Raw genomic sequence first — 72,089 nt, forward strand, 5'->3', positions numbered from 1 at the left:
TGGGCTGGCAATGCTTTACATCACAGTTACTCCCAGACAGTTCAACATTACTGCCACCTTACAAGTTGAGTTATTATTATTAGTTAATAGAAGTTTAGGTACTAGGCCTTTGTCCATATATGTACATGTCCTGTTACCAGCCACAAGTCATCTAATCTCTTCTTAAAGTCAGATTTGGTGTGTGCTGAAACCACTTCAGCTGGTAAACAGTTCCATTGATTTACAACTCTCTGTGTAAAAAAGTTTGCTCTTAATTGCAATCTACATTACTATTTGTATACAGTTTCAGATGGTGATCCCTTGTGTGGGAGATGGGGTTAAGCGTAAATAAATTCAACCAGTCAATATCATAATAACTTTTCAGGAGTTTATATGTCTCAATGAGGTCTCCGCATTGTCTTTGGCAATATAAAGAATAAATTCCAAGTTTCTTCAGTCTAGACTCACATGGCAGATCAACTACAAGTTTAGTTGCCCGTCTCTGCACTCTCTCCAGGATATCAATGTCCTTAGCTAAGTATGGACACCAAAGTTGCACACAATACGTTAGGTGAGGTCTTACCATAAGTCCTGTACAAAAAAATAAATAGCTCTTTAGAAATCTTTACAAATGTCCTTTTAAGCATTCCCAGAATTTTCATTGCACAAGCAGCAGCTTTATCACAATGCAAGGAAACCTTCAAGGATGATGTAGTCCAAACACCCAAATCTTTTTCAAAGTCAACTTCATTCAATTGCAGTACGGACCTTGGGGTGGTAGAAGTTTCCATTGTGTAGTTCGTACTAAAAGTTTTACCAATATGCATAACTTTACATTTCTTGAGATTGAGAAGCCAGAATCTTGACCATTCTTGCATGTTGTCCAAGTCTTTCTGCAATTTAACTACATCACAAATGCTTCGAATAATTGAGTACATATTTGTGTCATCAGCAAACACACCTAATTGACTGAATAAGCTCAGTAATATAGAGTCGTTTATATACAGTACAAATAACAACGGCCCCAGCACTGATCTCTGAGGGACTCCACTAGTTATGTCTGACACTGAGACTCAGTTCCATTTAATACTGCTCTTTGGGATTGACCATGCAAAAAACTTTCTAACAGTTTACCCCCTATTCCATAGCCTTTCAACTTTGTAATGAGTTGAAGATGAGGTACTGAATCAAAGGCTTTGCTGGCCTCTACCAAATCTTGAAGGTCTATGGTACACAGAAATGAAGTTATTTAGAGAACTGTGTCAAGATAATGATGATAGAACATGAATAACATTACTTGTATCAACAACAGTTTAAAAGAGTTAGTTATTGTAATACCTTGTAGCACTCAGTTTTGTTCTGTAGTGTTCTGTATTGTTTCATGCCACACCCAATAGCCTTGTAAGGCTTCACATGATTACTTCTGTTGTCTGTTGTACTTGACTAGAGACAGCATGTACATTGTCCTATGATATTATTTAGTGATGTGCAATATATCGATTATCGTGATATATTAATTTTTATATTGTAATCGTAATAAAAAATAATAATATCGTTATTATCGTGATATATGATGATGTAGCAATTTCATCAGAAAACGATGTTCAAGACAGTATTAATTTCTTTACATTAGCAGAGGAAAGTGCATGTTAGGGACTGTTTATACGCAAATACTAGCAATTTATTACCATGACTTCATGCAATATGTATATCGTGATAATTTATCATATTGTGATAAAAGAAGAGAGCAATAATTGTGATAGGTACTATACAAAATTTGCCATATTGCACAACACTTATAATGTTACACTACTTTTGGCACTTGTTGCATGTATTGTTACCATGGCGAATAGAAAAGATTCGTATCAGCTGCAGGTGGCTGAGTATATAAAAGTATAATAAAGCATCTGAGTACACAATGCAATGTGAACATGGTTTTGCATTGCAGTGAGTTGCTTTAGATGTGTTTAGCAAATTGATGGAGTGATAGTATTCACCAGTTTTGTTGCTAGCTGCCATGAGCTGATTATGAGTTATATCAACAACTGGATAGTGCCATGGGTCAGTTCATATTAAAGCTCTCACTGACACAACAAGCCAATTTCAACAATTTTTAATATTTCCTACACATCATGATCACATAGACCATTGCAACACATTAATTCACCTGTTAATGTTGCTTGTCAGTTTAACCTGGTCAGCAGGTCTTACCCTGTTGTGAGCGGGTTGCCACCGTCAACAGATGGTGGTTGTTTTGGTAGGTGTGCAGGGTTCCATGGATTCTCCTATTAATTCTCAAATAGGCCCCTTTTCAACAATTTTACATGATGTATACAGCATGTTTCACTACAAAGGCTTGGAGGTAGGAATGCTTGGGGGTTCTAACATTCTCTGAAGCCACAAGAATTTCCGCATGCCACAATGTTCCTAATAGAAACCCTGCACTGTCACACCCTGAGATAGCCCCAAGATGGAAAAGACAATGGAAAATAAAGGGGGATTTACTAAGCTCCCTGCTGGGACTGTCTGTGGTGCATGCTTCATCTCCCCACAACCCCATTATTAATTTTATTCTATTTATTTATTTTTTGGGCAATACATTACATTAAACCCCACCGAACAATCCCTTTGTAATTATCATCTTCTAAAATTACTAATATGAGAAATTTGGTAGAGGGGAGTGGTATGGGTGGGACAAGATTCGTTATGCCATGTAGTACCATGTGTTCTAACACCTCTACACGTGCCTTTTTCTTGTAACGCATGCGCAATGTTATTCTCCAATTATTGCCAACCCTTCTCACATGTGTGCCTGCCCAATCTTCCCCCTAGTCATGGTAGAGCTTCGGGTTAGTCACTATCATAATACACTCATGCATGCTTGACTGCAACATAAACCTAGTTTAACTAGTTAAACTCCATTAGAAATAAGTACATAGGATAATACAATCTCATCATTTTAAAAGTAATCTATGCATATTTATGTTACACGCAACTTGACGTGAGGCACATGGTAGGCATGTCCGGCTGGTGATGATATCGATGGTGGGAAAGAGTGACGAAGTGTAGTAATCAACCTATAGCTTAAAAACATACCAAAAGGTAAAGTGAACACATTCCTATACTTATAGCGTTATGGACTCTGTTCACATTCTATTCCATGTCTTGTATATACAGGTTCACATTGGGTTCCGTACAGTACGAATATGGCAATGGTAATGTGTTGGTATAAGCATACGGATAATTTTGTTTAGTAATAGGATTATTATAATTTCCAATGCAGGGATTTTCCGCATGTATTGTCTATGTATGTAGCTATGCAGTGAATCTCCAAAATGGTGCTTGGAAAGAGCAATTTATGCCAGGGCTGCTCAAATCAACTTTGGTGCTGGAAACATGTTAGACTGAATTTTTGCTTACTAAAAATGATACGCCCCTGTGCCATGTGACTGGATCTACAAGAATCCCACATATTCATGCAAGCCTAGTTTTACAGGAGAATGCATCAAACACTACTTCTGAATTATTTTTAAAAATCCACACTGTTTTAAGCATTTGTTTCACATTGAAGGAAAATGTTAACAGCAAACTCTTGTGTTTCCTATAGAAAAAGGAGTTTTATTTCATGCCAATGCTCCCAAGGAAACAGAACATATGAGTATTGGTCTGTCTCATATTGGCAGAGCTGGATCCCTCGGCCGGACCACTTCTCAGCAACTTGAATTTGTAGAAAGATCACGATACTCTAATAAAGCAGTCATTGCAATATACTCTAATATAAGTCATCATGATAGTCTAATAGCGGGCATTCAGTGTAGAATATAGCCACTGTTCTAGTTACACTGCTTGATTTAAACCATTACATTTATGTTAATTGTCTTCAAATTACTTTTCAAAAGTTCCAGTGTGACGTTGCATTAAGCTATTGATCATGCATGCCATGCATAGCAATTAAAATCAAACTTGCTTCTGTATCTCAAAGAACTTAACTTTCACTTTCAGAATCATAACTACTAGTTAGATACGTATGCAATTGGTACTGTAGCAAAAAATTACCAGGATTAGGGCTGTGCGATAATAGCGATAATACGATTATCATGATAGGATGAAGGATTATCGAGATAGCGATATTATATTCCTTGTAATCGATTATTATACGATAATTAATTATGATGCAATTGCTTACGTAATCATGTATCTCGTGATTCACCTCGTGTTGTTTTGTTTTATCTGCGTTGGTGAAATGAGCACTTATAGTGGTGCGAGTAGTGATTCTAGCAGTGACTCAAGCAGTGAGTGTCGCGATAGTCCTCGTGAACTGTTAAAGCTTGAAAAAGCAAAGAGTCCTGTTTGGGAATACTTTGGCTTCCCAGCGGAAAATGGGCAGTACTTGGAGAAAGATAAAAAGAAGCGGACTGAAGTCTACTGTACGCTCTGCCCAAAGAAGATGAACTATCTTGGAAACACCACCAATATGATCTCTCATTTGGAATACAACTACCGATCGGAATATTTGAAAGTAAAAGCCAAAACGGCAACTGGTAAAAAGTGTAGTGCCGCGTCTGCCAACCAACCACCCATTAGTGAAGCTTTCCGTCAGTTAGAGCCACTGTCAACAAACTCGAAAAGGTGGAAAACTCTTAACCAATCAGTAAGCCATTGTATAGCTAAGGATATGTTGCCAATTAGCATAGTCAACAATGTGGGATTTCGGGCTATGTTGCGTACTTTTGAGCCAAGATACGTGGTTCCTGATAGGAAGACCTTCTCACAGAATTACATTCCAGAAATTTATCAGAGTGAGAAAGTAAGAATTGCTGCTGCTATGGCACGTGGTCTAAAGAATTTTTCACTTACCACAGATGGTTGGACCTCCCGTGCTAACCATAGTTATATTACACATACCGTGCATTATATTGATGAATTATGGAATCTACAAGCTCACCTTTTGGACACTGCTGAAATGCCATTGGAGCACACAGGTGTCAATTTAGCTGATGAGTTAAAGGATAGCCTTGCAAGGTGGGATCTTAAAGATGATGATCTTGTGTCTATAACCACTGATAATGCACGAAACATTGTTTGCGCAACTGAAATACTATCATGGCCTCGTTTTGGTTGTCTAGCCCACACTCTTCAAATTGGAGTTAAGAAAGCTATGGAAATTCCACAAATATCAAGAGCTCTTGCTCGTGCCCGCCATGTAGTGACCCATTTTCATCACTCTTCTAAGTCTTCATATATATTAAAACAGAAACAAACAGACTTGCATGTTGAGGAACTAAGTTTGGTTCAAGATGTCACTACACGGTGGAACTCATCGTATTACATGCTGAAATGTTTGCTTCAACAGCGTCAGCCACTGTGTGCTACCTTAATTGAAATTAAAAAAACAGATTTTATGCCTAGTGATGCTGAGATTTCAACAATGGAAACATTTTTGGAAATTTTACAACCCATTGTGGAAATCACTGAGACACTGGGTGGTGAAAAACTAGTAACCATTTCAGCCGTAAGACCACTATTATACAAGCTTTTGTCAATACATTCGGTTGAAAATTTTTCAGATTCCTAACTAGCTAAAACAATGAAAAAGATTGTGATGGGTGATCTCAAAGATCGTTACGATGATGTCATGAGCTTGATTAACAAGGCATGCTTCCTTGACCCTAGATTTAAAGCCCTTGCGTTCATGACTGACAGTGACAAGAGCTTTACAATTGCTTCTGTGGAAGAAGAAGCACAAGAGTTGAATGATGATGATAGCAACAGCCTTGATACTAGTACAAGCACTATTAATCTGACTGATGACGATGATGCTCCTCCACCATCTAAAAAGGCCAAGAAAGGCTTGATGTCTTTGTTGGATGATGTTGTAAATTCCAAATCTCAAGATGAAGGTGCTCCACTATCAGACAGTGAAAGAATCAAAGCTGAAGTAGAAAGGGAAATGAGCAATTACATTGCCATTGAAATTGATCCTAGTACAGTGGGTAACCCCCTAGTATGGTGGAGAGACAATCAGAAACACTATCCACAGTTAGCACGGTTAGCCAGGAAATTTTTATGTATTCCAGCAACCTCAGTGCCATCAGAGCGTGCGTTTAGTGTGGCTGGACATGTAGTAAATGAAAAAAGAGCCTGTCTACTACCGGAGAATGTTAACATGTTGGTCTTCTTTGGTGCAAACCTAGAAGTTAACAAGAAGAAAAGATAAATTTAAAAGTAACAGTATGACTAACGGTATAACAATATTGTTTATTGTGAGACTAAATCTTTTGTTTTAACAACCATCACTTACTTGAAAGTTCTTTAGTGTTCAGTGTTATATTGTATGATCATTATCGAGATAATATCGTTTATCGAGATAAATAGGCTTTTATTATCGGAATTTATCGAGATATAGGTTTTTTCATTATCGCACAGGCCTAACCAGGATATATCCTTGATGTTAATAAAAAGGAGAAAGAGAGTTTGCATGTAAAATAGCCTTTTCAGAGATTCTATTCCCTGGGGGAGCATGCTCCCAGACACCCTAACTTAATTGGCATGTTGATACATGCTGCATATGCTTAGCACGTGCAGTTGAGTATATACCACATAAAAGCAGATGATTGAAATATTACATCAGATCAATATAAAGTAGTGTGCATGACTATGACCTCCGATCCATTGCAGCCTGACCACTCAAAATCTCTGGGCTCCAGCCCTAGTTGAACGAGCGGCTCACTCTTGTCTTTTAGTGAAGTTTTTTCCTTCCCCCTGGTCGTAGGAAATACTTGGAAGAAATAACTCATTCAGCAATGGATTTGCCTGTTCATGGAGAACATGATGATGTAAGTTGCATGTTCTGAGAGGATTGATTCATAAGTTATGATCATTTATTTAAGTACCTGTAGTTTATTTCCATATTGTCACTGTAAAAATCAATCTTTCTGTTGTTACCACTTTGTAACGTTGTAGCTTCAAAAGCTCTCAGCTTCTAGGGCTGAAACTTTGGTTATCAATCCTTTGGCCATCTAAATAATGGTAATGCAATAAAGATGAATTTCAAAAAAATGTGTGGTTATTGTAGATCTGGTCACATACACAGTCTGGCCACATAAAACTAAGTTATAGTGTGCAATACACTTTTGAGGCTAGTTTCTGGTCAACATTTTTCAATTAGGGGTACAAAACTTCACGATCACCTACTACTGTGTGATGACAACTTTAATAGCTTTGGTTGCTATCTCTACTTGCACATAAGTGTGCACGTGAACCAATTGTCCCCTGGAATCCTCTGAACAACTTTGGTACCTCAAAAATATACTAGACCACACAAACACATTTACAAGAATTTCAGAAAACCAGGGTTATATGCACACACACCTGGCTTAAGTTATGCTACACTGTAGTGGAAGGGGAACAGTAACGAAATGCTAGTGAAATGGTAAATGCCAGAATTCCAGTGAATGGTGCCTGATCACCAGTGGAATGGCACAAGAACAGCAACGCAATGCTACTCAAACAACAGCAAAATGCTATGAATCCAGAAAGGTGCCACTGTGCATCCAAGGTGTGCTGTGATGGTTATATAGCTTGCTATACGTGTGCATGTGTGTGTATACACATGCACAAGAGGGATAATTTTTGTGCTAAACTTTGATATAACCAGCGAGGGAACCAATCACTCAGCGAGCTAACAGCGTAGGAGTGTTTAACAGACTGTTGTAGTAATTTGTACATAATTACCCAACTGTATCCATTGTAGAGGTCTACCGATAATCGGATCAGCTATAATATCGGCCACCAATATGGCAATTTTTACCAATATCGGTATCGGTACAGAACAGCAGGAGGACTGATATCGCTACCGATATTTATACAGTAGCAATAGTTTGTACATAAAACGGATTGTGCATTGGTTTTCTACATTATTCAAGTGGCTCTTTAGTGCCAGTGACTTATTGTTCACTCTGAAACAAGCGCTACGCTACGAGAAGCCATATAAATACACGCGATTCTACTGTCTGTTGCTGGAAAGCTTATCACAGACACAGTCTTTATAAATGAAGCAGTTATAGAGTAGCTACCTTGTAATAAAAAGAAGGGTCACAGGATAACCAAGGAAACTTGCTGTCACAGTACCAGCTTTCTCACAAACCATTAGAATGCAGAAATATCCGTATAAGGCTTCATGGGAGTATACATAAAAATGTTTGTGGGTGCCTAATTGTCTGGATTGCACAATAGAAACCCAAGCCGTGTACCACCAAAGGCAGAGTATAGCAATGAATACATGCACATGTTGTTGTAGGGTAGGTAAATGTACACTTTTAACTATAATGCAAATATCGGATCGACTATCGGTTATCGGCCTCTTTTGGTGGCACCAATATCGGATATCGGTACATGCCAAAAACCCATATCGGTACACCTCTAATCCATTGTTTATATAGTTTTGTCCGCTAATTACTTTGTGGTTTTTGTTATACAAGCTATGCATACGTAAACATACATAAAGTATTGTGATTCTTTTAAGACACCTGTGGTCACTGAGAAATTTAGAATACAGGTTGTGTTTTATTAGGCAGTTCGGCAAGACCTACTAAATGCATGTAGTCTGCCAGGATTTCAGTCATAGATAGATTTAATTTCTACCCTAATAAATGAAATTTAGTATAGACTTGTGATAAACTAATTATAACTTCTTTCTTTAGTAGTCATTATTGAGCTTTTAGATGGATAAAGCAAGCCATAAAGCCAACCTATGGCCAGCTTTGGGCTATATAAAATGTAAAGTAAAACCCGTGCAAAACAGCAAGGGCAGCAGAACAAGGGGGCCGGCGGGGCACACGCCCCTCTATTCGAAAAGTAAGGGGGGCAGTGCCTCCCCAAAAAATTGGCTTTAAACTTCACAGCATTCGAACACACACGACAATTTGAATCACGAATACATAGGAAGGGGAAGGTGCTAATGTTAGTACTAGACAACTCAGTGACTGTTACATATGCAGATACACAGCTTACTGCTTATTGAATCACATGATGCATTCAATTGTAACCCACAATCAATTCCTATACTTTTGCACGCACAGTTGAAGTTCACATGAAGAATTGGTTTAAAATTGTACTCTGTAAAAAGATGTGACCAGTCAACAGGGGATGTTGTTTACGAAAATAATTCATTGTTGTAATGGTATATGGGACTAGAGCAATGTGTTCATGAGTAGTTAAACTGGATAGGAACAGCAATGGTATTGGAGTACTAATTGGAGAGCAGCAGTGCTACTTTGTAAAAAGATCAGTCATTACTAATAGTGTATGTACACTACATTGATGAAGGGCTGTTTAATGTTGCTTGTCAGTTTAACCCGGTCAGCAGGGCTTACCCTGTTGTGAGCAGGTTGCCACCGTCAACAGATGGTGGTTGTTTTGGTAGGTGTGCAGGGTTCCATGGATTCTCCTATTAATTCTCAAATAGGCCCCTTTTCAACAATTTTACATGATGTATACAGCATGTTTCACTACAAAGGCTTGGAGGTAGGAATGCTTGGGGATTCTAACATTCTCTGAAGCCACAAGAATTTCCACATGCCACAATGTTCCTAATAGAAACCCTGCACTGTCACACCCTGAGTTAGCCTCAAGATGGAAAAGACAAGGGAAAAAATGGGGGGATTTACTAAACTCCCTGCTGGGACTGTCTGTGGTGCATGCTTCACCTCTCCACACTCCCATTATCAAAATGTTTTTTTTTTTGGGCAATATATTACATTAAACCCCACCCAACAATCCCTTTGTGATTATCATCTTCTAAAATACTAATATGAGATAGTTGGCAGAGGGGAGTGGTGTGGGTGGGACAAGATTCACTGTGCCATGCAGCACCATGCGTTCTAACACCTCTCCACGCACCTTTTTCTTGTAACGCATGCACAATGTTATTCTCCAATTATTGCCAACCCTTCTCATGTGTACGCCTGCCCAATCTTCCCTCCAGTCGTGGTGGAGCTTCGGGTTAGTCACTATCATAATACACTCATGCATGCTTGACTGCAACATTAACCTAGTTTAACTAGTTAAACTCCATTAAATAAGTGATCACAAAGGTATTGTGATTGATTCCAATGTAAATCACGTGACTTGCTGATCACTTACGTAAAATGTGCACCGTTGCTACAACAGAGTGAGAATGAGGAGTAGTGGATGAAGTGTGAAATTAAAGGTGGAGGCCAAGAATTGACTGCAATGATGTTAATGAATGTTTCCAAAGGCTATGCCCTGTTTTACAACTTGGCTGTTTTGCAGTGGCGGAGGAAGCTATCCACAATTGAGGGGGGGGACAGTTGCACAATCAGCAACCAGGTATCCAAAGACAAAGTCCATCACCTTTACAGAACTTTCCAATGCTTAGTGGCAGTAGAACCTACAAACAGTTTGACTCTGCATACATTTTGGAGCCCATCTTCATATGGGCTCCTAATAAAGTAATATAAAATGTGTTATGCACACCTAGCTAGCTATTGTGTATGAGCTTATGATGCTAGCTATTGACTATGGCTACATACCAATGTGTTAACAAAGGCCACACCCATAGGTTTCCCCAGAAAAATAAAGTAAAGCAGTAAAAGTATCAATTTGCTACCAACATCAAATTCATTTTGTTAATTATATGCATTCTTTTTACCATTTCAAGAACAAAGCAGAGTGGTGCAGCACCACTCTACGAAAGATCCTGCACACTCTTTCTATACTTGGCTGTTTGCTGCATTAGCTGCTGCTGCCACCACCACTACTTTGGCTGCATGCTACAGATTCTGACCCACATGTACGTACATCCATACATAGTTATAGTTAGTCTCATGTGGCCAGATTGTATGTTTTGTTTGGTGTGGTTGCTTTCACTACTACTTTGCTCGTCCAACTGCACAGATTTTCTATCTTATTCGGTGGGAAACTCTACGAGCAGCTACAAGTACTGGAAGTGGTCTGAAAGGTAACAGATTGATGCATCTTTAGTGTAAATTTCATACGTGTGCTTGCTATCCTTGGAGAGTTATGCTGGCTTGAATTCTTTAACACTGTTTATCTCAAAATTTCTAATGTGCGATTTGGATCATTTTTCCAAAATCCAGTCACATATAGTAGTGAATGTGGTAATCATTACAAACTTATTTAATTTGAAGTCAGTAAGCCTTTTAACTCATTCCAAGTTACAATCAAATTGGATAAATACCACAAGTAAAATGTTCTCAAGGAAGACAGGTTACAAATACATTTCACTACTACAGTGCAATGAAACAGTAGGCTGGCACTACACAGCAAGCAGTAAACCTCATGTTTACTTGGGGCATGGGCTTGTAGTCACCACTAAACTATCAACATAAAAACTGCCAGAGTCTTCATGTCTGGCTTCCCCTAAAGTTCTATGCTATGCAATTCATACAAAACCACAGATACCGGTTTCCTTCAATGCTGAATATAGTAAATTAAGTATTTCAAAAAATTTGGAATTTATAACTAGAGTAGGGACCATAGCACATCGATAAAAAGTACTGAAACAAGCTGGAATAGTGCACAATATTAAATCACAGTAAAACAATAAGAAGTGTTATATCCCTACTGTGCTCCAAGATACCATAATGGAAATGCACAGTAGGGATATAACACTTATTGTTGTTTTACTGTGATTTAATATTGTGCACTACTCCAGCTTGTTTCAGTACTTTTTATCGATGTGCTATGGTCCCTACTCTAGTTATAAATTCCAAATTTTTTGAAATACGTACTTGTTTGTTAACTTTTTTTGTAAATAATTTTATTATGATTGGTGACGCATACTGCATTTGAAATGGCGCCGCGCGCCCCAGCTATATCATCTGAAAAGTGAAGTATCCATGTCAGCTATGTTCAACCCGTTAGACAGCAGTACGAATCAAGAGCTGTTCGAAAAGCATCTCTGCAACCGACGCATACCAAAGAAAGGGTTGGTACCGCACGCCCCAGTTATATCAATCAGTCGTCTGAAAAGTGAAGTATCCATTATGCTTTGTTGTTGGTTATGTTCAACCCATTACACAGCATTATGAATCAAAAACTGTGTTTTAAAAACACCTCTGCAATCGAAGTAGCCACTATGAAAAATACAGACGATTTTCGTTATGAAGGGAAGCCATCACGTGCTACCGCCAAATCGACACTTTTCGCTGTCAGCAAAGATGAATGGGACACAAAGGAGGACACTGGTACGTCCTTGAAGAATGCATTGTATGTACTGCAGTATGCCAAAAGGCAACTTACTTACTGTATTTACTTGGTTAAACACCATGGCATTTATTACCTTAGTTATGCAGCAACTATTTAAACTCAACCACTATATTCAATGCTCAAAAACAATGTTTTTCAAACTGATGTGACACTATTCAATTGCGGTTACTACTGAAAGAGCAGCATTTAACCAGGGACAGACGGTAAAATACATATAAGTACGTAAAATATACACACAGGATTTAACAACAAAGCCAAGTAACTTACCAAGGTGTACTCTAATAGCAATGTTGTAGTCAATATCGTGACCATTTGTACCTTGAACACTGCTTTGGTTGCCATTAACTTGATAAGTTATTATGCCAGCACTGACATTTGTGTGTAACAGTTGTACATTAACATTAGAATACAATCCCACAACTGATCCTGATGGTGTAGTAAACCGTTCTGTTACTGGGAGGGTGTAGTTCTGACATGAAAATGTACTACCAACACCAGGATTGAATGTGACTGTGTTTGATTGAATGAGTGAATAAGTAGGGTTTGCACTGTTACTCCCAGTCCTCTCCCAAATACCAGGATAAAATGTCACTGATAAAACACCCGTTAACTGATAACAGAACTCCCAGGTGGTCACAATTCCTTCACACTGAACTGTATATCCAGTTAGTATGTATGTTTGACCTTGTTCAATAACCATCCCATCATGATTCAGTGACCCAACAGTATCAGGAGTTGTACACACTTGACCACTGACTGCTGTAATATATAGCATACAACATGTGATGTTCACTTTACTAACCTGATATTATGGAAATTGCATAGACTGCTACACTTGTCAATGCTATAAGAATCACACATAAAAATATACATGTACTATTGCTTTTTCTCATATACACCCCTGTATGCATTAGTTACTTTATGTAATGGATATACCATGGCTGTGAGGGATTTCGCTGATATATTCACCTGAAGTTGAAGGCCCGTGGCCTTCAGGCTTCAGGTGTATATATCACAAATCCCGAGCAGTGATCGTATAAGTAGCATAGACACACACAGTAGTGTGCCATGCAGCCAATAAAGTCAGCACGCCACACTGTGAGTATAATGACAGGAAGAGAGAAGACACAATTTTCAATCATATGCATATGTGTAGTTCAGTGCTCCCTTTTCCAAATAGAGCAAACCTGCAAATGCTCTTCATCTTCAGCACTCCACACACCAACTTTGAACAAGATAGCCTAATGTATTCATCACATATGAGCCCTCAAATTAATTTCTTCGGCTTTCTGAAGAAAAAAAAGTGTATGTTTGTACCCATGTGAGCAAAATGGCTTATGCTAAAAACAGCTTGTACGTGGGAAATGAAGGCTACACAGAGCCTTTATAAACCTTTCCGGTAGGTAAGCTTTACCACTGAGGTAGTTTATTCGTCCCAGTTCGAAAAGTGGGAAGTGAGTTCCTGAATACATTATGAATGCTTTTCATAATGGGCTTTAAAACAATAGAAAATGGTGATCTAGCTTCACAGGCTACCAGAAATAGTAACGCATAGCAATGTAATTACTGAATTACAAAAATAATTCATGAAATATGCTCAACTAAAATATTTACAAACTAATTGTCTAATAACTAGAGAAATAAAAAATTTTAAAGGGGAAATAGGGATCGCTTAAAAAGTAACAAACAAGAAGGAATCGCTGGAGTGGTAAGGTAAATCACAAATCCCTATTTTGACCTGACTCTCCTTTATTATGTCTTTGAAAGTGTTGTCAAGTCAAAATAGGGATCTTACAACCTTGTTGGATTAAAATAGGGAGTTGTGGTTTACCTTACCATACCAGCAATCTCTTCTCATTTTTTTTTCTTTTTTAGCGATCCCCATTTCCACTGTTTAAATTCCCAAATTTTGTATTTATCTAGTTTATTTACTTTTTATAAACTCATAATGGATTATACCGTGTTATGCCACATTCAGATTGTAACATTTACGGAAGAAGAGCTGGTTTATAGCATAGCAACAATTATTAATGGTGCACGGTTAATCTATAATCAGATATTTCAAATGATATGTTACAGACTAATACATGCATGGGTGGTTCCAATGGACATATAAGACATGCAGCTTAGTATATAGCTACAGATTACCATGCATTATGTTAGACATGGAGAAGTACGTGTATCATTGCTACATCATACAGTACCGTACCGTATTTAGGGATCATGGTTTTTCTGGCCAAAAATTGTCACCCAAAAACCAGCTCACAATACCATCCTGGTGCTTTGGCAGTATTTAAGCCCAAAGTGCCTTCAGTATGACCCTAGATACTTCCAATAGGTAGCTACAAAATTTACAAAAATACTAGACAGATGCTTGAGCATCATGGGGCGAGTCTGATGTATGATGAAGGTAAGGATTTCATGGCTATAAAGTGTGAAGTTGACAAGGTTGATGACGTTGAATAGCATCAAATACGTATTAACTTACATAAAGTTACAATTATTACAATTATAGTAGTAATATCACTATTTTGTCTGTAGGTGGTGAAGGTGATGGTTGTACTAATGGGGTTAGTTTCTGCTGACAAGTGAGATTGCTTAGATCGTTGTCACTTTCAACCTGTACAGTCAATTGCTGACCGTACCACCCCCTGTAGTGGTGTTCCTACTGAGCTAGCAAGGAAGAATCTGCTCCAACAACTTTCTTTTGCTTTATGGATGAACAATGCCAGGATGATCATGAGGTATTGGACACTTCAGGGTGCTGATATTGATGAGAATCCCCTTTTCCCTTAATTATAGTTAGTATGTGTAAACTGTAGTTGTAGCTAGATAAGGCCAGGCAAAGTTGATTGCTAGTTTCCCGTTTCCGCCTGCATGCCTTAATAGAAGTGCCACAAAATTTTCATTATAACTGTTATTTCCACCGCATGGATTTTCAAATATTCACAATAATTTCATTATTGTAATAGTGGGCTTATTATAGAGTTTTCTTCAAGGTTTTAGCCATAATGAATAATGAATAATGACCTTCCGCCTGCATGATATTTTGAAAATCTTGAAACAGGAAACTAGCAATCAACTTTGCCTGGCCTAATGTATGCATAGCTAGATAATGTATGTACCACTTCTTGTTATTTTACCTGTACGGTGTTCCTTGATGGTTAATGCAGTATATCTTCGTCTGTCATATTCTGTGCCTGGCTAATCATTGCTGTCTCTGTTCAGGGGGTTCCCGAATTCTTCGTGCTCTATATTGCTCCCTCCGTCGTCGTCAGTAATCTTTCTTCTTGTTCCATTTTAATGATAATATGACACCAGGCATATCATAAATGACACAAGGTACAAGCGTTATCAGTAAACCACACCAATTATTGTTCGTGCAATGGTTGACCGTACGAGCCTTATTTGGAGTGTCAGTAAACCATGCCGATTATTGTTCGTGTAATGGTTGACCGTACAAGCCTTATTTGGAGTGTCAGTAAACTATACTGTGATTCTTCTATAAGTGTTGTTGAATTTTAATTAGCAACTGTTTTTCTCCGCTTTTGATCATACATGGTTCATCGTATGAAACTTCGTGCTAGTGTGGGGCTTGCTCAGGTTCGCCCCAATTATTTCAATGGAATTTTCTACTGACTGACTGACTGCCTGCCTTCAGAAAAGCGTAACTTGATAACAGCTAAGACTACGGGCTTCACTGTTCGACGTCACTTCGGTCCGAGATGTTTGTTCTTCATTTGTAGTGCTGTGTATAGGGCTGAAAACAGGTGAAAACAATGGCCAATTCACTTTCAAGTAGGTAATTGATTGATAGTTGGGATGCATAAATCCTCCTTAAGTTTGTGATGACTGGATTAATTGAAGAAGTGTTTCTCCTACTGTTCTTCATTTGTACTAGCTAAAAGTGAAGCGGAATGACCACTTCACTTTCAAGTCAGCAATTAATGCACATGCAAACAATTATTTTAGTGATCTTTGACCATTTTAATAACTATCAACTTAGCAACTAGACTGAGCCTAGCTAAACCACTAAAAGAGCACAATATGAAGCTCTTGTGCTGCTCAATATAACACGTAAATATCTTTGAACCGGCCATGGCTGGACATCAAAGCCATGAGCAACCACTTTCCCATGATATTGCCTGGGAAATATGCAAGTTAAACCTTGAACGGCACCTTTGAATGTCCACACTAAAGTAGTGTACATGTATATCTGCACAGTTTATTATCAAAATGCAGCCATTTCTTAGCCTTCACCTTCAATTTCACAATTTTTATTAAAGGCCACACCATTTTCACAGCTTGGTTGTTTTTGTGCAGATTTCATTTATTTTTGTACTCTATAAGGACCCAAAGCCAGCCTATTTCTTCTTATCTACAGACACAATGATAATTAACAAAGGGAGAAGTTATATGCAATTGTATTGCTTTATTCAACTTTTTGGTAAGATTATTGTAATACTCTAATTACTATTAAGTATACTTTCCTAGGTAAAAAAGTAGAAATTGGCTAAGGACTTGAGTGTTCAGTATGGATGTCCCTGGTTTAAACTCTGGTAAGTTTTTTGACACATTTTCCATGCACTTTCTTTACCCTACATTGACTGTTATATTAGAGCATCTTGACCCTACCATTTACATTTTACTCTTTGTAACTCTGTAGGTGTTACTTCTTCGTTTTCTAACTATCAAAAGGCACTGCTAGATGACTAGCCTATGTACACAACAAATTTCAAGTTATTCCCATAAGTGGTTTACCCTGTAGCCGTGACAGAAGTTTGATCTTTTTTAAGTGAATAAACATTCATAGCACCATGGACACTTACCAGATTCCTTGCAAACTGAATACGTATGTGGATTCACCCCTACATGCTATGTAACTTTTTTTTTGACTATGTTGAGCCCTCTGATTAGTGTACCTGTTGTTTTTCCAGTTGTATTTTTTATATTGGCAGCCATTCCCTTCTCCATTTTATTATTCAACTCAATGTTTATATACAGTAGGACCATGTTTATCCAGACCCCAAACATCCGGACACTCGGATAACCGAACAGGTCTGAAGTACTGCATGTGACTAATAATTGAAGGCAGTTATTGGCTTGCCAGCTGGAGGGCAGCCATTCAAAGACATTAGCATGTAATTAGATGGATTGATGATGGTTTGGTTGTAATCATTAGTTAATTTGTTGATAGTTAGGTGGTGACCACAGACCAAACCCTAACAGACAGTGGGGTAACCTACTTGTATTGAAGTGCTAAGTGCTCTTATTTCCATTAGAAAGCAGCATGAATAATTCTCTTTGATGTTGACACAGTTAATGAGGTTATTAATACCACTTAGAGACCTGAGGTGAGGGCTCTAAGTTTCATTTAGAGACCTCTTGTCACGTGAGACTGTTATGGTAAATTCAACAACACTTCAAAGAGTTTTCTATGTCACTGATTTAATTAGTGGTTGTATGGTTAATGAGATTTGGGTTTTTACCTTCATCAGCCATACCAGCACTTGACCAATCTAGCCATCAACTGAAAGAGCCAGCTGCTCGATGCATATCACAGTTACCCCAACAATGTTCACATTCACAACTAGCTAGCCATCAGTGAAACTACTGGTGTTGCGAGTTTACAGCAAGCACATTTGCGTTTGTCTGCTTGTCAGCACTGTCACCATTAGACCATCAACACACTTCAGCTACGTATGCTATTGCACCTGTTTGCAACATTTGTCACTCTGTGGTCAGTTATAAAGCCTGTAGCTTTGATTCGTGACCAGCTATTATAAAGCTTGTCGCTTCGATTCGTGGCCAACTGTTATAAAGCTTGTCGCTTTGATACGTGGCGAGTTGTTATAAAGCTTGTCGCTTCGTGGCCAGTTGATATAAAGCTTGTCGCTTTGTGGCCAGTTGTAATAAAGCTTGTCGCTTCGTGGCCAGATGCTATAAAGCTTGTCGCTTCGTGGTCAGTTATAATAAAGCTTGTCGCTTCGTGGCCAGCTTGTATTAGCTAGTAAACAAGCCTTGGACCTAAATAACAGCTACTAAAACAACACTAACCTGGCCACTAAGCCGGTGGCACAAGCAAACACGCTGTAAAGGACCTTACCTAGCGTGACTATGTGCTTCTTTTGTCAGTGTTGGTAATGAGCTGCTTTCTAAATAGGTTAGATACCCACTGTTGTTTTTAGTAGGTTGAAACCCTCGTGCTTGGTTTGGCACCTCGGCGGGCATTAATTAGTGACCGAGGCGCAGCCGAGGTCACTAATTAATGCCACGCCTCGGTGACCAAACTCCGCCCTCGGGTTATCAACCCTACTAAAAAACCTCCAGTGGGTATCTAACATACACTTAGTAGCATTGAGTACCATCATTTAACAGGTATATAGTGAATAAGTGACTGCATTTATGCATGCACTAATGGATGATTCAAAGTCCTAAGTTATGAACAGGGCTTGGCCCCAGCGGGTTCGGATAAATGAGGTCCCACTGTACGTATCATGTACAACAGCAATGCAAATTAAGATTTCAGATTCTGTTACATACACTATACCATTTTGCATTATAGCTGTCCATTAGGTAGGGTAAGTCACACAACAAATTTAAATAAATTTGCTCCAGCCACTCCTAAGATACAGTACCGCCCAGAGGTATTGTTACACTCGCGAGCAGTTGACACTCGTGTAGCTAATTTTCGACCCGTGGTTTCTTTGGCATGTGTGTGCTAACTAACTCACCATGTGTAGCCATGACATGCAAGCTCCCTCGGGTGGCTGCTCCAGTAACCACATGTCTTCGCACGTGATGCATTCCAGTCATGCGTCGTGTCGAGTCATGGCCTGGATTTGAGCACTCCCTAGGGATTGTAATGTTACCTCTGGGCGGTACTGTATGTGTGGTTTAGGGGTCTACAGGGGCCTAGATTATTCTTTTCACACACTTTGCACAAACTTGTTATAAAATAGAAACGCATACGTAATTTGATTACCTTGAAATATGGTATGTTGCAGTATTATATTATTGTGTACACATCATTTCAAGACACGCGGTAGTGTGGCATGCAGCCAAGAAAGCCAGCATGTCACACCGTGTCTATATTGACAGGAAGAAAGAAAACATTATTTTCATGCACTGCCAATTTTGTAGTTAAAGTATGTAGATTGGCGTTGTGAGTGGATAGGGTCATTTAGTTGGTGACCAGGTCAATTGGTTTTCATCCACTTTATTGAATATTTGGGGATTTAGTAGCTACTTGTTTACTATTTCCTCTTGCAAACAATCATGTGATAACCTGTATACCTATAATGGGAGCAGAGCTTTGGATACATCTATGCTGGCTATAATGTATGTCTAAATCTAGGTCTTGATACATGCTAGTAATTACACTGTATCAGATCCAAATCCTGGATTAGTGGGTCGACCGGGTCAGCCGGGTCAGCAGTACTGACCCACTTACAACTGTAATCAGAGTTGGGGTAGTTACAGTACTTCAGAAAAGTAACTGTTTACTAGTCTTCATCTTATGTAGCTTACTTTTTAAAAAGTATTTTAGCTACTAGTTACTTTCATAGATCATTTGTTAACCAATGTAATACATTTTTATGATTATTATGCTAGATATGGAAAGAAGAGAAGTGTACATAATTATGTGGATTTCCTAAAATAATAATTCTGTGGCCATTCCAGCTCAGTTTCAACTATTGCTCTGTCTGTTACTCAAGCTGAATCATGAAGAACAGTACACAGAAAGTGTCTACTTAATGTGGCTGCAGTATGTCTGGTGCAAAAATTGAAGAGTGTTCTTCCTTTTAACTATACAAACCATGTACATAACTAGTTACTTTTGAGACAAGTTACAACTTACAAAGCATGTAACTAGTTAGATTACTTTAACAATTATTTAGTTCAATGCCAAAGTAGGAATATACCCACCAAGCTATGCTGCAATACCATCATTCATCTCTCGTTCACTACTGTTTATCGCTTGGATCTCCACTTCATTTTAAAATTAATATGATAGTACTGCACAATAGGGGGTAGTACTGTATAGTAGGGATCCCCGTAAAGTGATGCACGCCTTCCAAATTGCCACTCATAAAAACCATCATGGAAAACCGTACAAAAGAACAAATATTGATTTTTTTTTTAAATCCCAACCCAAAATTTAGTCTGCCTGCCTTACTGTCTACCTGACCACAGCGCAAAGCTAGAGACTAAACAATGCATCATGTGACCACCGTATTATGCTACAATAACCAACTCAACAGTGGCATGTACCTTTTGGGGTTCCGATGAGTGTCTGTCCTCTGCCCTTACCTTTCCTTTATCTTCAATCTTGCTGGTTGTCATCTTCTTCATGCAATAAAACCATATTGAAGCATTAATTCTCTATATTAACACTTTCTGTATTTAGACAACACAAAATTATAGTGTGCTGAAGTGCTCAGGCTGCTATGGATACTGGCATAGATAATATTAAGCGCTCTGTATATTTTTCTACTATCTATGGTACTTGTAGCTGCATGCTAGGATTTACCATGTCCCCATCATGATTACCACATCAGCGACCCCTTCTCCATTCCTATTAATTCTTGTTTATACAGTTTTTTTTCATGATCACAACTAGTGCTGCCACAATATTTTGATAGTATCAAGACACACGGTAGTGTGCCGTGCGGCCTGAGAAGCCAGTGCACCACACTGTGAGTATATTGACAGGAAAAAAGAAAACATGATTTCACTCATCGGTAGCTCTGTGATCCCTAATCCAATTGGAATCAAATTTGCTACAGAACTGCCCACATGGAAGGGGAGTCTACATACCAAATTTCCAGCCATTTCCAATACATGATTTGCCAAAGTTTTGTTTAAGTTTTTTTTTTTCTTTTTTCTTCTTCTCCTAGCCACTGGTGCTCAGTTAGCCTGATAAGTGAGTGCACATGGAAAGCAATAACAGCTAATCAAAACAAAACATTAGCTAAGTGGGATGGACATTGCCTAGTGGGTGTTGAGGGCAGTCCAATAACAATCTTCGGTGTAGCTACTGCTGGTGTTGGTTTTTCAAATGTTACTGTGAGGATCACACCTTAAAGGATCTAAAGGCAAATTCCGGTACTAAAGAAAGTTACAGAGGCCAAGGCAGTATTGTGTGAGTCATTACGCATTCCCCCACTTAGTGAAGTAGAAGTTATGTCGAGAGTACATGATAAAAGGACCTACACAAACATCTGTTTAGTAGAAGCACTACCTAAGGAAATGTCTATAGTTGTTGCTGATGCATTGGCTACACAGTGTAGCAACCAAGTGACGCATATCCCACTTATGTTTATCAACCCCAGGGTAGAACTAGTGTCTCTGCATGAAGGATCCACAATAGCACATGTTGATTCTTATAACGTAGTGGCAAATGTGAGCTCGGATCTGAGTTCCACATTGATACCCCAGCAGATATTACCCCTCTCCATCAAGAATATTTGTGGGAGTTAGTAAGTAACAGTGGCCAAACCCTAGATGCCAACCAGCAACAACAACTTTACTCATTATTACTAGGATTTTTTCCTTTCAATAATGATCAGCTAGGGCAGACCAACATACTTAAGCATATAACATACAGACTGGAGGAAACTAACTATGTCTTCCTCTTATTGACATGGAGAATGCCACCATGTCAATAAGCATCTAAATTTTTTCAGGTATAATGCAGTGGAATTCTTTTCCATCTGAGCTTTAGGAAATTGGCACATATAACGATTTCTACATCACTGCTAGAACATTCATACTACAATCAATGAACTGATTCTATATATGTTTTAGTGGATGTTCTTGTTTTTGTATTTGTTTTGTGTTGTCACTTAATTGTCTCTGCAACTGTATGTGTATCTGTTGTAAATGTTTTTTTGTTACTCCAACAAGGAAGAACGGCTTTGCCAATTGTCAAGAGGTTAAAATAATAATAATCAATCACTGGACACATTATCAGGATCTCAGTGGTACTTCACCTTGGATTTGTTGAGTGGGTACTGGCAAGTAGAGGTAGCAGAAAGTGACAGAGAAAAGATGGCATTTACCACCCATGAAGGACTATATGAGTTCAAAGTAATGCAGTTTGGCTTATGCAATGCTCCTGCCACATTTCAGAGCTGATTCTGGCAGAGGTTCAGTGGTGCCAGTGCTTAGTTTATCTGGGTGACATTATAGTGATAGGCTGTACTTTTGAGGAACACCTTCAGAAACTAGATTGCAGCTCAAGCTTAGCAAGTGTGCACTCTGTCAGGAGTCAGTATCCTACCTAGGACACATTGTTTTAAGGGAAGGTATTGCAACAGATCCAGACAAGACAAGTAAGGTGTCCAGCTGGCCTGTTCCTAATTGTGTTTAAGATGTCCAAAGGTTTCTGGGTTTAGTACCATATTATCGCCAATTTGTGCGTGATTTTGCAGCAATTTCCAGGCCGTTGCAATGGCTGATGGTTCACTTGGACAATAGAATGCGAAACTGCTTTTGCAACTCTTAAAAGTTGCTTAACAAGTATTCCAGTTCTAGCATTTCCTGATTCAGCATCATTTGTTGTCTGAAAAAGAATTAACATTCAAAACAGTGCTGGAAATTGTACAAGGAATGGAATCGGCAGCAAAGAATGTTAAAGAACTGACGAATTCAGATAACACAGTGCAGACTACACCTGTACATTTTGTTACAGACGCCACTAAATCTTCAAATGTTTGTTATTATTGTGGAAAGTTTGGGCATTATGCTCTAACATGTAAGCACAAAGAAACTGTGTGTAGTAAATGTGGAAAAGTTGGACACCTGCAGAAAGTCTACTGCAGTAAGAACTTGCCCGCCTAAAGCTACAGATCACACAGGCTCTAAGAGTTCTACAGAACAGTTGGGTCCTAAGAGCAAAGGTCATACTGTTGTCAAGGAAGGAACTAATGAGTATGAAATATTGAATGTCACTTCACCTGGAAAAGTTACGCCATGGAATGTCAGTGTTGACATAGAAGGTGTTACTGTCTTAGACACAGGAGGGTAGTTGGAAAATGGCGGGTATGGGCAGACATGGACACAGACGCGGACATTTTCAAAATACACTTTTACATCCATACAACAGTTAATTTTCATACCTAACATTGTTCTGCACAGTAGTTTTTCCAGACATGACCTTCACATACCATTTATAAGCGCATGTGTGGTGGATTGGCTAGCATGCTACAAGTATTATAGACAATGTACTGTTGTACTAGCTCTAGAAATCTAATACGAGTATGTAATTGTAGTGATCCACCCTAGTTTACTGTTGTAGGCCAGATCCAGGAGCTCTCAGCTTTCAGTGTAAGGTGCAGGCGTTTATACCTACTAAGGTCCTGCCTTGTGAGGCTACGTTGGGGCATGCCAGCTGAATCTCTGTGAGTACGCATTAGATTCTGTAGCATGTGTACAACAACATATGATGTATGGTACTCTGTAGTGCGCTAGCCTATCCTCTGTACATGTGCTCATAAATAGATAAGCGCTACTTGAAGTCAATCTCTGTGTCTGGAAGCAAAGTCTCTGTGTCTGGGAGTAAAGACTACTGTATAGAACATTAGGTATGAGAAATAACTGTTGTATAATGCAAAAGTGTATTTTAAAAATGTCCGTGTCTGTGTCCGACCATATTTGTCTTTCCCAACTACCCAACACAGGAGCCTCTTTGTCTCTCATGTCAGAGGCCACATCCAGAGAACTCTGGCCTCAAAGGAAATTCACTTCCTTTGAAGTCAGACTGTCTTCCTACTCTGGTGAGTCCATACCTGTTGTGTCAGGTCAAAGTTAGGTACAAATCTCTCAAGACTTTACTGTGCCATTGATTATTGTAAAGGGGTCAGGCCTCACGTTATTGGGACATAATCGGCTTCAAATGTTCAAATTAGACTGACAAGAAATATTCTTTATAAATGACAAATCACTTTCTCCTGTGTTACAGAAACACTCCAAAGTTTTTGAAAAAGGCCTAGGTACTCTCACAGGCTTTCAAGCAAAAATTGTGGTAGACCCTTCAGCTCAACCCAAATTTTGCAATGCACATATAGTCCCTTACTTCTTGCGTGACAACACTGAAAATTGTTTAGTTGACAAGGGAACATTAGAAACTGTCAAAGTGTCTAAATGGGCCTCTCCTATTGTTTCAATTCTAAAGTCAATCTCTGCATATGTGGTGATTTTAAACAAACTGTCAATCCTGTTTCCAATATCCAATCCCTAAAATAGAGGATCTGTTTGCCACTCTTGCAGATGGAAATTTTTCAGTAAAACTGATCTCAGCCAAGCATACCAGAAACTCCCGCTAGCTGACAAATCTAAGCAGTATGTAGTAATTAACACGCACAAAAGGTCTCTCTCATTATACCCATTTGGTGTTTTGTCAACACCAGGCATTTTTCAGCATGTCATGTAGAATGTGTTGCAGGGTATACCAAAGGTTATTATATAAGGCTGTGCAAAGTTAATTTTATGTTTCCGGTCCTACCTATTCCCCAACATTGACCACTCAAGTTCCTCAGGTTGTTAAGCAAGGCTGGCCACACAATTGTGATTCTACACTGTCTGTTTACTCATCTCATAAGACAGAACTCTCAGTTTTGGATGGCTGTATCTTGTGGAAGTCTAGAGTACCTGAGAATGGCCGACATTCAGTTTTACAAGAATTACACAGTGCTCATCCAGGCATGACAAAAATGAAAGCTCTTGCTAGAATGTATGTCTGGTGGCCAGATCTAGAAATTGTCTTAGAAGAATCATACGATTATGTAATGCATGTCAGCTCAATCAATCAAACCCTCCTACAGCTCCACTCAATCCATGGAACTGGCCATCATGACCATGGGCAAAATTACACATACGTAGAATATGTCAGACCATTAAATTGTGAAGATCACTATTTACTTATTCTCATTGATGCTAATTCTAAACGGATTGAAGCCTTTCCGGCTAAGTCTCCATCTTCCAGTGTTACTCTTGAATTACTTCATTCAGTTTTTGCCCAATCTGGTTTACCTGAAACAATGGTATCAGATAACAGCAGTTGTTTCGTAAGTGAAGAGTTTCAAACAGTTTTTGAAGTCCAATGGTACTCATAGGTGGTTCCAGAATTTTTGATGATTGGTTTCTGATCAAGAGTATAGCTAGATTTTTGGGTGAAGACCAAAAAAAAAGGTCACCACCTGCTGAGAATAACTACCCTCCACTAACTATACAAAAATAAGTACATAAAGATTGCTACACTGCTGCTCTGAAAGTCTGAATACTGTGACTGCTTTATTAGACTGATTGACTGCTCTATTAGATTACCTCGATCTGAACGTGGTCGGTTTCTGGAAACCTCAGAAACCCCCCTGGATCCACCCCTGGTAAGCAAGTCAACTCAGCACCTTATCACCCTCAGCAATGGATTAGCTGGAAGAGCTGTACAAATTGGACTAAAAAAGACTACAGATGGCTCAATCAAATCAAGAATTACTAAAGTGTTGTTTGCTTACCGTAATACATCTCACTGCACAATGGAAACACTTTTTCTTGGAAGAAATTCAAGACAACTCCATACAAGGTTTGACTTAAACACTGCTGGACAAATTGAAAGTAAAGAAGATCTCTCATGACAATTCATGTAGCCAAAACAAATTGCAAATGGTCAGCCAGTCAATACAAGTGGATACGTGGCACAATCCTTTGATCTACTGGTCCACTGTCTTACATAGCAAAGTTATCTAATGATTTCACTTGGTGATGTCATCAATACAAGTTGTTTAAAGCCAAAAGCTGTACAGTCAAATGAGTTACTTAAAACTGTTCCTCAACACATGCTTTCCGCTCCTTTCAGCTCTATTTCCACAGAAAATACAGACTTCTATGGCTTCACAAACTTCAGACTCTGAAACACAGGCTTTAACTCGCTATTACGCAAAAAGAACACATCAACCTCCAAGAAAGTATTCATTTTACTATTATACTAACATTTATTTTTGTATTATTGTTGTACTTTCATTTTGCTTTTTGTAGCTTACTTTTAAAATTAAGTGTTGTATCTTTAGGGGAAGATGTGTAGTAGATACACATGCGCATGTGATATAATTCAGATTTTTACTTAATGGCTTTCGTAGTTATACATATTGATTTTTATATGCTGTATGATTTTGTTTGTTTCAATTAACAATCTTTAATCATGATACTACACCCCGTAGCTACGCCTATTGTATAGGAATCCAAAAGCACAAATAAGAGTTTAATCATACATTTTTCATATAGTCCATTGTTCATTTGAATGCTTGTTGTGGGGTAGCTAAGATAAATGGACAACTAAAAAAAATGATTTGGTCAATTTACCTGGCAATGGTTGCCATTTTAACACTATGTACATGCCACTAAAACTGATAAACATACCACTATATATCCTTACTTCCTTACTTGAATTGTGTAACCACACTGAAGTTGGCCCAAATGAATAATTAATACTGGGTATGTAAACAAGTTACTATTTCTAAAATACCATGGTGCCCTGGTAATAATCAACTATGTTCATACCATACAAATAAATTGTATTTCATAATTACTTTGTAATTCACTATTTGCGTTGTTATGCACTGCTAAGGAAGCACAACTCAAGTAAACCACTTTGAACTAAAAATCGTCACTTCTCAACTGTTGTAGAGGTACGTTTTCTTACGCAAGATAAACCTTCCAAACTCTTTATTTTTGTTATAAATGGGGATTTAAACTCAAAGGAATATAGCCCTACTGCAATGTTTTTCAATCATTAAATGCCTATAAAGCTATATAGTAAAAATAGAGTGCGCTATAAATGGCTACTGTAATGCCTAACGGGACTACAGTTCACATGTTGTCTGAGGTGTTGTCACACAAAGACCAAGTTACTATGGTATTCGCTGCAACTTGTTTTGTGTAAATTGGAGCCAAAGCTACTGTGAGTTGTTTATTAGGCACAAATTACATTTTACACTAGTTTGTGCGCTAATCAAGGTGATATTGAATCGTGGCCCTGCTATAGAGAAAGGGACAAAACAGCAAAGCTGATCAACTTGCTGTCACCTGCCACTACGGATCCGGAAATAGTACATCCACATGTTTATTTAATTTCCCCGAGGAATTATCACAATAGTGCTTCAATGAGTTTATTCAATTTGTAAAGAAGTCGTAGAATTTGTGAGGCCCTTAAAACAATTGTTACATTGTGCATACTTTTAGTGAATGTGACAAAGGATTTCAAAATAATGTAGCTAATTTCAAACACCATAACTATGTAATCACAAGTTATAGGGCAATGACACATGACCTGGATCTGTATAACACAGAAAAGGCCATTGCAAGTTATACCACAAGATTAATCTCACCCCAGACCACAAGGGTCTGGTAACATACAATAGAAACATCAGGCATTAGTATAAAACAAAGTCTTACAATTTCCATATGACATCACGTATTACGTAATTCTGAGACATAAATTCAAATTGTCAGTGATGATGGAACACTGCTTAAGATCCATGATGCTACCGTAAAAAAAGCATCAGTATAGATCCTGAATGGGACACAGCGATAAAGAACAAAGTGATGTTCTAGTAGTTGCATGAAAGTATAGGAATATCTGATGTAAGAGGCGTACTCGAATCTGATTGGTGACCAATGAATTCCTCGGTCGCATCCATCACTGCCAAGAGTTTGTATGTGTCACCAGACCCTTGTGGTCTTGGGGCGAGACTACCACATGACCAGGTTGGTTGCATCACATTAACAAATCCTGCTACTGCATCCAGACTATAAATCACTGTACTCACCAATTGCTTTTTTTCTATACTGGGTCGGGCCACACCCTTTTCAAAAAATAGCCCGACTCTTGCCCAAAACGCTTTTCCCCATCTTTTATAGGGGTGGCCCACTCCACCACACAAAGTGGGGACTCTGAAAAGCTTCTCAAAAAGCGGTCTGGCATGTAGACTAGTAATCCTCTGACTAGGTCTCGCCGAAGCGGCAAAAAAAGGCGACATGACTAACCCTGAGACTGGACTCCTGACCTCTTTGGTAATTATATTTGTTCATGTAATTGTCAATTATTATGACGTTTATCTCTCTTTAATAAACTGCACATACAAAAACCACTGATACATCTGACGTACCTACAGAACAGCAAGACATCATTTAGGCTTCACACGAGGCTTCTTTACACGACCACCGCTAAAACGATCACCTGAACCTGTTAACGCGCTTATAAGTAGTGCCAACAATCAAATACAGTTACAAACAGGTCTAGTCAGTCGCCTCGTGGTCAGTAGGGGATTCCACGAATTTACTAGAAATCGCATACTAACCCGCATACGCTAAAAAATTTCCCGGTTGAGGAGACTGGGCGTCATGCAAATAGGTTTTATGAATAACTGAAAGTTCTGGGGTTGTTACTAGTGAAATTAAGACTACTTGTCAAAGAAAATTGATAAGAAGGTACTAAAAATAGCCTTAGTTCGCGAGAAACCTTCATCCGAGCCTTCATCGGGTTCGAAAACCGTAATTTGTGCATAAGATAAAGAGTAATACAAGTGAACTTAAATATGAGCCTCAGCAACGGGACAGTATAAACTGGACCTGACACCGCGAATGCACATAATTGCAGATCTCAACAAAGAGAAGCTTAATTTACCATCTCAGCCATCCCATCACTATTCCATTGTGCTTAGCACTCAAAAGATTGGCCAATCTCTTATAAAACTGAGTAGCAGCATCACCCATTCCACCAGTAGTGGTGAAAATTAAAGGAGTAAATGAGGCATTCTCAACTTCATGAACCCGTTGTTGGTATTCACGTTTCTTCTCCTTATCATGATGTCGGTATGCAGAGTGTAGAGGTTGATTTGAGGGTGCACTAGGGTTAAAAATTCTCACATCAAAGTATGACCTCTCAAATCGTCCTCCCAAAAAACGATTAGCTGCAACGTCAAGCCTTGTGTTATCATCACGGTTAGCTGTTTTGTATTGAAGGGTCTCACCAGAAAGAGGCTGAAGGTGGGATTCAATGACAACATTGTTACAGACGCTGGAAAGTAAGTTGGCAGTTAGATCACGCACTTCATTATGTCTCAAAGAAGGAAACCCGCCCTTTGGACAAGACAGAGCATGTTCTATGGTAAAAGAGTGATCACAGGCACAGGAAGTATGGCAGGCAGATGGTAGCCAATGATAGCGAAGTGCAATTGCATCACAAAAAGCAGTTTTATGAAGCACAAAATTATGCGCCTTCAATGGAAGACAAGAGAGCCAATTAGATGCACCCTTCTCCTGAACCAACTTGACTGAGGAACACATGCTAGGAGGAAGTTCATCAAACAATTGATTGGCAAATTGAAGTTGCTCCTGATGGCTCCTAGAGTGAAACTTGGATTGCAGCTGAAACTGTGCATCAAGACAGTCATCTAGTTGATGTACTTGAGAGATAATCAAGCCAACGAGACCAGCATTTACTTCTACAGAGCAGGAACACTGCTGTGACACAACAATTGAAGGATCAAACATGCCAAGGCCTCTAGCCACACAGGCAAGACAAACAGCTTTCTCTCAACATCGCCAGGGACAGTTCGACCCAACAGACTAGAAAGGAAAACAGATCTAATAAAATGTCCAAGAGGAAGGAAAAGGTCTGTAGAACAAGAAGAAACACAAAAAAAAGTTCCATCAGAAAGAGAGACCATGATAAAAGCAGCATAGGAAGCATGGGGTTGTGTTTGGGCAAAGAGGCTCAAGGTCTTAAGATCATCAATCCAGCCGTCCACTTTACGTCTCAAAAATAACTGTTCAAATGCAGGAGTGCCAATTACACCTCCCAAATAATGGTGTCCTTCAGTAGTGACCTGAATGTCACAGTCTCCAATGATTGTTCTAGCATCAGTTAAAACTGTTTCCTTGACTATCAAGATAGTTTTAGTAACATTTGGAAAATAGCCATAACAGGGCCTTACAGAAGATAACAAGTCCCACCATTGCTTAAGCTTGGAAAGCTTGCCACCAGCAGCAGAGTCATCAGCATACCAGCACTGCTTTACTAGACCAGTAAGACGAGAAATCAAGGGCAAGGTACCAATAGTGTACATAGCCATAGCGAGAGGATCACCCTGGGTAGTCCCTTCACTAGAAAAGATGGTACGACCTCCAGTAAACAAAAAAGCATCAGTACGATAAGTGTTTTTTTAAAATGGGAGCAAGAGAAGGGCAGAGGACCTCAACATTTCAGAGTGTTACTTGACGATTTAATGCATTCTTAGCATCAACAAGAATTTCTGTAAGTTGTAGTTTCACAGCTACAATCTGGAAATTCCTTACACAGTACCCCTATGAACCTGTCAACAATATATATGTGTTTCAGCCCATTCACACTGCTCGAGATGTTAACGATATGCGCCACACTTTAATGCAAGTTTAATCAAGGGTTAAACTGTTAATTTGAAGTTAACTAGTTACAGGTTGCTCAGGAAATATAAGAGGTTGCTGTCACCTGAACACATTAATATTCTTTTGTAGTAGGAGTATGGGTATTTCAGTGCCATCATTAATGTGCTACACAGATCACGTGGTCACTAGCTCTTTTAATGAACTTAGGTCACGTGATCTCAATTAGATTACTTTGCAAGCAGCAAAGAGATGCACACATTTGCTGTGGGAATGTTTGTGCAGCACAGACAATATGATGGCATTACCCAAGTCACATTAGCCAAGTCTTAGCTAATGGAGTTGTGGAAGGGAGGAGGGATGGGAAATTCTGCTGCAAGCTTGCTGCTCAGCTCAACAAAGACTGTACATGTGCTGGCTGTTTTGCTCTGTGATATTTATAGGCCAGCCCTGGAATGCATACTAGAATGTGTTTTTGTTGACAGACCCGTATGCTTAATTGACATTGCATTGTTGCCCCTGCTAAGATATCCTTGGGATGGGCAATTGGAAACAGTGGAAATGGAAACTGGAAATGGAAATGGTCAAATCATCATATAAATGTACCCTAGAGTGAAACCCTTGTTTGGTGACCACCTGTGTACAAAGACCACATTGTAATTAGATCTCTAAGATGGTTTTTGATAAAGACTACCACTTTGCATGGTAATATTTGGTAAGCTTCAAACATGTGTTTCATGACTCATATCAATGTCATCTCCTCCACACTTCACTCAAGTCATATACCATCATCGCTTAGTTTGTACCAGCATATATAATACTATGGTACCAGAATGTGTCGTACAAAAAAAATATATTCCATGTAAGTGAAATGTAGCTAGTACACTACAACCTACTGTATCAACGAAAAATGAGGTTTGACGACCTTAAGAGACTAGTCTTTTTCTAAGTGGTCATGACATAGGATGTTTGGAACCTAGCTATTATTGCAATGTGAAGAGATGGTCTTTGCAAAGAGGTGATCTTTATAAAAGGTGACCATGAAGTGGTCAGTATGCCATTGAGATCTAAATATAAAGTGGTCTCTGTACAGAGGTGGTCTTTAAGAAGTGGCCACTAAACAAGGGTTTCACTCTAGGATACATTTATATGATGATTTGACCATTTCCGTTTTCCATTTCCACTTTCCGGTTTCCATTTCCACTGTTTCCAATTGCCCCCTTGGGATCAAGTATTCCAACAATATGTAGACCTCAACCTGTTAGTTAACCCTGTTTAACCTGTGTTTAAACTTGTAGTGGCCATAGCAATAATTATTAGTCTTTGGGACTAAGGTTAAACACTATGTGGGCAAGGTGTCAGTAAACAACTAAAAATAGGGTTAGCTTGATCACTATGCATTGTGGTATGCTAATGCATTAGAAGGTATCAACAACAGGCTTGAGGTGGTACCATGTGTAGTAGCTAGTCTGTGATATGTTATAGCAGGGCAGCAGTGATAGCTAAGGAGCAGCAGTATCACTAATTGTTTGCAGTGCTGGATAAGTTTTATCCCACCCAAAGGTCCCTCCTCATCTCCTTCTTTCCACTAACTCATAGTACCAAACTATGGCTGGTTAGTGTGACATGTAGCATATATCAGCTAGGAGGGACTGTATTACTATAGGGCATCTGGTGTGGGTAAGTTGGCATACCACCAAATATACCAGCCATGCAGAGCCTTATCATAGATGGTGGGATATACATTCACCATGACCCAATCTTGGAGTGTCATGTGATTGAAACACACACATACTGTTGACAGGTTCATGTAAAGAATTTCCAGATTGTATCTGTTTAAATCAAGACACACGATAGTGTGTCGTGCGGCCCAAGAAGCCGGCGCGCCACACATTACCGTGAGTATATTAGGCCACTCCAAGTCATACCTTAGTTTCTGGTCACTCCCAAGCCTACAAATGGATGCGGGCGGGCGGATGATCAGGACTTCAGGACTATAGACTCTACTGTGACAATATACTGTATGGTATTATTATTTGCTCAATTTAGCAAATTCATGTTGATTTTGTTTTTAGTCAAACTTAACCAACAACATAAGTAGTTGTGCTTCGGCAAAAAATGCACTAGGAAAGTTGTTGATGGATCATGGCTAGCTATACACTGATGTATAACATTTAAGTATATTTATTTATTTATTTAGAATATACTATAGGAAATGTTTTGCTCATGTAGCTACTTATGCTTTCCAAGTGAAATAAATGTCTCGTTAGCTATGTCAGGAAAGTATTACTATGACTTATAGCTAAGTTGTTCAAATGATCATGATCCAAAATGAAATTTAACTTCTATTTTCACATCAGAAATTCTTCATTCAAATGTGAAGTCTTAGCCCACTAGCTATGTGTTTCCAGCCTTCTATTCAGTAACCTTGAGAAAAGTAACTGTCAAAGTTTTGAGTCATTGAGTGCTCCAAACTAGTGTTTTTTAGTGATCATCTGGGAATGTTTAAACTATAAGGGTTTCTACTTGCCAATCTAATTTTAGTTATGGAAAAGTTTAAGTTTAAGCTCACCGAATGTTGCCGGCTTTCCATACCCCTGTAGTGTTCAGTGATAAGGAATTTGAAGTTACTAGACTAATCATTAGAGGACTACATTTGAATTATAAAGTTAAAGCTATGGCCCATCTACATGGACTAGTAGTTAATGTTACTGAAATTACTTTGGTTACAAAAGCATTAGTAACAGTTATAATCTGAACAGCTATATAATCAAGGACAAAACTAGTTATAGTTAGAAACATTTTATTAGTGTGGCATATATACCTAATATTAGAGTTAAGAGTAGTGTGACTGCTCTATTGGAATCCCTGACTGCTCTATTAGAGTATATCGATCTTTTGCAGTAAAAAATAAGTGTCTTGCTGGGTCACGTGCACTTAAGCACCTGTAATATTAATAATAGTCCTCATAAACTAGGGTTCCAGGTTTACCATGCGGGCGGGTGACCAGAAACTAAGGTTTGACTTGGTGTGGCCTTAACAGGAAGAAAGAAAACGCAATTTTCACACCTATGTAGCTCTGTGATTCCTTATCCGGTTGGAACCAAATTTGCTAGAGACGTGCCGCCCAGTTAGGGGAGTCTACATACCAAATGTGAAGAAAATCGGTCCAGCCATTTCCGAGATACGAGCGAACAAAATTTCGTTTTAATTTCTTCGTTTTCTTCTTCATCTTCTTCATTTCGCACACTTGGCAAAATTCGCTATAAAACACGAATGCGTGCTCGGATTGGGCTGAAATTTGGCACACTTAAAGGGCTCATTAAGGCGGATCTCTGTACCAACTTTGGTAGGAATCCGATGAACATTCACGGAGTTATTACCGATTATTTGCGTAAAATAAGGTCGAAGGTCTGTCACGCCTACAGGGTAAACCCCTTGGAGGAATCAGTTGAAAATTGATATGTAGATGGAGCAACCATCGTAGGAGTGTCTTTTTGTGGTTTGAAAGGAATCGGGATAAAGACCATGGAGATATGACACAAAACCCAACCTGTGTCAAAATTACGCGATCGATTTTTATGAATAAAAAAACTATTAGTTTTCGTGTCTACCAGGCAAACCGCTTAGAGCAATGAACTGAAAATCAGTATGTAGCTGGAATAATCATCATAGAAAGTTCTTGCAGTAGTACAGAAGAATCGGATTACAAATCACTGAGTTATGATTCGAAAGGCAACTACGTGCAGCAAATGCGAGATCGAGATACTCTAATAGAACAGTCACCCTAATAAAGCATTCAGCTGCATGTATAATTTACACAGTTATATTACATTGCAAGTTATTCTGTAGGGAATTCAGCTACAAACAAGTCACCCTGTAGTCAGATCAGCTAGAAGAAGGTACCTAATAGAGAGTTCAGCTACAAAGAAGCCATCATGTAGAGAGTTCAGCTCAAATAAATCAGCCTGTAGAGAATTCAGCTACAAACAAATTGCCCTGTAGAGAGATCAGCTAGAAGAAGTTACCTTGTAGAGAGTTCAGCTACAAACAAATCACCCTGTAGAGAGTTCAGCTAGAAACAAGTTACCCTGTAGAGAGTTCAGCTAGAAGAAGTTACATTGTAGAGAGTTCAGCTACAAAGAAACTACCATGTAGAGAGTTCAGCTGCAAACAAATTGCCGTGTAGAGACAAACAAATCACCCAGTAGAAAGATCAGCTAGAAGAAGTTACCTTGTAGAGAGTTCAGCTACAAACAAATCACCCTGTAGAGAGTTCAGCTACCAGCAAGTCATCCGGTAGAGAGATCAGCTAGAAGGATCACCTTGCAGAGAGGTCAGCTACAAAGAAATCATCCTGCTTCATCTTTTCTTCTTCCTGTAGTAAAGAAAAAATGACAGGTTAAAAAGCCCTAAAGCCAGCCATAGGCCGGCTTTGGGGTATACAAATACAAAAAGAAGTGAAATCTAATCCAAAACAGCCAAGCTGTAAAAAAAGAGTGCGGCCCTGAGAAAGGCTATGGTGAAAAAAGATGTGAAATCCAAGGTGGCGGCCAAGAAATGGCTGTGATGGTAGGTTAAATTTTAATAACAACAATTCAGGTGAATTTGGTGCCACTTGGTCTTGGCACAAAATTCACCTGAATTGTCGTTATTAAAATTTTTACCATTAACCTACCATCACAGTCATTTCTTGGCCGCCACCTTGGATTTCACATCTTTTTTCACCATAGCCTTTCTCAGGGCCGCACTCTTTTTTTACAGCTTGGCTGTTTTGGATTAGATACAATTTACAGAACAAATCACAGCTTTCAAACCCAGTTTGTTTGGCAAAATTCAATCCCACAATCACAGCTTACTTGGTTCACCTATATAAGAGAAGGGTATAGCAACTGAAGATTTTGCCAATTAGGTGGGTCTACATGCTAAAGTAGAACATATTAGTTATACCACAGGCACTTATTTGTGTAAAATTTTTTGATGATTTTTGTGTTTGTAAATTGTTTGCTTAATTGTTTTGTATGTGCTATGTGTGTGTTGTAATTTTTTGTTCAGGTATTGTGTGTGTGCTGTTGTAATTTATATGTGTATATGTATGCTATTTTTGTGTTTCCTCCTCAGTCAGGGAAGAACGGCATTGCCGACTGACTTGAGGCTAATTTAAGAATCAAATCAAATCAAATCAAATCAAATGTACTTTGCCTGTATATATGCACTTGTGCCCATGGTATAACTATTACATACATGTGTACTTTATAGTATAGTTACAAGTGATGCAAGTTAGAGGTGGTTAACAAAATTAAATACACTACCTTTGTGCCTGCTTGAAGTATCATCAGTCCAAGAACAGATTACATGGATAAGAGAGGTTCCACTGTATCAGTTATTCTTTGTGTTAATACCAATGACGTATGTACCCTTAGGCCATTCCAAGTGATATTGCAAATTTCCTGTTTCTGGTCCTTGATAAATTGAAAATGGGAGGAGCGCAGGAGGGCCGCTATTATGCCATTATTTACATGCAGGTTAACATAGTCAAATTCGACTTATGCCTAATAGAATTTAGTACATAGTTAGTTGTAAATGTATATACAGAACAGCAACAATTATTCATGCAGGTCTGCAGTATAATGCATTGTAGCAGGACTGATCCAGAAATAAACCATGGGAGGTAGCTGACCCAGATTTAAGTTCAGAGTCTTGATTGTCTTAGTTAGCAGAATTAGTATTTACATTGGGAACAGTATTATCATCTAGCTTGCATGCATATAGTGCATGTACAAGTAAAACACAGTTATTATGAGTAGCATGGCAGCTCTCTTGTGTACTGTATTTTGTGATCCCAGTACAGCTGGATGATCATAAAGTACTAAAACAAATAAATAATTAACATGCAGTACACCTAGGCCTGTGCATGTATATACCTACACATTTTGCTGGAGTGATGATAGTTTAGGCTAGCTTGCTCCATAATGTGAACTATCCTTTCCCACTAATCACATACCCCACAGTAAAGAAACATGTTAAGACCCAATTACACTGTAGATGTTTTTTTTTTCTATTATTATATTAATAAATAGCTGAGTAATTAGTAATTTAGATGTAACTTACTTATTTGGTGCAGTCATATTATGCCACAGTCCTATCGGATGATTTGCTGCATGGCGATTAAACCGATGCAACAGAATAACAGTACAGATAGTAAAATTAATTCAGCCCTAAAATACATCCCATAGTTTCTTTCAAGAACTCAACTGCATAGTGGTAGCCTATACTGCTCATTATCTTAAAGATAAAAGGGTGTTATTTGTAATTAGCATTATAGAATTATAAAGTTTGCATGCATGTATGAGAGCTCATGACCTCTCATGATGGTAGGTGGTTAGCCACCCCATCCACCCCCCTGGATCTGCTTCTGATTGTAGATAGCTGGCAATCCAATTACAAGATCAATTTATAACTCAGGAAATTTATTGTGAACTAATCTGAAATCAAAGTCAAACCAGCTGTCAAATTCCAACCATCTGTCAAAACCATACAAATTCGCTTGAATTGTTATTAAACTTTTGCCATTAACCTACCATCACAGCCATTTCTTGGCCACCACCTTGGATTTCATGTCTTTCTTCACCCTGGCTTTTGGGGGATGCACCCTTTTTTATACCTTGGCTGTTTGCAATTGAAAATAGATCATACTGTATATAAACCTAATTTTTTGGGTTTTCCTCACTACATCTCTGCCTGATTCATGCTCATCCCCTACATTGTCACACTGTACATAAGTGCACTGACAGAATGCTGATTACTAGGAGCCTTGTGTATACTACTTGTCTACCATACAGTACAGCTATCCCTAAGCACTTCAGCTGCAATTCACAACTGACAGCTTCCATTCTCAGCTAAAAGAGAATATGTTTGAAGTCTCACTTTAAAGTATAAGTTTGAGTATCCCTGTAGAGCCATCCATGCACCTCCCACATAACATATCAATCAAGCTAGTATACAACTGAGTACAATTATCAAGTACTCCTGTGCAATAAAAGTATGAAATAATCTTCTGGTCAAAAATTAGGGTAGAGCAATGCTGCAAATACTTGAATACTCATCAAAGAGTTTGGTATTCGGACGTACTCATGTAACCATTAAAATCACATGACCTAGCTAGCTCATATGATGTATTTGCTATCATGAAATGAGACAATGAAGGCTTTAGAATTTGATGGTGTGATTTAATGCATATGCTGGCCAAAAATGCTAACACCAGTACCTTACTACAGTGTGACTGTATGTTTGCTGTTACTTGCAAAAGCTATAAACTGCTGTATAAGCCATGTCACATAGGTATAACTACAAGTATGTAGCTAATATTCGTGAGTACTTGATTGTTAGCTCTAGAGAATATAATACACAAATACGTGATCAAATTTACCATAGTAATCATTACTTTGGTACTTTCACTGTAACTTAATTCATGAATTATTGCATCCACACACATTTAAATACAGTATAAGTACACACAATTTTATAGACTGCATTTGTGTACCTACTGGTAGTCACCATGTGACTATATAAAAAAATTAACGATTATTTTGGTAAATAAGTGTTCTGGAGGTCATTGAAGATATGACTACTTGTGTCAAGAGATGCTCCCAAATTTGTGGACAATTCTTCTGCATTGTTTGGTGCTGTAGTACTAAACAGCAATGTCCTGTCTGACTTCTGTAGCGTCCTTGATAATTCACATGGATGTATACGTTGATTTGGTATTGGATTCCTGCAGCAAAACAAAGTTGTGTACTTGCTAAAAACATGCCCTAATAACTAATAAGTGCCATCTAGTACAATTAAAAACTTTATAGAGGAAACACTTTCTCAACTGGCATACAATACAGTGGCGGATCTAGAAATTTTCAGAAGGGGTTTCAGATTCCACTCAACTTCAGCATAGCTGTAAGTCGAAGACCAAAAAAAAAAAAAAGTCACAATTTGCTGTAGAACACCGTAATTGTGATTTTAAAGGCTAAAGTATGAAGTTTTTTTGTCAGTAGAGAGTCCTTCTATAACAACACTATATATATATATATATATATATAACTCGTGACAATTTTATCATCCACACAATGACTCATCAATAAATTTGGGGCGCGTGCTATTTTTCAAGGGGGTTTCAGCTGAAACCATTGCAATCCCTCTGTATCCACCACTGCAATATCCCTTGTAAAACACCTGCATTAAATACTAAATACCTACAACAAATATTCTGGTGTGATACCATGTAACTAGCATACATAACTAGATAATCATGGGACCATGTAACCTCCACTGACAAGCCATTCTGTCAGATAGGTTTAGCATTGTAAGGCACCAGAAACTAGCTGAAACGTCATTCTATCAGTACTTATTTGTCACCTAATCCTTGGAATATCACACTGATCTCTTGCAGGATATATATGTAAAACAACTGAGCATACAGTTGCAACAACAGCAACATTATAGGCTTCTAGGATGGAAAGCAAAAGTAAAGCAAACTTGAAATTCTAAAGGATCAACAGTTTTGGACAGATACGTACATGCCATCTTGTTCATTAAGAATGGCCAAGGCTATTGACACCGACCAGCAAAAACTTCCAACAAAAACATGCATAGAATAAAACGAAAAAAATTTTTTTTTCGATTAAAGCAAATCCACTACCCTTGGCCACTAGTGATATAATTATGCTCTAGTCCACTGTCCTAACCACTCAACTACCAGTGCCAACTACCCACTTCCTTTTCTTTCTACCTTATAAATGCAAGTTGAAAGGGATGCTAGAAAAACCGGTGAAGAAGAAACCAAGGTCTAACCCAACACTAACATTGAGGTTTGCCTGTTAAACATAATGGCATCTTCCACACTGTCTATATGAGGTAAATTTGTGGTGAATTTTAGGGTTGATTCTGCTCTGCCGTGATGGTTGCTTCACTCCCTCAACCCTAGCACACTTCGAACATCCTTCATACAACTAGTGTGTTTGATGCTTGAGTTGCTTGATTGGCATCAATAGCTTTTGGTGGCACTTATTGGCACTGAGTTTCAGTGTCAATAGCCATTGCAATTAAGAAATGATTCTCACCATCTGTTATCGATAGTGTGTCATGTGGCTAAGTACCACCAGTGTGGGTGTGCAAAAGACAAGTGTGTATTTTACAGGAACCAAGAAAATATCGTTTTCATGCATCCATAACTCGATAATGGGTGGGGGAATTTAACCATTTTTGCTGTGAAAAATCCTCAGCGTAGAGCACCTCCCATTCCAAATTTGAGGTGGATCCACCCAATCATCATTGCGATATGTGCTCTCAAAGTTTGTTATATTTTCTTTGTATTCTCTTCATTAATCTTCTTCTTATTGCACACTTCAGAAAAATCATAATAACTCACATGTGCTTTAGTCAATTTAGGAGGCAGTAAGAACATAATACTGCACATTTATAGTCCAATTTTGGCACAAATCAGAGGGTAAAAGGCTTGATGGAATAACTTGGAAATTGGTCCGTACATGGAGTAACTATGGTAGTGAAACCTTTTGTAATTTGAAAGAAATCGCACCAATAGTCATATAGTTGTAACAAAAATGCCTACCATGTGTAAAAAGTGCACGATCAACTTTTTTGATAAAAAAGTATTACTAGCCATGCTTACCAGGCAAACTAGCTAACGGAATCAGCTAAAAATAGGTAGAGAGGTAGATTAATTATTTTAGAACCATCTTTCAGTATTTTACAAGGGATCATATTAAAAACCACTGTGTTACACTAAAGTCAACTACATAGGTGTAACAAGTGTGCGATCTAGATACTCTAATACTGCATAAGAAGTCACTCTATTAGAACATTCAGCTGCAATCAAATCATCATGTAGAGAGTTCAACTATGTACGAGCAAGTCATTCTGTAGAGAGTTCAGCTACAAACAAATCACCCGCTAACAAATAACCCTGTGGAGAGTTCAGCAACAAACAGGTCACCCTGTGGGGAAGTCAGCCAAAAACAAGTCACTTGTAGAATTCAGCTAAAAAAGTTACCCAGTAGAGTGTTCAGCTACAAACAAATCACCATGTAGAGAGTTCAGCTACAAACAAATCACTCTGTAAAGAGTTTAGTTATAAACAAGTCAAAATGTCAAAATTTCAGCTACAAACAAATCGCTCTGTGGAAAGTTGAGCCACAAGCAAGTCACCCTGTAGAGAGTTCAGCTACAAACAAATCACCTTGAGGTTTCAGCTTTAAAAAGTTACCCTAGAGAGAGCTCAGCTGCAAACAAGTCACCCTGTATAGATTTCAGCTACAAACAATCATTCTGTGGAAGGCTCAGCCATAAAGAAGTCACCCTGTAGAGAGTTCAGCTTATAAACAAATCACCCGGTAGGGAGTTCAGCTACAAACAAGTCACTCTGTAGAGAGTTCAGCTACAAAAAAATCTGAGCTCTGCTGCAAACAAGACACCAGGTAGAGAGAGTTCAACTACAAACAAATCACCCTGTGGAGAGATCAGCTATGAATAATGTGAGAAAAGTTCAACAACAAACAAGTCACCTGTAGAGTTCAGCTACAAAGGTCCCCCAGTAGAGAGTTCAGCTACAATCAAGTCACCCTGTAGTGTAAGCAACCATATTTTATTGGATGGGCTAAATTATCAGAAATGCAAGCTTCAATTATCGGACGGGTGTTATACTAATAAAACAGTAAAATTCCGTGGTACAAAGAAGTGGCATGGTTGACAAAGAGTGTGTTATGTTTGTTAAAGGTTGTAATTCTACTGATAAAGGAATGGACAAAGGTTAACAGTTCATGTAACTTCTGTACTGTAGATTTAGGACTGTTTTTAGAAGTGAGTTCAGCCTGCACCATCAATGACCATGATGGTGCTTTCTCTTCGTCACTTTGAAAACCCATGACAGTCTACTGTTAATTTCTACTTCAGTGTTAGTCACCAAACAATAAAGGAAACAAGCAAGGCCAGCAGTCACTGAAATTTCCACAGAAAAACATGGTACGGCTATAGTGTCGAACTTGGTAGTTGAACTGGCCTAACCTAAGATGCATGGTGGCTGTAATGAAGGCAAAGATTGGTGAGAATGTAGTCCAAAATGGTGTACTACCATCTAGCCAACTGTTGAGAAGTGTAGGGAAGCTAATATTCATCTCCATGACTGGAGTTCAAGTATGCCACCATGCTTTCCCTACAAAGCATCTAGAAGAGATCAAGAACAGAACCAAGAGAAGGATTTACAATTGCTGGTTGTTCCTCTATTAAATACTGTAGAGCTCTTATATGACCATTGTGTGTTTAATTGTCAAACAATTTGTGTGCATTTTTACAAAAAATCAAAGCTCATACATTACACGGTCTAACATGCTGAAATTCTACATGGATGTCGGTTAGACCTTCATAAATATACAGGATTTTTTTTCAGATTTTTGTGAAGTTCCAGCATGATGCCAAGACCAGTCATCGGACCAACGTCAGGTAACTGAAACATGCAAGGCTATGGAGTTCTAGTGACCAGACCATGGTTCCGATAAATGGTTACTTCAACTTTTCACATTTTTAGCTATTACTGGTCAGGGGAAGCACCTTTTGACACCAAACTTGGTACACAGGAAGATGAAGTCAAGTGGAATACCTCTGCCAAAAATTATGCTCCAGGAATGTTTGATGAGAAAGGACGTGCAGCGGGAATAAACATTCCTTTAATCGGTTGTTTACGCTAGAGAGTTCAGCTAAAAACAAATCACCCTGCAGATAGTTCAGCCGGTAATAGTAAGTCACCATGTAGAGATTTCAGCTGCAAACAAACACCATTCATTCTGAAGAGAATCCAGCTACATTGGAAGTTACTCTGTAGCGAGTTCAGCTCCCAACAAGTTACCTGGTGGAGATTTTTGCTACAAACTAGTCTACCTGTAGGAGAGAGAACATGTGATAATTTTCATATAGTATTAATTTTTGTAAAAATAATTCATCATTATAAAAAATATTCAGAGAATTCAGGTTTTGTTGTCTTCCTCCTCTCTACAGCAAAGAAGAAGAAAATTCCAAAACTGGCGGCAGACCAGCTTTTTGAGTATTAAAAAAATACAAAATAAAAGGATACCTATGCAAAACACCCAAGCTGTGAAAAAAGATTATGGCCCCAAAAAAGCCGGAGTGAAAAAAGATGTGAAATCCGAGGTGGTGGCCAAGAAATGACTGTGATGGTAAGTTAATGGCAAAATTTTAATAATGACAATTCACATGAATTTGGTGCCATCTCACACTTTTTTTCACCCTGGCTTTCTTGGGGATTGCACCCTTTTTTTTACAACCTTGGATAAATATAATTATTATGAATGCTAACTATGCAATGTTATTAGAATTGCAGTGGTGGGTGTAACTGTAATCTCAAGGTTACAAATATATATAACACAGAGAATTGCTTCCATATCACATGAACTCAACAATATTTTATAAAACAAGATCATTAACTGTAAATTTAAAAGAAACACATTGTCATGATGCTTAAACTCAATTTAAGATTTTAAGAAGCACTTTCATAGCAACCATTTTGCACTTAAACAGCAGTACAGCTGATATGCCCTCACCAACACTGTATCATTAGTTGATACACAGTTCTGGGACAACCAGGAGGTGGTGGAAGTCGGTATCCAGTAGTGATCATGTTTAAGTACTATAATAGTCAACAAAATTTAATGTAGATTACAAATAATGTTCCATTTTGTACCTCTCTACCATCACAATCCTCAAATGGCTTATGACCCAAACTCCATATCTCATACATTACACATCCAAAACTCCACACATCACTTTGTGTTGTATATTTTTTGTAGAATATTGCCTGTATAAATATTAAGAAAATGAGTTTTGCATAAGAGATGGAACAGACTGCATGATATACATAACAAAAGAACAACATCTGTTAGTAGCATGTTATATAGGTTTCTACCAATCGGTATTGAGTCCTTGCTTTGTTTGCACAAAGTAAAACTTATTGTGGGAATAGATGCACACCTAAACCTTCAGTAATTCAGTGACTTATGCCATAATACAATTTGACTAATGAGAGAAACCAAGCAGCTGCACAACACATTTTAAGCAGTGACATCAGAAGCCCATAACTGCTGCAAGGGTGCAGTCTACTTATAGACCCCGTGTGCACTAAGATGTGGTCCCGGGAAAAGTTGCTACAGCTTCAGATTTCATGATGACTTACAGGGGATTTTGGAAGGAAATGAAGAAAAGTATCGAGCATTCTATCGCAAAAACCTTCCCTAGGAGGGATAACTCGCCATGCAACAAGTATTTTACCTAGTAACTTACTTTTTAATGACACTGCTCTGTTTTTCAGTACAATTACTTTGCATTATCATTTTAAAACAATTTCCTAGCATGGAATGAATATGTCTTTCCCTCAAAAAATGGCGGATGCTCCATTTTGATGATGTAATAAAGTGCCACACCTTAGAGCACATGGAGTCTATACAAATGCATTAGATAAGTCAGGAATGTTATTTCTTTGGTAGCAGCATCATGGCTCTTTTGAGTTCATCGAAATAGCTTACCTCAGTGTCTGTATACTGTAATTAATTTGTGACCAAACGAATGTTTGATGATTGCTGATCTATGCACACAACAGTGAAGTTCACCACCATGAATGGATAGCCACACTAATACTCTACACATTTGCACCACAGCCAGGCCACTGATTTGCTGGCAGTTTATCACAAGTGGATTTCTAGAGATGTGTGCCAGCCACAGGGAATGCTGTGGCATATTGAAATGCCACTGGCCGACTGAAACTCAAGCTATAGGCTGGAAATTAAGCCTTGGACAGTTGCCCAGATATTTTCTACGTAATTTCTTTCAGCACGAGTGGTCTTGTTAGCCCAATATTAAGGCTGGAGACATCATATGCCCTAATTGGTCATTTTCTGTTCACATACCAATTGCCCAGCCACCACCCCCACCACCACCTATGATGATGTGCTTGTGTTACAGATATACTGTTGTGAAAAAGGTACCCAAAATCATGATTTTATTAGTAGATAGCTAGCTATGGATTAAAGTGAGATAAACATTATGGTTAGCGTGAAAATTCAAACTCGTGGCTTTTGACCTTCCCAAGCTATATACTGGATTGAAATGTTTACAATTGCATATCTCACAATCTATTGATGCACATTTTCCTAAATTACTGTATAGCGGGTTATTTTCGAAACAGAAATTTTTGCACAAGAAGCAAAATCTGAATTTCGAAAGATTTTAATTTCGAAGAGTGCATATTTCGAAGTCCAGATGGATTTCAAATAAACAGAAATTCGTGTCACAAATTATGAAGATGCGTGAATGTTTGCCGAAAATTGACTTACTGATGGAATAATCCCCATACCTGTACACTGGAAAGAAGACTGAGGGAGTCTCGGGTGGAATGAATTCACTGGCACGATCACGCTAGATCATAACTAGCTATCCTACTATAGAGCAGACGCTTGATGGCCCATTCTGGATCACCTGTTTTCTGGTTATTGGTACAGTAATGATACAGTTTACCCATTATCATCAGCAATACTGAGCTAAAACTCGAGGAATACACGAACGAATCGCCGAAAGTTTGACGGTTGCTTTCACTTGTGGGAATTTATTTTCGAAAAGCAATCGGATGTGGGAATTTATTTTTGAAGAGAAGAGCCTCTTCGAAATATCCGAAAATAAAAACCTTTCAAAAATTACCAACTATACGGTAGGTCACATTTATATATGCAAATAGATTGCATCAATGCACATCATCATACATCAATCAAGCAAGTTATGGTCAATGTACTCACTTCAGGGGCAGTCCATTTCAATGGTATCTTCCCTCCTGTGGACACATAGTAAGTGTCATCAGATACATCACGTGCCATCCCAAAATCAGCAATCTACATGTAGCAACACATTTCCAAAGTAGCTAAGCAAGTTAACAGTATGTGTTTCTTGCTATGCTACATAAGCTTTTATTATTCCAAGCAAGTAGTTAAAAGGAGGATATCACCTGTAACTCTATAAATTTTGAAATGCAACTCTTCTTACAAAACAAGTATAGAAAAATTTTGCAAGTTGGTAGGGGTCACTACAATAAAATGTGGTTAACAAGGAAGATTATCACATAATTAATCCCCATACCTTAACCATGCTAGCTTATGGCTATTTATACCTAACTGAACTGTCAAATTGTTGTAAAAGAAAGGAAAGCTGAGATTTTTATGAGAAAATCATATCAAAACTAGTCTGTACATTTTGTCAAATGAAGCCATATGCGTATTTTGTTTATTCAATACATTTTGTACGCAAAACACATGTTTTTAAAGCGTAAAGTTTCATTACACCTTACACATTAGACTTTTCCAAAAAAAAACGGGTGGAATTAACAATTTCTAACCTTCAGCTTTCTTTTGTTCAATACACTTTTATCACAATTCAACCAGGAAGTCACTGCTCTTGCAGGTTGAAGTCCGTTGATTGCAAATAACTCCCATACATTTAATATTGACGATTGCGCATGGCTCATTTATCGCGACGATTCTAAGTCACACATGGGGAAATCCCCATTAAAACAGGTAGCATTATTTAGAGTATTCTAGCAGCAACAGGTTGGTGTGAAATTTATGTGGATTGCGACAGTATTTGCCAGTGCTCTGGTGGGTTAAACGTTTGTAAGGAAAACTCCATATATTTGAATGGACACATGAAATACCTACTTCCCAGAGAGCTACTTTTCGGATGCTACTCAATGCAACAGGGGTTCTAGTGGACTGGGGTTTGTAGTAATGTATTTATATCAAGTAGGAAGAGAGATTCTACTGGTAACTCAGAGTCAAATTTCATATACGCGTAATTTAATTTTTGCGGTAAACTTGACACAAGTTTTGATATGTAGAAACTTTCATAATTGCTACTGTATATACTGCATGATGATAGTTTCTGAAAAGACTAAAGTTAAGTTCACACGAGGTATGTACCTTAGGCCTGCGCCAATTATGCCAGCATAATTTGGGGAATAATAGGTAGCCAAAAGCATCAGCATAATTGCCAGCATAATAGGCAAAATTTTTGTGCATTGGTTATCAGAGAAGTTGAAACTCTGTTTATTTTGCATGATGCAGAATGGGATAGTGTGCAAGCATGGTAAAAATCAGATTTACAGCTACGTTGTGAAAAAAGATTAGTTAAAGATCGATATACTCTAATAGAACAGTCACCGCATAATGAAATATCCTAATAGAACGTTCACAGATGCATTAGGTACTCTAATAGAGCAGTCAAGACACAATTTTATATGAGCATATTTGGATCACAATTGGGCATAATTGGAGCATAATAGGAGACATTTTGGAGCAATGCTCAAAAGCATAATAGGCAAGTTTAAAAGCATAATAGGCTCAGGCCTAATGTACCTAGTAATACAGTTAGTACATACAGGAGAACCACAAGCAAACTCTCATACAGTAGCTAGGTACAAATGATTTGCCTGAAATATATGCATGAGCAATTATATTCTACTTGGGGGACTCACTTGTAAGTGTGGGAAACTGTAGAAATGCTTCGTGGGTGAATTTATATGGGACTACGTGAATTTCAATTGTAGATAACATAGAAAAGATGTACGTAAGTGCCTGGAATGCATTACCAAGAAATGGATGTAGTATATCAAAAATACTAGTATCCCTCCTGGGTGGGATATAAATATATTTGATACACTACCTCCATTTCTCGTTAATGCATTCCTGAGAGTGATATATGGCATTTATTTTCCTTCTCTTTCCTTTGAAGCGAGGTGTGAAAGTGGTATATGTGATTATATAGTTCAACACACCTTACACACATCATCACTTGATACTAGTATATTCCTAGCAGCCAGGTCTCTGTGTACAAAGTGTTTTGAGGCAAGATAACTAAGTCCCGATGATACTTGTCTGCAGAAACTTAACAGATCATGTTTCATCTCACTACAAGCTTCAGGAGTTATCCTACAGATGTATCTCCATTGAACAAACTTGACACAATAGATACTGCTTACATACATATATCTTAAATCAATTAAAAATTGTTGAAGGTCTCCTTTAGGCATATATTCCAATATGATCATCGTATTCTTTCCATTTATTACCCCATACAACTCCACTATGTGGTTGTCCTTGAACTGACCCATAATGGCTGCCTCCCGCAGAAACTTTATTCTGTCTGACTCAGAACATTTTGAATTGAGTGTCTTCACTGCTACTTGTATAGGATCAGCAGAACCATCAGTCCATGTGCCCAAATGGACTACTCCAAATTCACCAGAACCCAACTTTTGTGACACCCTGAAAATAGCTAAATGGTTTCAAATATTGCAGAAATACTTATGTATTATCATACTGTACAGTATGTTAGTACTGTATAGGATCATGAAGGTTTAATATTTCTTGTGCTATATCAAGACTCACGGTAGTGAGGCGCGCGGCCAAGAAACTACAAAACGCACGCCCAATTAAAAGACGCGCGGCCACTACTGTGAGTTATTTACGTGTAGGGACGGTTTCGCAATATTAGCCCTGAATTACGCAACATCTCTCAATAGGTTTGTATTGCGTTACGTAATAATAAAAAAAATCTTTTTCCGTAGTAGTGTTCTTGCGACCGGTATTAAACGCGTATTTAGACATATTTCGCTTTATTTCTCAACCTTGTGTTACACCTAGCGTCACCTTATACCAGTGAACTTACCGGCCATGTTTGTACAGTCCATCTAGCACTGACATTATCTAATCCTGGTTTGTTCATACGCGTACTTTCTTCGTCTAATCCCAGGGGCGGATCCAGAGTTTCGAAAGAGGGGGGGGGGGGGGGGAGGCACCTTTCTGAAAAACAGTTGAAGACCAAAAAAACTTGCTGAAAACCAGTTGAAGACCAAAAAAAAAAAAAAAAAAAGTCACAACAATAATAGCTAGTTATCCTTACCAACTATATCACGTCTGTTATGTAAAATAAAATCCTATTTGTAGCTTCATAGGTAAGCTACACTGCCTCATGAACATTGTGACTGCTTTATTAGAGTAATTGACTGCTCTATTAGAGTATCTCGATCTTGTATGCAATTTCTTGAAGGGGGGGGGGGGCATTTGCCCCAAATGCCCCATCCTGGATCCGCCACTGAATCCCTACAATAACTTTTAAAGACACGATGTGGACACTAGCCCTAATGTCTGATAAACAAGTTGTAAAAGCGTGTAGAACCATAAGTTCCCTAAGGAAGGTGTTATAAGCAGAAATCTTTTAAACTCCATTTAGTGCCACGCCTCAAGCGTGCGTTGATAATTGGCAGATGTCTTATAAACAAGTGTGAAAGCGTCAAGAACGTAGCGTCACTAGAGAAGGTGTTCCAAGCATAATTCTTGTTACCACACCACACATGGTGTATTGTGTGTTCTGGTGGTGCTCAAACCAGCTTGTTACATAGCATTACCCACCCTAACAGCAAGTAGTCACTCCCATTGTGGCTTTCGTCATGCATGTCATTTAATTAATACACATGTTACATAACAAAATATATCACATTAATTGTTTGTGACATTAACAATAAAATGGGATACAGTGGAAACTGTCTAAGCCGGTCACCTTTGGGCCAAGATTTCTTGGCCTTAATAGGCAGGTGGCTGCTTTAGACAGGTAAATTAGTGTATAAACTTCTCACTAGGGTAATTTAAAGCTGGTCTTTTTAAAGAGGTGGCCTTTCTATACAGGTGGCCGCTAAGACAGGTTCCGCTGTAGTTAGTCCCATCACAACTGTATGAAATTCAGAAGATTCTAATCAACTGAGATATAATGCCAAGATCTTATCAGGCCTCATCGTCCACGTACACTTGACAATTGAGAACTAAAGAACACACATAACATTATATAATTCCTCTGACTATAATAAACTTACTCCCCCGAACCTTGATCTTTACGTATGTACCACTGCTAGTGAGAGAACCGCATGCTATGACCAAGTACCCTGTACCTGTAAAATTGACAGGGCATTAAATACAATACAGCTAAAATCTCACTTTTTATGCAAATGACAGATTTGGGGATCTGAAAATTCATGAGGTAATACAAAAATTTCTTAGTATACACACAGACTGATCTGAAGATCCACAACGTCCTTGCAGTCCACGCACACTTGGTGTACAGTCTACGTACACTTGACAATTGAGAACTAAAGAACACACAACATTATAAAATTCCTTTGTCTACTTACCCCCTGAACCTTGATCTTAGTTGCCAAGTTTACAGCAGCTCTAGCCAAGTTATGTATGTAGCACTGCTAGTAAGAGAACCGCATGCTATGACCAAGTACCCTGTACCTGTAAAATTGACAGGCGGGCATTAAATACAATACAGCTAAAAATCTGTCACTTTTTACGTAAATGACAGATTTGGGGAATTCATCACATCTTGAGGTAATACAAAATTTGAGGACCTGAAAATTCCTCACACCCTTGAGGTAATATGTTTGAGGATTCACAAGTTGGCCCAGCAGTGACCTTACTACACAGTGTCCTGATTAGACAGGTTTCACTGTACATAAAGACCAGTATGCAATGTGAAAGAGTATTTTTTTTGTACAAGCATCATGTAGATTACCTTACTTCTTCCACCTAGCTCCGGGACTTCTAAATTGGCACTACAGTGACAACACTGAAAGCTGTTTGGTCTGTACAAGTACGCCTTGTTGACAATCCATCCATGAGATATAATTTCAAGCGGGAAAATATTGGTACTTGCTCTACTCAACTTGGTACCATCACAGAAGTTTTCAGCTTGGTCTCAGTGAACTTGCACTAGTCAGTGCAGACGTCTGACAGTCTAAAAACCAATCGCATACACGCGGTTAATCAGTGTGAATAGATGTGGCACTTTGTACACCAGCCTCATTTTTTTTCACTCCTCGTTTCGTTACTGAACCTCCACTCCTCGTTTCGTTACTGAACCTCCACTCCTCGTTTCGTTACTGAACCTCCACTCCTCGTTTCGTTACTGAACCTCCACTCCTCGTTTCGTTACTGAACCTCCACTCCTCGTTTCGTTACTGAACCTCCACTCCTCGTTTCGTTACTGAACCTTCACTCCTCTTTTCGTTACTGAACCTTCACTCCTCTTTTCGTTACTGAACCTCTACGAAGAGCTGAAGACATCAGTATTTTCGTCGGCGACTCTTTAATATCCACTCGACATTCTTCTTCAAGCGGTGTAGACTCTACGTATCTTAGTTTCAAATCAGTTAAGTACGCTTTGCCGCTCCATTGAAGTCCAGTTACAATATAACAAATATTTAGTAGTGTTCAGTCGAGTATTCAGTCCTCTCAAGACATTGACTGCCATCAATAATTAATGTAAACCGCGTATTACGTGTATTCACTTGAGGTGTTACAGGGACTTTCCAACAGATTTCCCCTAAATAGGCCACGTGATCATTGTTAGTCAAGTGGAACTTGTTCTTGGTTATGGCTCTACAATGCGGTACTCGTACTTTGAGAGAGAACCATCATTATTATAAATGAGAAAACACAATAAGTAGAGTTAGCTTACAGTATGTGCGACCTCGGTCTCGTGCGACCACAATCAGATCGTAGTAAAAGATCTGTGTGGGCACGGCAAGGTAGATACAAGAACAAAACTGACAAACATACATACATACAGAAAAATCAATCCAGACCTCCAGTCACAAACTTCAAACATTTATAATTAATCAACATAACATTGTATAATTGTAGATAATTTTGTATTTAGGCAGGCTGATGGTGCAAGTTACCATCAGACCTTTGGTGTCACTTTTCACCATAAAGCATTAAATAAATAAATAAATAAATAAAATAAAACAAAAAAAAGTGATCAGTAGTTACAAATTTAAGAAGACCACTCAATGCAGTTCCTAGCCAAGAAAATTAGTTGTGAGCATGTAATGCAAGTGTTGGCTGCTCTATCTAGAGTCTGTCTTATGTTAGATTTGGTGGCAATAGACGGCTGAGTGAAATAAATAAAACTCTTTAAAGCGTGAATACTGCTAGGCAGATAGTGACCTAGCACACTAATTTCTACTGTTTCATAATAGTTAGGAATTTGTAAGCGGTCAGATTCTGAAAGCAGCTGTAAATATTCAGTCTTGTTTTGCTTCCTGGGTCTTGCATCCTGAATGTGATGCTCAGAGTCCAAAGGACAAGTCAGTTCTAGTAAAGCCACGGTAGATGCTTCAGAGTTGTAGACAACAATATCCGGCCTGTAAGGTGTGAACAGTAGGCTTGATGGTACAGTTCCTTGAGGTCCTTCACTGGCTCGTAAGCCATGTATGTCTGCATACACTTGAATTGATGAAAAGCCGACAAAAATGTCCACAAGCCAAGATGCCAGAAGATAGAGAACCTTGTCATGCCTATATGTATAGCGCTGTTGAGTTAGTGCCACAGGACAACCACCTAAGATGTGAGCTGTTGTAGGGCGAGAGGATGCACATAGTGTGCAGTGTATGTCAGACTGAATGCACCATCGTCTCAAGTTAACTGCTGTTGGTAGTGTATCAGAAGCAGCTCTTAGTAAGAAAGACAGTTGTCCAGGATTGAACCCTGCTATCAGTTTGTTCCAGGTCTTACATGAATCCTCCAATTTAGCAGAGTCGGCAAAATGTATTTTAGTGTTTAATAACATTATACTTCTCCCTCAAGACATGGACTGCCATCAATAATAATATAAATCACGTATCAAGTGTCATTCGCTTAAAGTGTTACTGTGCAGGGTCTTTCCAAGGGATATACCCTAAATAGGTCAAGTGATAATTGTCAGTCAGGTGGAACTTATTTATTTCCATTAATGCATCATGGAGCTTGTGTTGTGGCTTTCATTAATTGATCATTATGCACTTACCATGGTGCAACAAAGTTTGTACCAAATTGCTGGAACGTGGTTCGTGGTTTGCTGGTATGAGCTTGTGTTGTGGCTTTCAACTTTTGTAACAGATTGCTTAAATGTACATATGCATGTGGTTCGTGGTTGTCAATGATTGTGTATATGAGTTGGGGTTGCTCCACAGAACTTGCACAATATTCAGATGTCTGCATGACGACACAAGGTTAAGTGAGACCTGTAAAAGAACAAGCAGGCACTGAACTTAACCTTAAATTAAACACACATACAACTAACTTGGAACATCAGTCGCAACACCAAAGACACTTGCTTGGATATCCTCATGGCTTAACTATGGAGTGACATGTGTAATTAACCGGCACTAAACAGTATCTACAACACAATTTTCTTTTCTGCAAGAACTTTTTAGCACCAAGTAAAGGCACTACCATCTCTCCTACAAGAGCATTTCACAAGAGATGTGATATTAACTTGAGTACAACCAATATGTGGTGTATGTTTGTGAACATGTGTGTACAGTGTTTGCACATTTTGTGCACGTCTTTATATGATGTAAGCGTGTGTTTGTATGTAGTGAAATAAAAATAATAGTACGATGTTTGTGATCTCTTTCATAACCCTTAGCAAAGTATCTGACTCTACGAGTGGCAAACCAAGTTGATAGGTCGCCCTCATGACACTATGGCAGTGGTCATAGCAAGTTTTATTCATTGACAAGTACAGAATGATTGATATACTCCAATAGAACAGTCAAGCAATAAATACTCTAATAGAACAGTCAGGCAATAAAATACTCTAATAGAACAGTCATTGATCAATATAGCTGAATATTTACATCTCTGTCTGAAAACACTCCCAGATCCCAGATGCAATCTCAGAGTTGCTATTTCAAGATGGTGGCATTCCCCCAAGATCACCTAGAAAAGCATGCTTTGCAAATAAGTGCTTTACACACATCTTTGGTTACCTGACTGTAGCCATTATTGCTTGGCATGACCAGTAATTTCCACTGGCCCTTGTCCTAAGAAAAAAAATTAATAGCTACTAGAGGAATGTATGTTATATGCTCACTACCTATCAGCAGATCTCTGTTTGGTTGCAACACCTCTACAAGGCAGAATTCATCATACACCCCCCATGGCTTGAACATTGGGTCTGTAAATTATATAACGGACAAAAATTAGTGATATCCCCCCCAAAAAACACCATTGCTGTAAAAAAAGGCATGTCCAAGAAACTACAAGTATCTGTAACCCCATGTAAAACAGATAAGCTGTAGAAAAACACTCCATGAAATTAATGGGTAACTGAAAGAGCTGATATCTAGAGCGGCCAAGAATCAATAATGTCACTACAACTGACTATGATTACCAAAGAATACCTTGGCTGTAGAACAAGTAAATAAAAGTAACTGGCAACCAAAACAGCTGATATCTGAAGCGGCCAAGAATAAAAGTTAAGTTGATACAACTTATTACAATTATAAACTTGCAACATTGAATCCTAATCATTCAACTGTGTTCTATACATTCACCCTTGCTACATCTTAAATTAATTCTTTGTAACTCTAATTGGCTGGTAATTTGGCCGCCTTTTTTTCTTTACTCTGACTATTGAAAAAGGCGGCCAAATTACCAGCCAATTAGAGTTACAAAGAATTAATTTAGGACGCAGCAAGGGTGAATGTATAGAACACAGTTGAATGATTAGGATTCAATGTTGCAAGTTTATAATTGTAGTAAGCTGTATCAACTTAACTTTTATTCTTGGCCGCTTCAGATATCAGCTGTTTTGGTTGCCAGTTACTTTTATTTACTTGTTCTACAGCCAATGTATTCTTTGGTGATCATAGTCAGTTGTAGTAACATTATTGATTCTTGGCCGCTCTAGATATCAGCTCTTTCAGTTACCCATTAATTTCATGGAGTGTTTTTCTACAGCTTATGTTTTACATAGGGCTACAGATACTTGTAGTTTCTTGGACGCGCCTTTTTTTACAGCAATGGTGTTTTTGGGGGGGATAAAATATAACTCAAAACCAGCTTTGCTTTTCCTTATAATAGCTTCACATAGGCATAGCCAAACCTTTAGAGTGACCCCAAACCTTTCCAATATTCTAATGGAACTTACTTATTTTTTACTAACCAACTGCCTAATATATTAACTAACAAACAACAAAGCACAACTTGACTATGGATAATGCTAAGACGTGCCTTTTGCCAACCACAGACCGTAGCAACTACAATGTACACATCATGGATTTGCCTTTGTTCTCCTATTTATCCAATTTCTTTCATAGGTGTTGATTGGTAGTAGTGCATCGTGGCTTTAGTGCTTTACTTTCTACAGTGTGACTGCAATGGCTCTTTATATGTAACATTGTATAACAAGTGGAGCATCTACATATGAAATTATTATTGAGTAGATTTTAGCTAGAATTTTCACTTATAATGTAGAAATTAAGTGAACAGCTGTGATACAGCGGCTCAGTGGTTAAAGATTTGTGTGTTCAGTATGGGGGTCCCAGGTTCAAATGCTGGTAAGTTTTTCAACATTTTTTCATGCACCTTTTTAACCCTACCATGACTGTGATATTAGAATATTTCAACCCCTTGATTTACAGTTGTTTGGTTTTGTCTTGTAACTCTGTAGCTGTCACTACAATTTCTTTTAACCACAAAAGGTTTGAGTTATGATTAACCTATATACATACCAATTTTTAAGTTATTCCCATATGCGGTTTACCTTGTAGTCGTGACAACAAGTTGGCCTTTTTTAACACTATAGCTTTATGACTATTAATTAGATGTATGAGATTGTGTCGCAATACATTCTTAACATGTACCAAAGCTTGAGCTATGCATTTGTATTTTATAATGGTTTTTGTAAAGTGTGTGCAAAAATAATCTAAGCCCCTCGAGCCCCTAAACAAAAAAAAGGGAAGAAATTAAGTCAAATTTTGAAGGCTCATATTTCACGATTGTGTTAGACAATCTTGCTCAAATTTGGTATGTGGGGTGCTGAAAGTGGAGGGTATTTACAGTATAAAAATTCCAATTTGAGAAGGGAGTATAGAGCTATATATGCATGAAAATCACATTTGTTTCTTCCTGTAAATATACTCGAGGTGTGGTGTGCCAGCTTTCTTGGTCGAATGACACACTACATGTGTCTTGATATACAACATTTACTACCAGTGAAACCTAGGGAAAGTGGTCAATGTAATTGAATTCATGAAAACAGTTTTCCCACACATACAAGTATATATACAATTACGGTACCGCTCAAACGTAACGTTGCACTCGCTTGCAGTGAGTAATTAAAAAACTCGCCAATTAAAGGGTGTGGCACCCATTTCCTTTGCGAGTATTCATCCCATATGAAACGGGATGAATACTCGCAAAGGAAATGGGTGCCATGCCCTTTAATTGGCGAGTTTTTTAATCACTCGCAATCGAGCGGTGCGACATTACGTTTGGGCAGTACCGTAAGTTTTGGAATACATATCACCACACTTGCATAATATATTTTAAAATCATCTTTATACATAGTTCCTACGTACTTTAACAGCTACCCACCAAATTTTCTGCCATTTCAAACAGAAATCTACGCTATGAGACACATCTCAAAACACAAGAACAAGTGATATTGTGCTACAAAGTCCAATAATGAACTAACAAGAGCTTCAATGCTACCAGGGCTGACAGAATAGTATGTGTTGATCATTCAGTAAGCAGTAGAGTTCAAACCAAAAGCACATTACTCACAGTGGCAAAGACCATCAGAATTATGTCAAGCCATTCTTTGACTTTATGGGAAGTATGAAGATGTCTCAGTTCAAATGCCAGGGTGTTAGTGAACAAACAAGCAGTCTAGGTCAGTGGGTTTATGCATAGTAAACCTTTTGTTGCAAGTCCTGCCACAAAATGATAATTATGTGCTTTGTCAAAAGAAATCTTTTCTTAGTTTGCTTTAGATTGACTATCTTTCACATGCCAAATTCTCAACTTACCACCAGCACACTTTGTTTCCTTTCAGTACATGTACAAATAAGATACTGCTGATAGCATCAGTACTCACCTTACAGTGCTAGCACTGATAGTACTGAATCTTTTACTCTCAAAACAAGCATAAATAGCCTCTTCTGAATGTCCTGGATCTGAGAAACACTCTTCTTCATTACCTCCACTAATTGATGACACTCTTGTAACATCATATATGTTAGAAAGTGTTGAATCAATTGAGTACTCCAAAGCATTGTTAAGAACATTAGAGTAAGAGTGAAGTGGGGACAAATACTCATAAGGGTTTTGAAGAGTTTCATAGTCATTACTTGTCAGTTTAGGATGGTCTCTTGTTGGTAAGGCATCCACTGGATCTGAGTAAGCTGAAGGATTCACAATACCTCTACAGTAATCAATATCACTAGGAATATCATAATCTGAATGAGTGTTCTATAAAGTGTGGTAAATAACATATCCTTAACACTGCACATGCTCTTATCTACCTTGTACACAGCAGAACTATCGTTAATTACTGAATATTGGCTGCTATTAATGGTTAATGGCTCACAATAGCTTTTTAGTTCAAAACTCCCTGAAATAAATGAAAAATACACAAGTATTATGGTATGTATTTATGTACCTGGTGGAGGGTCAAGTTTTCTTTTTCTTTGTCTCCTGTACCACAGCAGAATTATGATCAGTAAGAAGACAACAATACAAATAATAGCTCCCATCACACAACCAGCTATTAACCCAATAGTACCAGATGATGATGAGCTATCACTAACATTGCCTGCACTAGTATTAGGAGACAAAGTGGACTCTACTGATAATGAAATGGTAGACACAACTGCTGTCAAAATAGTGGACAGCAGTGGTGTCGATGTAGTAGACATAACTGGTGTCAAAGTAGTCGACAAAATTGGTGTCAATGTAGTAGACAACTCTGGTATTGATTTAGTGGACACATCTAGTGTAGAAAATATAGTAGCTATAACTGATGATGAAATAGTAGCCATAACTGGCGATGAAGTAGCAGCCATAACTGGCAATGAAGTAGTAGCCATAACTGGCGATGAAGTAGTAGCCATAACTGGCGATGAAGTAGTAGCCATAACTGGCGATGAAGTAGTAGCCATAACTGGCGATGAAGTAGTAGCCATAACTGGCGATGAAGTAGTAGCCATAACTGGCGATGAAGTAGTAGCCATAACTGGCGATGAAGTAGTAGCCATAACTGGCGATGAAGTAGTAGCCATAACTGGCGATGAAGTAGTAGCTACAACTGGTGATGACCTAGTAGCCATAACTGGTGATGAAGTAGTAGCCATAACTGGTGATGAAGTGGTAGCCATAACTGGCGATGAAGTAGTAGCCATAACTGGTGATGAAGTAGTAGCTATAACTGGTGATGAAGTAGTAGCTATAACTGGTGTTGAAGTGGTAGGTGTAAGCGATAATATTGTGGTAGAGAAAATAGATGAAGTAGCTAAATAAAATTCAATATAATGTGAATGTACAGTAGTATGTACATTTGCAAGAAACTATATACAAATCTAAAATCTTTTGTAATCTATCACCTTATATCTATCTCTACATGCGACTGGATTAAAAAAAAGCTGGCTTTGACCCACAAAGCTTTCTTGTAGATTTTGCGATTTCAAGTATTCACTGCATTGTGTTGCAGCTTCACTTCATAGTATCTAAAGCCATATAAAATTCACACATAGTATAGCTATTTATATATTTATAAGCTATCACTGTGTGGGTATATAATTTTCTGTTGCCCAAAGTATGACCTACTTTTCATGTGGGTAGTAATACTGCATGTGGTAGCAATAGGAGTGGTGTGTGAGCTTAAATGGAGTGAGGACATTTAAAACCAGAGGTCAAATTTGGGGTGCCACATGGCCCCTCCGTACACTCAAAATCACAACTGAAGAATGAAGCTAGCTGGCTATCCATGTCTTTCCTACCATCACTCCAATAAAGCCATGGCCATTAAACCTCTACTCATGGCTTTCATAGGGTCTGAGAAGAGCTGCTGTGGAAACCATACTCATTAGTTCTGAAAAAAGAATGGAATATGGTACATAGTCTATTAAGCCAGCAACCCATTATGGTAAAAATGTGAGTTGATTTTGTGTGTGTAGAAACTAAATCCACTCACATGTATACAAAGCCGAAATGCTGGTTGGTTTGTCCATCACACTGCCTAGTTGCTAATCTCTGTGTGCATTGAAATGATTAATGCTGAAAATGAAACATACTTATCATATGGCTTCTCTAAGAATTTTATCACAGGCTTCCTTGTGCTACCATTCATCGTCTATAGCACATTCAAGGCTATGGTATAGAAAAAACTTTAATTACATTCCAAAGAAAACTACAGGATAATCAATCTGTTCAATTGATAGAGTGCCACAGGTCCAGTTGATCAGGTTTCAGCCTGACCACTTTGGGAAGAATTGAGATACCGTAATAAAGCAGTCAAATATTCTAATAGAGCAATCAGTTACTTTTTTCTTGGATGCTGCTGCTGTTGTGATTATTGCTTAAACATACCTGCAATTATGCTACTGTTAAAAATATTGAACACCTGGTAGATACCTGTACCTTAACGATAAGTTCGAGTCCACGTCCATTAATGATCGTGGTTGATTAATAACAATTGAGCGCAGAGAACACACCTCTTAACAATCTATTTACTCGAACACAATCACAACACCCCTTATTGGTTTAACTACAGTACAGCTCACAGGTAATGTCATGAGTATACACATGCGAGTAATGTTCATGTCTTCTTGCGGGATCATTCTTTTGCAATGTACTGCACAATATCTGTGGAACATCGCGTGGATAACTATGCACTAACCACACAAGAAACTCGCAACACATGAGAACACTCACCACTGAGTTTAGTAACTTCATACAACACTTAAATCACATAAACATCTGTGACCGGTCCCATATGTTCATGCAAGCCTAGTTAGCTAATTTTACAGTAGAATGCAATAAACGCATGCTGGGCCAGCAGAACGGCGCAATGAGTTGAATATTTACGAAATCAAAAAATCCATAAATTCTAAAGCGCTTATTTCACAATGAAGGAAAATGATAACACCACAAACCTTGGTTGTATTGTGATCCCCAACACACGAGGAGTTCCAAACTCTTTGTTTCGTGTCAGTACTCCCAAGGAGACAGAAGATATCAGCATTGGTCTGCCTTGCATTAGACAAGTAGTTCACTATCGCTTTTTCTCACATTTGTTCACCTTTGCCGGTTCCCCCTGGTCGTAGGAAAGGCCCGGAAGACAAAACATACCCAGTAATGGATTTGCTTGTTCATGTAGAAGACTGCATTTGTATGTTATAATCGTTTTATTAAGCACCTCAGGGGAATACGCTGGAATTTTGAAAAGGGGTTTCCATTACAGCTAAGTGACTGTTGTATTAGAGTAGTTTATATTGCCTGACTGCTTTATTAGAATATCTTGATCTTTTCACCAAAATTATAATTCAGAACAATGCTATAAGTGTTGCTATCATGTGAAAAAACTATTATTTAACTAAGATAAAAGTTTAAAATGTGTCCTGTTCTTGATAGATTCCAGATTCTAGAAACCTGAAGTTTCAATTTCTTAATGTTTCAAGTACTGTGTAAAATCCAAAGGAAACCCCCCTCCGTACACCCCTGCAGCTGTAGTTTATTGTCATTGTACAAGTCGATTTTCTGCTGTTGCCACCTTGTAGCACTGTAACTTTGAAATTTCTTGGGTTCTAGAGTTGAAACTTCAGTTGACCATTCCTTTGGCTATCTAGATAAAGAAAATATGAATTTGAAAAATGCACTAACTGAGGTTCTGTGGCATCACTTGGCGACCAATCCATCTAGGTCTACGGTGGCTACTGCTAGCTACAGCACTGACTGTAGTCCGTGACAGGTCAAGTCAGTAACTAAGTGACCAAGTATTCGGTAGTTACAACACAGGCATTGCAACGGGAGACCTCACAACTGGTGAAACTGCCAGCGCCGCCTTCCAACACCATAGGTGAGTCCTGTTATCTCATCTTGCGTGATGCTCTCGAGTGAAGTTTACTATCATAGAGCATTACTTTAGCCTTGCTGTATCCACACAGGTCACTCGAGTGCACCTCACACATGTCGTGCGTGTACATGCAATGTTACCCGTGAACTGTACTGTAGCTGGGCTACATACGAAATGTAGCCCGGGTGGCTCCTTTGGTCTTAGGTGTGAAAGTGGTAACATATATATATATATATATCTAATCCAAAACAGCCAAGCTGTAAAAAAAGAGTGCGGCCCTGAGAAAGGCTATGGTGAAAAAAGATGTGAAATCCAAGGTGGCAGCCAAGAAATGGCTGTGATGGTAGGTTAATGGTAAAAATTTTAATAACGACAATTCAAGTGAATTTTGTGCCAAGACCAAGCGGCACCAAATTCACCTGAATTGTTGTTATTAAAATTTTTACCATTAACCTACCATCACAGCCATTTCTTGGCCGCCACCTTGGATTTCACATCTTTTTTCACCATAGCCTTTCTCAGGGCCGCACTCTTTTTTTACAGCTTGGCTGTTTTGGATTAGATTTCACTTCTTTTTGTATTTGTATACCCCAAAGCCAGCCTATGGCCAGCTTTAGGGCTTTTTAACCTGTCATTTTTTCTTTACTACAGGAAGAAGAAAAGATGAAGCAGGATGATTTCTTTGTAGCTGACCTCTCTGCAAGGTGATCCTTCTAGCTGATCTCTCTACCGGATGACTTGTTTGTAGCTGAACTCTCTACAGGGTGATTTGTTTGTAGCTGAACTCTCTACAAGGTAATTTCTTCTAGCTGATCTTTCTACAGGGTGATTTGTTTGTAGCTGAATTCTCTACAGGGTGATTTGTTTGCAGCTAAACTGCTGAACTCTCTACAATGTAACTTCTTCTAGCTGAACTCTCTACGGGTGGCTTGTTTCTAGCTGAACTCTCTACAGGGTGATTTGTTTCTAGCTGAACTCTCTACAAGGTAACTTCTTCTAGCTGATCTTTCTACAGAGTGATTTGTTTGTAGCTGAATTCTCTACAGGGCAATTTGTTTGCAGCTGAACTCTCTACATGGTAGTTACTTTGTAGCTGAACTCTCTACAATGTGACTTCTTCTAGCTGAACTCTCTACAGGGTGACTTGTTTCTAGCTGATCTCTCTACAGTGTAACTTGTTTTTAGCTGAACTCTCTACAGAGTGATTTGTTTGTAACTGAATTCTCTACAAGGTAACTTCTTCTAGCTGATCTTTCTACAGGGTGATTCGTTTGTCTCTACAGGGCAATTAGTTTGCAGCTGAACTCTCTACATTGTAGTTTCTTTGTAGCTGAACTCTCTACAATGTAACTTCTTCTAGCTGAACTCTCTACAGGGTGACTTGTTTGTAGCTGAACTCTCTACAAGGTAACTTCTTCTAGCTGATCTTTCTACAGGGTGATTTGTTTGTAGCTGAACTCTCTACAGGTGATTTGTTTGCATCTGAACTCTCTTACATGGTGGTTTCTTTGTAGCTGAACTCTCTACAATGTAACTTCTTCTAGCTGAATTCTCTACAGGGTGACTTGTTTGTAGCTGAACCCTCTACAGGGTGACTTGTTTGTAGCTGAACTCTCTACAAGGTAACTTCTTCTAGCTGAACTCTCTACAGGGTGACTTGTTTCTAGCTGATCTCTCAACAGGGTGACTTGTTTCTAGCTGAACTCTCTACAGGGTGATTTGTTTGAAACTGAACTCTCTACAAGGTAACTTCTTCTAGCTGATCTTTCTACAAGGCGATTTGTCTGTAGCTGAATTCTCTACAGGGCAATTTGTTTGCTGCTGAACTCTCTACATGGTAGTTTCTTTGTAGCTGAACTCTCTACAAGGTAACTTCTTCTAGCTGATCTTCTACAGGGTGATTTGTTTGTAGCTGAATTCTCTACAGGGAGATTTGTTTGCTGCTGAACTCTCTACATGGTAGTTTCTTTGTAGCTGAACTCTCTACAATGTAACTTCTTCTAGCTGAACTCTCTACGGGTGACTTGTTTCTAGCTGATCTCTCTACAGGGTGACTTGTTTCTAGCTGAACTCTGTACAGGGTGATTTGTTTGTAGCTGAATTCTCTACAAGGTAACGTCTTCTAGCTGATCTTTCTACAGGGTGATTTGTTTGTCTCTACAGGGAAATTTGTTTGCAGCTGGAACTCTCTACATGGTAGTTTCTTTGTAGCTGAACTCTCTACAATGTAACTTCTTCTAGCTGAATTCTCTACAGGGTGACTTGTTTGTAGCTGAACCCTCTATAGGGTGATTTGTTTGTAGCTGAACTCTCTACAAGGTAACTTCTTCAAGCTGATCTTTCTACAGGGTGATTTGTTTGTAGCTGAATTCTCTACAGGGCAATTTGTTTGCAGCTGAACTCTCTACATGGTAGTTTCTTTGTAGCTGAACTCTCTACAATGTAACTTCTTCTAGCTGAACTCTCTACAGGGTGACTTGTTTGTAGCTGAACTCTCTACATGGTAGTTTCTTTGTAGCTGAAATCTCTACAATGTAACTTCTTCTAGCTGATCTCTCTACAGGGTGACTTGTTTCTAGCTGAACTCTCTACAGGGTGATTTGTTTGTAGCTGAACTCTCTATAAGGTAACTTCTTCTAGCTGATCTTTCTACAGGGTGGTTTGTTTGTAGCTGATTCTCTACAGGGCGATTTGTTTGCAGCTGAACTCTCTACATGGCAGTTTCTTTGTAGCTGAACTCTCTACAATGTAACTTCTTCTAGCTGAACTCTCTACAGGGTGACTTGTTTGTAGCTGAACTCTCTACATGGTGGTTTCTTTGTAGCTGAACTCTCTACAAAGTGACTTCTTCTAGCTGATCTATCTACAGGATGACTTGTTTCTAACTGAACTCTCTACAGTGTTATCTGTTCATAGCGGAACTTTCTACTGGGTGATTTGTTTGCAGCTAAACTCTTTGCATGATTGTTTCTTTGTAACTGAACTCTCTACAAGGTAACTTCTTCTAGCTGATCTCTCTACAGGGCAATTTGTTTGTAGCTGAATTCTCTACAGGGTGATTTATTTGAGCTGAACTCTCTACATGATGGCTTCTTTGTAGCTGAACTCTCTATTAGGTACCTTCTTCTAGCTGATCTGACTACAGGGTGACTTGTTTGTAGCTGAATTCCCTACAGAATAACTTGCAATGTAATATAACTGTAAATTATACATGCAGCTGAATGCTTTATTAGGGTGACTGTTCTATTAGAGTATCTCGATCTCGCATTTGCTGCATGTAGTTGCCTTTCGAATCGTAACTCAGTGATTTGTAATCTGATTCTTCTGTACTACTGCAAGAACTTTCTATGATGATTATTCCAGCTACATACTGATTTTCAGCTCGTTGCTCTAAGCGGTTTGCCTGGTAGACACGAAAACTAATAGTTTTTTTATTCATAAAAATCGATCGCGTAATTTTGACACAGGTTGGGTTTTGTGTCATATCTCCATGGTCTTTAACCCGATTCTTTTCAAACCACAAAAAGGCACTCCTACGATGGTTGCTCCATCTACATATCAATTTTCAACTGATTCCTCCAAGGGGTTTACCCTGTAGGCATGACAGACCTTATTTTACGCAAATAATCAGTAATAACTCCGTGAATGTTCATCGGATTCCTACCAAAGTTGGTACGGAGATCCGCCTTAATGAGCCCTTTAAGTGTGCCAAATTTCAGCCCAATCCGAGCTCGCATTCGTGTTTTATGGCGAATTTTGCGAAGTGTGCGAAATGAAGAAGATGAAGAAGAAGAAGAAGAAGAAGAAGAAGAAGAAGAAGAAGAAGAAGAAGAAAACGAAGAAATTAAAACGAAATTTTGTTCGCTCGTATCTCGGAAATGGCTGGAGCGATTTTCTTCAAATTTGGTATGTAGACTCCCCTAACTGGGCGGCACGTCTCTAGCAAATTTGGTTCCAATCGGATAAGGGATCACAGAGCTACATAGGTGTGAAAATTGCGTTTTCTTTCTTCCTGTTAATATACTCACGGTGTGGCGCGCCGGCTTCTTGGGCCGCACGACACACTATCGTGTGTCTTGATATGTGTGTGTGTGTACCACTTTCACACCTCAGATCAAAGGAAAGCCAGTGCATATATATCACATATTGCACTGGCTCAAAATGTTAATATATAGTTATACAACGGCCACGAGTGCTCTGCCTGATATAAACGCACGAGCCTGAGGGCTGTTAGGCCCGAAGGCAAGTGCGTTTATACAGGCAGAGCACGAGTGCACGTTGTATAACTGTTATGTACCACTCACCTAATAGGTGGGGAGAGTCTCACAAGACAGCTGTAACACTTATAAAGGCCAGGTTTCTAACATCGATTGTGGGTAACCAAGCCAGACATTGCGATGACGTTCCCCCTGCAGCCACCTGAGATATTGAAAGCTAGTACGCTATGCGTTATATCACTAACCTGCATTCGCTGTTTGACTCTCATCATGTAGTGCTCAGCATGCCAGCGTGATCACTCAATCGCCATATAGACTAAGCGCCAGACTAATCACCATAGTGATTCTCTCGAGCGAAAAAAAGCAGCTAAATAGACGGTTTAAGTAAACAAAACCTAACTACCAAACGATACTAGTCTAATTCTTACTATTCACACTGGCTAAACTAGAATCTGGTGGCATGACAAAAATGGTTACCACAATCGAACGTAAAGGTTAGTATTATTTAGAATATATTTGTTTTATTGAGTCATTGTCGAAGTGGACTACAGTTTGATCTGGGCTAAGATGGCACCAGACTAGTAAGGTATATAAGTACGTTTATATATATATATATATAGACTAGAGTTGTGGCCACCCGTGTTGGCTTTTTCGATCGCCATTGGCTGCTTGTAAACATTATACGTATTGGTGACGTTATGGCCCACAATCGACCTTTACATGTCAGGCTATAAAAGAATTCGAGTGATCTGTGAAGTGTCTTTCCACCTATTAGGTGAGGTGTTGTAGTGGTCTTCGCCACCGGCACTTGTGCTATGCTGCACAAAACCGCAGCCAGTGCAATATCTGTATATTGCACTGCGGTCGGTGCATTATAACTTATCCCATCCAAAAACAGCTTATAGCTGTAAAAAAAGTGCGCGTCCAAGTAAAGCAGAGTTAACTGCGACAAAAAGTAATGATATAATGCGGCCATGTGCGAGGTGTGCAAGTTGTAAAATTAATATTAGCTAATCAGATAATACAATGTTATTGTTAAAGTGTTAATGAGAACTATGTGATGCTGCTAGTTTTAAGTGTGTGAGCATCTTCATAAATGCCACATAAATTTAATTCTCAATAAAGCAATGTGTATAGATTCTCTGATAGTAATAAATAGTTTGAGTTTGGCCACCTTTCCTTTGTTCGTAGCATTGCTGTATACAGGAAAGGCGGCCAAACTCAAACTATTTATTACTATCAGAGAATCTATACACATTGCTTTATTGAGAATTAAATTTATGTGGCATTTATGAAGATGCTCACACACTTAAAAACTAGCAGCATCACATAGTTCTCATTAACACTTTAACAATAACATTGTATTATCTGATTAGCTAATATTAATTTTACAACTTGCACACCTCGCACATGGCCGCATTATATCATTACTTTTTGTCGCAGTTAACTCTGCTTTACTTGGACGCGCACTTTTTTTACAGCTATAAGCTGTTTTTGGATGGGATTTCAATACTTTTTGTTAGAATAAGCAATGCACTGTTGATAACAGTAGGTGAGTTTCCATGGTTTTGACAGAAACCCCAGATTACAGTGACAGAATATTAAAATATAACTGTAATTTTAGTGGCCAGGGCCGCCCACATTGGGGGTAACTGGGGTATTTTGCCCCCTACCACAGCCCGAAAGGGGCCACTTGAATACCTGTTTAAAGAAAGATCGATATACTCTAATAGAGCAGTCAGGATCTAGACCCGTCCTTGTCCCTGGGCCCTTCTTTAACTCTTTTCCCTGGGCCCTCTAATTTCTCTAGACGGCCCTGTAGGTGGCATGCAACTGCAGTCAACTAACACCTATTTTAACTAGTAAACCCTTAACAACACTTTGCCTTTCATCTTGTACTGCATTGAAACGATCAAGATACTCTATTAGAGCAGTCACAAAACAGCTGTAACACAGCAATCAATATTTAGCATAGTTACAACTTCTGCTTAGCATCGGATTGTATAGTTTAAATTACTAGCTACTTACAGACTTTACAATATAAAAATATGGCACTTGTAGAAATGTGACTGTTCTATTAGAGTATCTCGATCTACTTCAAGCATTGACTAATTCAAGTGAAGAAGCTACGCCCCTGCCAAGAGATTTTGTGAAATGAAATGAGAATAGTAAAGAAAAGGCAAGTATGTACAGAGACAATAGAGGGGCGCGTAATTATGTCCTGTTGTAAATAAACGCCTTTAAAATTTATATTACTACTAAATAAACGCACCAGAATAGGCTTGTGTGGCTGTTGTCTCCAAGGTTGTCTCATTACTTGTCTTTTCGTGTTGAAGGGATTTAGTCGCAATTGGTGAGTTTAACTATACATGTATTTGTGTTGTAAAACTTAATTGTAAAAAGGCGATTAGCACATATCATGATAAACATGTATTTGTCACAGTGTAGTCTCTCACGAAGTCAGGGTAAAAAATTTACTGCTATATTTAGAGGTTGTAGCGTTTGTAGACTATATCTTAGTATCTTAATAAATAATCCCCCATGATCACTAATCACTAATAGTACAGTGAAAACTGGTCATTATTCAGGCCGTAGAGACAAAATTTTCTAACCTTGCCTTTTAAAGAGGTGGCTGCATTATGCGGCCTTAAAAAAAGGTAAGAAGCATGCTGTTCTAACTGGCTATAGAGATGGATTTAGTGTATGACAGCGTATGAGACAGTGAGTGCTGGTAGCAAGGGGGCAGCCAATCTGTTAGAGCACCAAAAGCACTGCTTCAGACATAGGCAGTTGACCAAGTGTAAAAAGATTCACTATTGGTCCTTATAAGCTCCTGATGAAGAAAGTGATGAAGTCATTATCCATAGGATATATTTTTCAGAGTATCCATTTCAGTTCTACAATATAGTAGCCAAGCATAAGATGAACATAACACGGCATTCCAGTGGTTTAGTGGTGACCACAACACTGCCTGAGTTAAACTGTGGTGAGATTTGAGACTACCAGAAGCCCTGGAATGTCTTCAACACATGAAATACCAAATATCTAATGCCTGGCTTTCATCCACAGTGGACCTGTCTTGGTGGCCACTTGTACAGAAGGGAAACAGCTGCCACACAGTCTTGCGAGCGAAACAGCTAGTTGCCACACCCCTTAATTATCAATTTGTAAAATCTTTAGCAAAATTGTGTGTGCGAGCAAGTGCGATGTGGCAGTGCCGTGTATATGGTTGCTGCCTAGCAGTGACACATCACGAGTATTGAAGTCACAATGCGTTACTTTATCATCCATCTAAATACAATCTCTGAATGTGTCATTTTGTGTAGAGAGCAATCTTCCACAAGAAGTGACCTGCAAGTTTCAGTGTATATTGTTAACCATTAATATTGTTCACAATATTGTGAACTATATGTAGAGTGAAACCTCACTTAGTGGCCACCTCTTTAATAAGACCACCTCATTATATTGGCCACCTCTACTAGGTCCCAAATATAGCTAAGCATTACTTATGACCTCATTAATAAGGCCACCTTGTTATTCAGGCCAAATTTTTGGTTCCACAGCTGGCCATATTAATGAGGTTTCATTGTACTTACGTGAATTTTTATTTTTCGTAACTTTTCTTCAGGTTTACTGATGGGCACTATGAAGCATTGTTGACTGGTCTGTACATAATGTGGTGACTTGAAATGCTAAAACAGTACGTAGCATGTCTTGTATGTACATGTAATGTGTTGTAATGTGTCCACACATCCACACATCTTAGAAATAAATATAATTGTATTCTCTATAAATAGTCAGTTCCATTGTGCCACTGGGTCATTAGTTGGTTGAGTATGGATCATCCAGGGAACTTGAGTCACATTTTGTCCTGGCCAAGTGGATCTCATCCACTGACAGAATATACAGGATCAGATCACGTGTATAAATTACGGTAGAACTTGTTTATTGCCACCTTCACTCATTCAGCAGGTAACAGTGTATAAATTCTCAATTGGAATTGGCTTTTCAAGAGTGGTTGTCTTTCTATACTAGTGGCCATTAAGATAGGTTGTACTGATAGAGTGGACATACTAGAGATGCAACAGTATCCTCCACTTAGTGTCGTTTGATAGTGATGCAATGGAGACTATGTATTATTGCATTTAAATACTATACTATTATATTGCAACTCTAGCACGTATTTATAACAGGAATGTTTGTTAACTGTTTAGACATACTGGAGCCACACCCACTCATCTGGATTCTACAAATGGAGTCATACCAACTTGTTGTCATCATACTTACTCATTACTCCCATTGTGTTTGGATGAATATACATGCCGTCATGTGAGACTTGCTACCATGGCAGGCCACTGGAAAACATTTGCATAGCAGTTATATTACAGTCATTATTGTACAATTCTTACATTATTGTTGTGAAAAGTGTTTGGTATTCATGTGTCTCCTCTGTATGTTGTAATTACATGTGTAATTTTGTGTGGGGGTGCTATAAAATGCAATAATGCATGGTGACAATTGTATTAGGCGATTTTGCACACTTCCTTTTAAGCTAGCTACATGTGCTAATTACTCACAGCTTGTGTCAACAACTGGTAACCGCAGTTGTACTCTTGTGTCATTCTTTAAGCCGCGCCCTTAGAGGACTAATTTCAAAACGAAGGATGGTATGCAGCACCATAGATTATATCTATGGACTATAATCAATGGCAGCACACTTCTTGGTGGCTATATGTACTGATTAACTACATAGAGCGCCAGTTCATCAATACCCAGTGACCGCAGTTGTGCTCTGCGTTATTCTTTAAATTCCGAGTAAAATTCTTAGAGAGCAAATGACGTGGGGGCGACTAAATTCAAATTTCAAACTAGCCATTCTCGAAAACAAATGTTTCAATCTGAACAAAACTTTCAGAACAGTTTAAAGACACATTGCCCTACATGCCAAGCGAGTATTGCGGAAAACAACAATCTGGGATTTGTATTTGGCCTCTAGGTCGACTGAGGACGACTGCAACTTCGTTTGGTGCTGAAATCACGACTGTAGGATAATCATGTATGGTGAAATCGATGATGTGAATCTTGAGGTGATTGAGTGAATACTGAAGCGATAACAGGGCGATGAATGTTCGGAATGCACAAAGGAACGCAAGGCATACACCTGCGGTTGCGTCTAACCGCATGCGATAAAAAAAAATAAATAAATAAAAAAAATGAAACTTCCCCTTTGATGTCGGCAACCTCGATCACGAAACAATCGGCATGGATTTGCTTCACTGCTTGTGTGGTAGTTACTAGTGACACGATGAGTTCAACTCCAGAGTTTCAGAGGGATAGCGTAAGTGACGGGTGGATTACAGGAAGGCCGAATTTGACAACGTTCGTTCTTGTAAAATCCTCACGTAGTGGTCGCGTCATTTATTGTCTGCGGCGCGCGTTTCTGCTTTACTGGCCGCGCGACTCACTACCGTGAGTCTTGATAATGCACTCGTTGTGGTCTACAAAACCACAACCAGTGCGTTATAAGTTATAATGCACTCGCTGCGGTCTGCAGCAGTGCAATATACAAATTATGGCACTGGCGGTGCCTTTGAACTGCCCACGCAGAGGGGTACATTGAGATATACGACCTGCCTTAATGAGATATATGCACTGCAGCCAGTATGTATATCTCGTTAAGGCAGTGTGTACCGTATTTACTCGATTTGTGCCCCAGGGGTACTACTATTTTTTGCCCAAAAACAAGGACAAAACCCTTAGAATAGTGCCGCACTGCAGTATTATTCGAGGATGCGCTACTAATATTTAAACCTGCCACTGTTATAGCTATCTACATTATGGTTTTATAAAACAATCACAACATGTTGCTACTTACTTCTTCTATACACAACCTTTCTTTCACTGTAGCACAACCATGTCACACCTTGGCTACATGGTCAATTTACTAACTAATATCCGGAAGTTCGATTATGTGCTGTTTTATCAGGACAATGCCTTCCTTAAATCGAGATGGAAATTAATACTAAAAGTATGAGAGCACTAGTAAAGAGTAATTACAAAAGTATAGTGCAGTACTATTCGAGGGTGTGGTACAATTTAAGCTATTTTCAGAAACAAGGATAAAAACCTTGAATAGTACCACACTGCGATACTATTCGAGGGTGCAGCACAAATCGAGTAAATACAGTATATCTCGTTAACTCAAGATATTGCACAGTAAGGTGTGTGTATATCACATTAACCCATTCAAGAAGTCCTCAGATTTCTTTGATATCCTTTGCTATCTCTTTGTTCCATTATATAGTCACACATCAGATCGATTGTGCGATTTGTTTCTTTGTAGTTTCTCAAAGCATGTTGAGTAGTTCCTTTGATTATGATTATGATTAAATACGGGTAAAGGCAAAGCCTGTCAATGCATTAACATTATACAAAAGTAAATCTTTGACTGAAATGGAGCTGTGTTTAATACAGGTGAACTCTAAAACACTGTTTTGATAAGTTCTAGACACCTGTCTCGATGTTACATAATGCATGCTAAGTAAATTGAGCCATTAGAGGCGAAGTGGTATTCAAGCGCAATGGTAATTTTATTCATTGATATAATTTATTTACAATTATTATAGTGAATACCTGGAAGCACTTATAACAGCGTTAAACCATCATTATCAAGTCACATTTTGATGTCTTGTGTCTTGATGTTACATACCACGTGCTAAATAGATTGAGCCATTGGTGGTGAAGTGGTATTCATGCACAATTGTAATTTATAGATTATTATAGTGAATACCTGGGAGTACTTATAACAGTGTTAAACCATCATTATCAAGTCACGTTTGGATATCCTGTGTCTCTTTGCTCACTGTGTAAACCCACAATCGAACTTTTCATATGGTCGTGTCATTGCATGTACGTTTAAACTCTTAGCATAGCAACGCCTTGTTGTTATTCTTACGTTGTTTCCAGTGCCCACTATCAAAGTTCACAAAGCCCAATATAAATACACTCGTGAAGCATGCAAGCAGTTTCCCACATGTGTAGGTGATTAACCCACGTGGCACATATTAGTTATACCATGGGCACGAGTGCCTTGCCTGATACATATGCACTCACATCCGGGCTAACGCCCACATGTTTGTGCATATATATCAGGCAAAGCACTCGTGCCCGTGGTATAACTATTACACATATATCCATGCAAAA

At 38.6% G+C, this 72,089-nt stretch overlaps 1 protein-coding gene and 3 long non-coding RNA genes across 5 annotated transcripts; 1 reads left to right on the top strand and 3 right to left on the bottom strand.

Moving 5' to 3' along the window:
- Window positions 1–2,901: 2,901 nt before the first annotated feature.
- LOC136251359 (uncharacterized) lies at window positions 2,902–7,219 on the bottom strand. Of its 2 annotated transcripts, none has more exons than XR_010699048.1 (3): window positions 6,873–7,219; window positions 6,642–6,792; window positions 2,902–3,056 (listed from the first exon to the last, which is right to left on the bottom strand). It is a non-coding gene; the product is annotated as an uncharacterized lncRNA (long non-coding RNA). The 2 variants fall into 2 exon arrangements; XR_010699047.1 differs by having other exon boundaries at window positions 6,642–6,829.
- A 5,703-nt stretch (window positions 7,220–12,922) lies between these two features.
- On the bottom strand, window positions 12,923–28,565 carry LOC136251355 (uncharacterized). Its single transcript, XR_010699042.1, has 3 exons — window positions 28,398–28,565; window positions 13,034–13,075; window positions 12,923–12,990 (listed from the first exon to the last, which is right to left on the bottom strand). It is a non-coding gene; the product is annotated as an uncharacterized lncRNA (long non-coding RNA).
- A 9,549-nt stretch (window positions 28,566–38,114) lies between these two features.
- LOC136251332 (ephrin type-B receptor 1-B-like) lies at window positions 38,115–57,821 on the bottom strand. The gene is made up of 9 exons (XM_066043773.1): window positions 57,259–57,821; window positions 57,122–57,210; window positions 56,695–57,068; window positions 47,754–48,035; window positions 47,546–47,699; window positions 45,519–45,611; window positions 43,418–43,531; window positions 43,278–43,363; window positions 38,115–38,428 (listed from the first exon to the last, which is right to left on the bottom strand). Exons 1-9 carry the CDS (start codon window positions 57,803–57,805, stop codon window positions 38,239–38,241), a joined length of 1,929 nt encoding a protein of 642 aa, XP_065899845.1. The 5' UTR covers window positions 57,806–57,821; the 3' UTR covers window positions 38,115–38,238.
- An 8,925-nt stretch (window positions 57,822–66,746) lies between these two features.
- Window positions 66,747–69,360, top strand: LOC136251361 (uncharacterized). The gene is made up of 2 exons (XR_010699050.1): window positions 66,747–67,239; window positions 68,515–69,360. It is a non-coding gene; the product is annotated as an uncharacterized lncRNA (long non-coding RNA).
- The last annotated feature ends 2,729 nt before the right edge of the window (window positions 69,361–72,089 follow it).

Source organism: Dysidea avara, chromosome 3, assembly GCF_963678975.1.
Source record: "Dysidea avara chromosome 3, odDysAvar1.4, whole genome shotgun sequence".
Classification (NCBI taxonomy): Eukaryota; Metazoa; Porifera; class Demospongiae; order Dictyoceratida; family Dysideidae; genus Dysidea; species Dysidea avara.

Bases quoted from the DNA above. Each gene is read 5' to 3' on its own strand.
- LOC136251332 (XM_066043773.1), bottom strand. From the start codon at position 57,805: ATGGCTACTACTTCATCGCCAGTTATGGCTACTACTTCATCGCCAGTT. The intron at 48,036-56,694 runs GTGAGTACTGAT...AGCTATTTTCAG, and splicing joins ATCAGTGCTAGCACTGTAAG to GGTGTCACAAAAGTTGGGTT. The intron at 45,612-47,545 runs GTGTGTTGAACT...TGCTACATGTAG, and splicing joins CAAGTGATGATGTGTGTAAG to ATTGCTGATTTTGGGATGGC.